The 67,680-nt window shown below is 46.6% G+C and overlaps 6 protein-coding genes across 8 annotated transcripts in view; 4 read left to right on the top strand and 2 right to left on the bottom strand.

The window, feature by feature from the left end:
• Positions 1–11,060: 11,060 nt before the first annotated feature.
• LOC128459084 (myosin-9) lies at positions 11,061–32,307 on the top strand. The gene is made up of 41 exons (XM_053444197.1): positions 11,061–11,145; positions 14,916–15,247; positions 16,917–17,073; positions 17,822–17,849; positions 18,007–18,100; positions 18,798–18,818; positions 20,649–20,741; positions 20,850–20,913; positions 21,020–21,118; positions 21,223–21,366; positions 21,454–21,549; positions 22,020–22,291; positions 22,370–22,543; positions 22,683–22,856; positions 22,987–23,097; positions 24,092–24,280; positions 24,371–24,492; positions 24,591–24,660; positions 24,771–24,931; positions 25,080–25,188; positions 25,281–25,412; positions 25,537–25,743; positions 25,828–25,965; positions 26,072–26,195; positions 26,290–26,461; positions 26,555–26,767; positions 26,863–27,007; positions 27,092–27,298; positions 27,392–27,496; positions 27,631–27,783; positions 27,932–28,180; positions 28,287–28,499; positions 28,585–28,797; positions 28,888–29,049; positions 29,148–29,276; positions 29,383–29,471; positions 29,555–29,678; positions 29,780–29,988; positions 30,178–30,286; positions 30,473–30,645; positions 30,788–32,307. Exons 1-41 carry the CDS (start codon positions 11,076–11,078, stop codon positions 30,894–30,896), a joined length of 5,955 nt encoding a protein of 1,984 aa, XP_053300172.1. The 5' UTR covers positions 11,061–11,075; the 3' UTR covers positions 30,897–32,307.
• A 1,024-nt stretch (positions 32,308–33,331) lies between these two features.
• On the top strand, positions 33,332–37,641 carry LOC128459083 (mitochondrial glycine transporter A). 2 transcript variants are annotated; one of them, XM_053444195.1, is made up of 8 exons: positions 33,332–33,597; positions 34,420–34,557; positions 34,864–34,988; positions 35,182–35,266; positions 35,377–35,556; positions 35,639–35,807; positions 35,878–35,984; positions 36,090–37,641. In XM_053444195.1, the coding sequence occupies exons 2-8, from the start codon at positions 34,543–34,545 to the stop codon at positions 36,270–36,272; spliced, it is 864 nt and encodes a 287-aa protein (XP_053300170.1). In that variant the 5' UTR covers positions 33,332–33,597; positions 34,420–34,542; the 3' UTR covers positions 36,273–37,641. The 2 variants fall into 2 exon arrangements, with proteins under 2 accessions (XP_053300170.1, XP_053300171.1); XM_053444196.1 differs by lacking the exons at positions 33,332–33,597; positions 34,420–34,557; positions 34,864–34,988; positions 35,182–35,266 and having other exon boundaries at positions 35,283–35,556; positions 35,878–36,038; positions 36,150–37,641.
• Positions 37,642–38,352: 711 nt separating this feature from the next.
• Positions 38,353–41,164, top strand: rpsa (ribosomal protein SA). Its single transcript, XM_053443208.1, has 8 exons — positions 38,353–38,472; positions 39,264–39,434; positions 39,513–39,631; positions 39,894–40,139; positions 40,403–40,531; positions 40,617–40,776; positions 40,877–40,933; positions 41,027–41,164. Exons 2-8 carry the CDS (start codon positions 39,302–39,304, stop codon positions 41,119–41,121), a joined length of 939 nt encoding a protein of 312 aa, XP_053299183.1. The 5' UTR covers positions 38,353–38,472; positions 39,264–39,301; the 3' UTR covers positions 41,122–41,164.
• Positions 41,165–42,610: 1,446 nt separating this feature from the next.
• On the top strand, positions 42,611–51,611 carry ubn2b (ubinuclein 2b). 2 transcript variants are annotated; one of them, XM_053444096.1, is made up of 16 exons: positions 42,611–43,254; positions 44,490–44,618; positions 44,748–44,849; positions 45,108–45,239; positions 45,420–45,523; positions 45,758–46,256; positions 46,484–46,554; positions 46,645–46,774; positions 47,049–47,155; positions 47,273–47,383; positions 47,648–47,842; positions 47,930–47,972; positions 48,068–49,321; positions 50,081–50,285; positions 50,736–50,804; positions 51,030–51,611. In XM_053444096.1, exons 1-16 carry the CDS (start codon positions 42,937–42,939, stop codon positions 51,074–51,076), a joined length of 3,516 nt encoding a protein of 1,171 aa, XP_053300071.1. In that variant the 5' UTR covers positions 42,611–42,936; the 3' UTR covers positions 51,077–51,611. The 2 variants fall into 2 exon arrangements, with proteins under 2 accessions (XP_053300071.1, XP_053300070.1); XM_053444095.1 differs by having other exon boundaries at positions 51,009–51,611.
• An 85-nt stretch (positions 51,612–51,696) lies between these two features.
• Positions 51,697–52,923, bottom strand: trir (telomerase RNA component interacting RNase). The gene is made up of 4 exons (XM_053444238.1): positions 52,900–52,923; positions 52,634–52,848; positions 52,243–52,405; positions 51,697–52,146 (listed from the first exon to the last, which is right to left on the bottom strand). Exons 1-4 carry the CDS (start codon positions 52,921–52,923, stop codon positions 52,039–52,041), a joined length of 510 nt encoding a protein of 169 aa, XP_053300213.1. The 3' UTR covers positions 51,697–52,038.
• Positions 52,924–56,038: 3,115 nt separating this feature from the next.
• The window catches only part of LOC128458587 (protein Hook homolog 2), a 12,965-nt gene continuing 1,323 nt past the window's right edge, over positions 56,039–67,680 (bottom strand). Inside the window, exons 2-22 of the mRNA XM_053443475.1 lie at positions 67,257–67,339; positions 66,756–66,828; positions 66,562–66,612; positions 66,163–66,295; positions 66,005–66,072; positions 65,799–65,864; positions 64,991–65,071; positions 63,244–63,410; positions 62,833–62,973; positions 62,122–62,323; positions 61,868–61,978; positions 60,738–60,825; positions 60,422–60,488; positions 59,957–60,094; positions 59,355–59,442; positions 58,777–58,811; positions 58,612–58,694; positions 58,411–58,514; positions 58,094–58,195; positions 57,807–57,878; positions 56,039–57,723 (exon numbers count right to left, since the gene is read on the bottom strand). Of these exons, the coding sequence (XP_053299450.1) occupies positions 57,595–57,723; positions 57,807–57,878; positions 58,094–58,195; positions 58,411–58,514; positions 58,612–58,694; positions 58,777–58,811; positions 59,355–59,442; positions 59,957–60,094; positions 60,422–60,488; positions 60,738–60,825; positions 61,868–61,978; positions 62,122–62,323; positions 62,833–62,973; positions 63,244–63,410; positions 64,991–65,071; positions 65,799–65,864; positions 66,005–66,072; positions 66,163–66,295; positions 66,562–66,612; positions 66,756–66,828; positions 67,257–67,339 (2,082 nt within the window). The 3' untranslated portion in view covers positions 56,039–57,594. The remainder of the gene's footprint in view (positions 57,724–57,806; positions 57,879–58,093; positions 58,196–58,410; positions 58,515–58,611; positions 58,695–58,776; positions 58,812–59,354; positions 59,443–59,956; positions 60,095–60,421; positions 60,489–60,737; positions 60,826–61,867; positions 61,979–62,121; positions 62,324–62,832; positions 62,974–63,243; positions 63,411–64,990; positions 65,072–65,798; positions 65,865–66,004; positions 66,073–66,162; positions 66,296–66,561; positions 66,613–66,755; positions 66,829–67,256; positions 67,340–67,680) is intronic.

Raw genomic sequence — 67,680 nt, 5'->3', positions numbered from 1 at the left:
CATGGCTGTGGAAGTGTCTGTCTGTGTGTGTGTGGGGGAGACACTCTGCAACAACAGATCTGCCGCAGCCTGAGAGAAATCTGTGTTTATAGTAAACACGTAACTGTATTTGTATTAGAAACACACGCTGCCCTCCAACTTGTTCGGCCTCGGCTCTGCTCCAGACTGAAGCCAGCCTGAGACAGACAAAACAACCTCTGCTGCTCAGTAGCCCTCCATCTTTCTCCCATGCATCACAACAGCACTTATGGCTCACGATGACGTGTGGGCGTGCATGGGCCAGGTTGTGAGAGCAGTTCAGATGATGAAGGAGGAAAGAGACGTGTTAACAAAAGAGGGGAAGCTTTGCGTAGTTTCCCTTGACTTCACATTCCTCAGTGCTGTGAGTCAACATGTGTGTTATCGCTGCTTTCAGGGAGCTGATTCCTGTGGAGCTGAAGAGGAGGATGGAGGCGAGAGAAGACAGAAGACAGGGCTGAACTCTTATTGTTGCATCAACTTAGAAGCTGAAGTCGATCCTGATTATTCTTTGTGGTTCTCGGCTGTTCGGGACACACACACACACACACACACACACGCCAGCATTCTCATGTCAACAGAATAAGTGGTTTGAGCAGGAGGGCGTTGCACATGCTGGGGAAGGATGTGGAACAAAACACAAGTTGTTGGAATGAGCGGCGACATGTGTTCCCGGGGATCCCATTAAAAACATGTGTGTGTTGGATTGTGTCTCAGTGCAAGTCAGGTAAGAGGTTACAGCTGGAAGGTCTCAGATCTGAGCCTCTGTATATTTATACACATTTCCATGTTCATGGATGAGGGCACGCACACACACACACACACACACACACACAGACAAACACACACAGTCATATTCTCACAGAGACACTGGAGCGCATGAACGTCCACACACATGAATTCACACAAGTAATTACACGGCGGGAGCGGTCAGTGAGTTAACATGGCACCCTTTTAATGTGCTGACACTGAATGGGTCCTTTTTCCCCCGACTGGATGATATAATGGCTTTGCACACCCTGAATTACAGACACACCCTGCTGCTATTACAACCGACTGAAGGAGAGAGAGAGAGAGTAGGTCACAGTGAAAAGGAGGGCGTGAGGTGGAGAGAGGAAGGGAGGGAGGGAGGGAGGGAGGGAGGGAGGGAGGGAGGTCAGAAGTGTCCATATTTGGTCATTTTTCCCAGCGTTTATGCCTTTTTAAGCCCCGTTCTGTGTCTACATGTGTGAACTTTCTCTCAGTTTAACCTTAAATCCACAATTGTTTACTTTTTATTTATTTGTTCTATGCACACAGTCTCCCTCTGTCTCCCCCCCCCCCCCCCCCTTTCTCCTCCGCTCGGCCCTCTCTCTCCTCTCTCGGCATCTGGTCCTGCTCAAGTAACGGGCCACGGCGTGATCTTTGACCCCTGAGCTGAAATTTCAGATATTTCCCATCCGTCCCGAACCCAGAGAGTGTGTGTGAGATTTATAGATTCCTCCAGACGGCCAGGTCGAAGCGTCAAATGTTTTTTGCCTTACATGCACACATGTGATGCCCGGCTGCTCAACCTACAGGAGCTCACATTCCTTTCACAGTGACACACAACGTGCACGTAAATCACACGTGTCACAGAAAATGTGATTTTCCTGCGTTTATGAATGGACGCCTGCCACGACTGAGGCGCCATTAAACTGCCGGCGTTGTTTTGTGCGGTGTGAGGAATGTGTAGTGGACGTCACCGGCGGAGGCCAGGTTCTCCACAGGTCGTGTTACAGGTTCCTCTGTTTCGTGTTCTGGCCTCTTGTCTGGAATCAGCCTCCAGGTGAAGAGAGGAAGATGGAGCAGAGAGAGGTCACTTCCTTCCTCTGAACCCTTTACACCCACAGACACATCTGTTCATGAACAACATCAATCCTGTGATGTGTTATTTTGACCTAATTTCGTACTTTTAGCTATTTCAACTGTTTATGTGTTATTTAACTTTCACTATCACCAATTATGCATGAGACGTTTAGTTTTCACATATTTTAATTGGCAACCTACTGAGCGTGTGGATCTTTTCAATCAAATCCTATTATTTCTTCCCACAATCTTTCCCATGGAGGAAGCAGATGCACGATAAGCCCTGGATAGAAGTCGCTGCTTTAAATTATCTCCTGGCCTCAGTTTGTTCTGATCAAAGCTGCTTAATTTTCAAATATGCTTCATTCGGACAAAGTGTAAAACCTTTTATTTTCCATTGCTAACGTCTCCCTGCTGGTTGTGGCATGTGAATTGGCTGCGTGCCTCCAGTTCCACTCCACTCACTGGGTTTCAGATCGATCCCAGAGGGGCGTTTGAAGTAAACAGGTTCTCATTGTACTATTTCATTCTCCTGCAAGGATTTTGGCAGCGGCCCCTCGGAACTATCGCCTCCAACACCCAGAGATACCAGTCCTCTTTGCACACTGGTCTCCTGTGATTCCTCTTCTTTCTACATCCAATTAATAACTGTCTTTACTCGAGTTCTCCTCCATTTTTTATCTTTTCATCATCGACGAGTTCGAGCCCAGGAAAACAAACGTCAGGGTTGATTTGTTGGACTGAGAAAGTGTTTCTCCCACTCGTAGTAATTAGGTCTCCACCTGCGGCGGTTCCCAGGTAATGTGAACGTGTCTCGTCATGAACCTGGTCTGACCTGCTTCTATGATGAGAACCCGTGTAAATCAAATACCTGTCATGTTTTTTATCTAACGTCTTGATCACTGACGGGTGAACGGATAAAATTACATAACAGCACAACATCACTGCGAAATTAAGAGGGAGAGTCCTGACAGGAAAAAAAGCCAAAATAGATTTTACACATAGATGTTTAATCATAATCACTATTATAAATGTGTATTTCTACAAGTAAAGTACATTTAGTTTCATCCACATTTACATTTTTACACCTGGAGCCAAGAGCTCAGGCAAGTTTTATGAGGTAGGTAATAAAAATATTTCAATTCCCTTGGTGTGAAACCGAGGCCAATAGGGTGAAGTTACTTATTTTTTAACAAGAACATGCTCATACCATTTTCAGGCCAGAGTCCACGGAGCCAAAGTGTCAGACTCAGGCCTAATCAGGTCAAATGGTCCGTCTGACCTCTGACCTCTGACCTTTTCAATGGAGGGGAGAGAAACCATAATAATAAACTTCATTTTTATAGTACCTTTCATTAAAACAACATGTATGAATATATGAGCTTCATTCCAACATTGGACTGAGGAAAGTGAGCAACTGTTTTGTAAGTTTCATTCTCAACTGTTGTGGGAGATGTTGGGTTCCTCTATAATTTTGTCAGGTCTCTATGTGATCTGGTGCAATGCAAATATAATTGATTTGAGTCGAATTACAAACAAAGTAACGTAATATTCCTGCTTCTAAATTCAAATGGCCTTTAATGCGTCAGAGTTGACAATAAAGTTGACTTTGACTACTCAGTTTTCCCAGTAGACAGTGGTCAGACACATGATGGAGGTCCTGAGTGATGGAGTCCATCCTGAGAGTGGCTGCTACTTATATCTCAGGTTTTTGTGTACTTATATCTTCTGTCTACTCTTATGTCTACACAGAGAAACTGCATTTTAATCCTGTCTATGTCCTGTGCATGAGGCAAAATGTATTAAGTTGACTTTGACTTCTTGTTGTGTGTCGGTGGTCGGACACATGATGGAGGTCCTAGGTGATGGAGTCCATCCTGAGAGGAGCTGCTACTTATAAGGGCATAAACCCCCTTAGTGTGCACATACCTCCTCCATTAAGCAGCTTCATGTGGGACCCTCTCCTCTGCACCTCCTCGACTTCCGCTTCTCCCTCAGCGGCTGTCACCCTTTCAAACCTTCAGCCCGACCCCGGGACCCGCTGATTGGTCCCGGTGCGAGTCGATCAGCGAAGCGCGGCGGCTGATTGGTCCGGAGCAGGAGCGGATCCGCGAGGCGGGGCGGACGCGCGAGGAGGCGGCCGGGACCCGCCTCGGAGCTGGACCGCACCCCGGCGCCGGCTGTCTGCGCACCGGGCGGAATTACGCGAGCCACCGCGCAGCCAGTGGAAGAGGGAGGGAGGGAGAGCAGGAAGAGGGTGAGAGAAGAAAAGAAAGAGTGAGAGAGCCAGAGAGAGAGAGAGAGAGAGAGGAAGCCAGAACTCTCCGCGAGGCTCGACGGGAAAAGAAGTTTGACTCACGGCGACGCGGACCGAGCCACTCGCTTGTTGTTAGCCACCTCTGATCGGCCCCCTGCACCCCTACGAGCAGGTAAGGACCCCGGGATTCAACTCTTTTCCTCGGCCATGCTCTCCCTCCTCTGCCCGCTCGCTCCGGCCGTCACTTCCAGCAAGTGCAGGGAACCAGGAAGCGGCGCGGCGGCGAGTTAGAGCCGCGCTGGGCGGAGAGAGAGACCTCCGCGGCGCGTCCGAGCCCCGGGGCTGCTGCGACTTCAACCCGCTAACTTACTCACTTTTAAATAATATATTATTTATGCTTTATCAACCGGAAGCAGTCGAGTTTAGTTTGAGAAGCAAGAAGCTAAAGTAAAAAGTGCAGAGGCAGGAAGTGATTCGCTTGAATGAGTTGCAGGAGGAGGCCGGGGGAGAGCTCGGCCTCGAGCGGGATGGAGGTGACCGAGAAGCGGGCACGCAGCTCACAGAGGGCCCGGTGGGTCGGTTCTGATGGTCCCGATGGCTCCCTGGGGACCCGGAGAAGTCTATGATTATTATGATTAGTTAGCAATGGCGGAACTTTCCGTGTTTGAAGCGTCAAGAACAAGACGACGTGTGTGGCCGGTAACGTGTCTGGCTGGCGGCATGACGTCACCAGGTCACCAGTGGACCCCCCTAAGAACTTATGAAAATATGACTTAAAACTAAAATATATAAAATATGTCTGTGATGATCATAGAACATGCACATGTGTGTTGACCATTGTTGCATGTAAATGTAAATTACATGTAAAGTACATTACAACAATACCATTTAGTTCCCAGGTGCCCCCCCCCGCCCCTTTTTATAAACCTAAAATATGACTTAAACATATCAGTTTAAGCTGTTTTGCTGTTGTCTGTGATGATCAAAGTAGATTAAACACATGGATCTTCATCATAACCATTTTTTAAAAATATATTTGTATATATATCTAATGTACATTTCAAACAATCCCATATAGTAGCTTATGTGTGAGACATGCTGTGTGCACGGGTAGCGGCATGATGTCCCAGATGGACCCCCCCCCCTTATAAACTTAAAATATAACTTAAAGGTTCAGTGTGTAGAATTTAGTGACACCTAGTGGTGAGGTGTCGTGCTGCAGCTGAACACCCCTCACCTCACCCTCTCCCTCCGAACATGAAGGGGAACCTGTGGAAACCTTCAGTTGTTTTAAAAACCCAAAAAGTGGACTACCGCAAAAAAAACAACATGGCTGCCTCCGTAGAGAGGACCCGCTCCTGATGTAGATATAACAATTTTAAATATAAAGGCCCCGTTGTAGGGTAAAGAAAACAAATTGTGCACTTTAATTGTACACAATGGTGAAAACATAACTAGGATTATTTTGTTGCGAGTCATGCTATGTCCATGGCTGGCAGCATGATGTCACCATGTCACCGCCCCCCCCCCCCCCCCCCCACACACACACCAAAAAAAAAACAATCTGTGATGATCACCAGCAATTCGTTCTGCGTCAGGAAGCTGAGCCAGCACTTATCAGAAATGGCACATATACGCCAGGAGCCGGGTTGAAAGCTTCAGTTAACATTACAGCTCGGTGACGAAAGCACAAACAAGCTCTCTGAGATGATTAAACTGCAGGAGAGGTGATTGACACGTCACGAAAAAACAACTCCAGCCATAGCCTGGACTCAGGGGAGCTAAGCAGATAACTGCAGATACCCTCACATTCACTGGGTCGTATAATAATTACAGAATCATAAATGCATCGGTTGTTGTATCGTACAGATTCGGTTGCACAAACATGGGGATGCCAGCTGAAAATGATCAGGTTGGGCTTTTACTCAGAGCGCAGTCCGCTGTGATGAGTATTTGCTTGGCAGCATGAATTTTCCACAGCTTAGGAGATTTTTATGGGGTATATCAATATCCAGCCAAGTTAAGTACACTTTATTTATTTACTGCAATGTCACAAATCTTTCTGGGAGAGCTTCGTCAGCTGCAAGGCTCCCTCTAATCTTGGAGCCTTCAAACTTAAGGACATATTGAGTCAAGCGGGTTTCAATCAGGAGTGTGTGTGTGTGGGGGGGGGGGGGGGGGGGGGGAGGTGTAACGCTGATTACCGACGGCTTCAAGCTGTGTATAGTTTGTTAGGTCCAATCTTGCAGTTTCAAGTTTTCGTGCTATCAGGACAGTTTTCCACCCCCTCGCTTTTAGGTGGTAGATGGTCGTGTTTGCTCCCTGGGAAGCAAACAGACTCTGGTATGCTTGCAAACCCCTCAGAGTTTGAGGAAGGGGAGCTGCGTGGCTCAGTATTTGAAGCATTCTTGTGAACTTAACCTCAAGTCAGACTGGGCATTGTAGCACTCGCAACTCCTGCATTCCTCCACCCAAACCTGCTCCTCCATTGAACAGAGTGTTCGTGGTGTCAGGGAAGGTGAGCACACAACCTTTCTCCTCCTGCTTTCGGTAATCGGAACCAAACTCTCCGGTCCAGCTCGGGTTCTCTGCCAAGAACCCATTAAACTACAGTGGTATAGAATTATTTGTTTAAATGATGCGTCATGCTGAAATACCCAGAAGCTTGTGTGTGTGAGTCTAGTCTTATGTGGCATGTGTGTGTCTACTTCTATTCAAGTCATCAACTCCTATCCAAATCAAGTCTAGATAATAGATGTTTGACAAAGGCACATCTGTCAACACAATGGGTGACATGTACTCTGTCATATCCTGTTATTGCCTTTGAGTCACTGAGATGAATTCATTCCTGGCAACGCGTTGTGCAATAAAGTCTCTGGGGGCCCGTTCCTGGCCTGGGTTGCCAGGTTTGGTGCAGATGTGGAGCCCCCCCGCAGAGATCGTCTCATTCCAGCGTTCACGTATCAGCGGCGTCTGGACCCGGGCCCCCCCCCCCCCCCCCCCCCCCACCACCGGACTTACATGCAGATACTTTAAAAACGTGAACATGGAGCTGGTATGCGAGTCTGTTGAATCGAACCCAGTTCTGAGAGAACATGCCTGTGGATGTTTGGGTGTTATTGACTGGTAGAGCCAGATGACTTGCAGGCCCCCTGCTCTGGTTGCAGATGAGGAGCGTGGGGAGGGCGAGGTGACACCGTCTGGCACAGCACGACCCGCAGCTGTCTTCTGTTATGAAATCTCAACGTTCTTCAAACAAATGTGCCGTGTTTTCAAAACTTTTATCGGTTGTTAGCGTGACCTAATTGCATTCATGGACTCAATTATCCACTAACCTCAAATGGCCAGACGCAGATGAGAGAAATGCGTTTTTTGCCCCAGGCTTCATAAATACTTCTATGTTTTCAAATGTCAACGAGTATTTTCAAACTAAAAAAATCTCTTCACACGAGCGTTTGGGCTCTGCATCCGTTTTAACCCTCGTCTATACTATCACGCCTGAAAACTCTCGTCACATGACCGCTCACATACTCTGGGCATGCGTGTGTAATAACGGCCTGAAGAATATCTTGTCTCCTACACATGTAAACAGTTGTTTCATTGTAAAAGGCAGAATTTAAGTGCACAACAGACGTCACTTGTGATTGATCCTCCATGTTGTGTTCTCCACTGGTGGCTGAGTCTAGTGATGCTCGTGTTCATCTGGAAGGGGTCATGTGATGATCAGGAAAGATCCAATCGGCCGTGAGCGTCTACGTCATCGTTCCCAAACATTTCAGTTTCAGTGACTCTAAACTCCACAGAATGGATGAAGTCAGAGACCGGAAAAGCTAAATTAATTGCTGTAGCTCAAGAAGAAGAGAGCTGCCATCTTGTTCCAGCTTTTCATTAGCTGCCACCAGTCCGGGGCCAAATCCTTAATGTGTTAAGAAAGATGACGCTGCCAGTTTTCTCTTCTGAGCACATACTTGTGCATTTTTCTAGTAATACTTGGTGCCTATAGGCCAGTAATGCAAAGAGTCATGCTTATCCCAGTTTCCTCCCCAGTCAGCTGACATCCACTCACTCGGGCAAAAGAACAAATCCAGTCAGTGCAGAGGCTGTTGAACTGTTTCTCAGTATGGAGTTTTATCGTGGCTTGTGGTCACAGGGTGAGATTCACAGTGTTCAACACGATTTCAGAGAGCGTCAAACCAAACAGACTTCCGTCCTCACACGTTCTGAAGGAACTGTCTCTACATTGGGTCCTAAATGACTGATGATGCTTTTCACTTCAGCTCCTTAAACGGATTCTTTCTTCTTGAATATCTGGTTGGTTTTCTGCCCATTCATCATGTTCCTTCTGGTTGACAGGATCATGGTAATGAAGCTGCCTCAGTCAGGCTGGTTTGAGATGAATCTGCAGCCGTGTGTGTTGCGGGTTAACTACTTCCTGTCACTGCATTTCCTTCTAGTCTCAGTTTCCTCACCCAGACCTTTGTCGTTGGTCTTTGTTGCCCTCTGACTATGTTCTCCTTCACTTCCTCTGCTTGTGTTTTTTTACCACCACCCCATCCTTCCCTCCATCCTCCCCCCCCCCCCCCCCCCCTCACAGCACGCACCTGTAAGATTGCAGTGCTTCCAGACAATACAAGGAAATGGCTGCACTCCAACTCGGACCGCCTACAGGACGGACTCAGTGCAAATGTCTGATGTGGGAGGATGGACTTTGACCCGGGCACAGATTCTATTCTGTGGTATTATGAGGTCATGCTTGATCACAGATTAGTGACCCACAGATCAGCGTTTCTTAGACTGACGCTTTATTGATCCAGTTTCATGCTGGGGACATTTACGTGAAAGTGAGTTTGGACTTTCCTGCACGACTTCCTGGTGGAACAGCATTTTTCTTAGTCAGAAATGCTCTTAAGACTGTTGTGTTTGATGTAACTGGTGGTGAGAGTGGTTCAGTTGATTTTAATGTGTAGTGAAAGTAGACTTTGTCCTTAGGTGTGTGTGTGTGTGAGAGATTGAGAGTTGCACAAATGCGCACACACCCCCTGGAGTGTAACTGCAAATAAATACTTTTCACATTGTGCAACTCTTTCACACAACACTTTAAACTCTGCACCTTGGAACGCGCTGTGTAATGGTTTTCTCCAAACTCCTCTTGGACACGTCCAGGTTTTCAAACTCTCCTGTGGCCCAAACACACGTTGTCTGAGGAGATGATTGTTAAAACAAAGATTGCTTTGTGTGTTCGTCTGAGTAACTCCAAAGGGAGGGACCCAGGTAGAGATAACAAGTGATAAAGCTAAAAAACAGTCCACCAGGATAACGTAGGTGGGAGGGAGGAGTCGTCTGCTGATAGGATTGAGCACAGGAGCAGAAGTGAGGCGGGTGGAGCAGATTTTCATCATTGATTCCGTCAGAAATCGTAACAGTGCTGCATTCCTGTGAAGAGAGAAGAATGCTGACAAAAAGAAATGTGTATCTTATCTCCACTTAGAACCCCCCCCCCCCCTCTCTCTCTCTGTTAAGGGGTTACGTAAACGTCCAACAGTCAATACCACTGGAGCCTTTCGTTAAAAAGGTCAAACTGGTGCTGCACAGAAACCCGCCATGGTTGAACAAACAACCAGTCGATGCGTTCAGTGGTGTAATCACGCAGCTGTTCCGAAAGATAGGCGTGGAATATGTTCTGTGACCCTGAAAGTTATGAACTTATCACACAAACACACAATTATCTCAATCATCTCGTCCCTGTGATTTGCGGTAATTGTCCACAAGGAAAAGTTGAAATGGAACAATGGGCATTTTGCTGAAATCACTCAAGGTTTGACTTGCACTGGGAATAATGGACCATTTGCAACAGCACCACCTATTGAAACAACTGGGTGACTTGTTTTTTTCAATAATGTCATTTATGGCATAGTAACATTATAGAAAAGATTATATTTAATTATACGTTTACGTGGATGAAACGGCCTCTTAGCTAAATTAGTTTTTGTGATAATTATTTTTTTGACCTCCTGTGGCAGAAGGAGCACTTGGTCAGAAACTCACCACAGAAGTTCAACTCTTTCACATTCATGGAAGCAAGTTCTGGACCGAAAAAACCACTGGATGAGGAATTTCACAACATCTGGGATCATTGAGGTTAACATAGGAATGAATACACTTTAAGTCCAGATTCTGCCGCTCTGAAGTTGTGTTAATAGTGCGTGTACGTCTGTGATAGTCGCATTTTATACAATAGTGTTAATAATTCCAAGTTGCAAACAGCTTAAACATGAGATGATGGGTTCCAAAGTTCATCAGATACAAGGCTGGGATCCACTGGTGCAGGTCACATGCTGAGGGCTGCAGTGAGACCTACAGTCTGGACCTCTCCGGTCGTAGATGGCATTGGGTAGCTCTCAGTTCAAAGTGAAATAGGATCCTGGTTCGGGGCAGGAATGTGAAAAGTAATGTGGAAAGTGATGTAGATCTGTCATGCAGTGCGGTTATTTTCCAGCAAGGGCTTAATTTACGTCTCACTCCTCTGAGCCGCTCTGCGTGCGCTCGAGAAAACGCCACATTCCCTCCTCCCTGAAAGACGCTCTCTCACTACAAGTTCCACAAATGGGCAAAATAGTTTTCTCGGTTTGTCATTTCCTCCTTTCTCCCGTCTCCTCCCCGTTGCCCCACCCTTCCCACGTTGGGAGCAGGAGGGCGAAGGGGCAGAGAGGGAGTCGACATGTGTGAGCCCACGATGGATCCAGACCGACTCAGTACCTTTCCGGTCCACGTCTGGCAACCGGGAGGTCTTTCATGAGAGGGAAGTTTCAGTTGGATCATCTGACAGTGAACACGAGAGGGAAGCGCAGATGTGACTCAATACCAAACAACGAGATCCAAACAAACTAGGCTGACAACAGTGGAAAGTCAGATCTGCCTCTGCACAAGCGAGGCTTTGCATTTGGTTTTAATAGCGTTATTGACTTTGCAGTTGATGGCCTTACTGTCAGTGGGGAAGTTTATGGCTTCCCCTCAGCTGGAGCGGGAGGCTTTGCCTGTAGATGGTAAGGCTGTGGTGGAGGCTGTGGTGTCTCCTGGTTTTTTACAGTAACTCGGGGAGAGTCAGCGAAGTGGAAAGGAATGAGAGGGAGTCTGACCGACGGACGTATGGCCTCCGCTTTATTAGGACTCAGGTTGACCTGCTTTCTAAACAGGACGAATGGGACTGAGGAGGATGCTCTGGAGCTCGTCCCTTTTCCGTTTCTCTCCTCGTTCCTCCTCCACATCTTTCTCAAAGTCCTGGCCCGTGCATCACTTCCTCTTTCTGTAACCACAGTCTGTTCTCTGAGGCCAGCTTCTAAAACAGGCCTCTGTTCCCTTCCTGCTGTTATTTATTTTATGGTTCCTCTTCCTCTTTCAAGCAAACCGCTCGTGCAGGATACTCCTAAATCTGTTGTCCTTCGGGAATTTACAGAATATATAATCCTTGGCATCTTGTCACGTTCCATAAAGTTTAGGAATCTTTGCCAAGGTTTGGTTTCGGGATGACGGTTAGGCCATGTCTTCAGTTAATGAGTAATCCTGGTTGTGAATATCCAGAGTCGCTAATCTCATTGTAAATTGTCCTCTAAGGAATAGATGGTGAACGGATTCACAGCTGATCAGTGTTGAGAAGTAACGAGTAATCGAGAGAACTGTGATTCTTACAGGATTAGAGGTGAGGCTGCAAAAAGGAGGGCGGGTATAGAACTCTTCACCTCAAGTAAACATCCCCGTCTCACTAGGAAAGGTTCACAAAAGTCTGATGGGAGTTCTTTATCCCTCCTTTTCTTTCTTCTTTCAATGTAGTTCAGCACTTGCCAAACCAGAATAGCTCTTGGAGTCATTTTTAGTCCTCGTGCCTCTGGAGACGCAGTTTGAAGTGTGTCACTGAGTTATCTGTGTCAAGCATGTGTGTCGGACTGTGGCTCACAACAGCAGACCAGACTCGGACTCGTGGCTTTCCTTCTTTAATAACAAATTAGTAGGATCAATTATTCTGCAGCTCTTTAGTGGATCCATCTATCAGAAATGCAAATATTATGAACAATGATTGAAGAACTCATTAGTTGTGGCTTTTTTTTAATTGATTTTCTAACATTTAATAGGCTATAGCTGCAAATGAATAAATTAGATCCACTTAGTTGAAAAGTGGTGCATGCCTTTCGAGTGCAACAATAAATGGTCTCAGTATTTGAGATGCTGTTTTCATGGAAACAGGCTAAAGAAACACTTTTGGGTGTGTTCAGCATGTTTTTATTTCATAACAGGAAAAGCTACTTGGAACTTAGTCGATCATCCTGACTTGTATCCAGTATGCACGCAGCCAATGCACTGGGAGTAATGGTCCAGTGGATTTTAAAGGTGCAGGGGAACGGACTGAGACACCTGTAGTGTGTAAGATATTCTCGGCTGTGCGACCAGTGTGAGGTAATGCTGATCTCTCCTGAGTGGTGAAACTCCCACACAAGACCTGCTGGTTTGACGGGGAATAAGGGAAGGTGGCCGGGGAGTGGGGGGGGGGGCAGAACAGGAAGGAAAGCCAGAGAGAATGGGTCAGAGAAAGATGTAAGGGCGGAGGCATTAAGGGTAGAGTACAGAAATGTGTGGAATGCCTTTCCTTGCCGTCTCTCCCTGATAAAGGGTGAGTATGGGAGGAATGCGACCCTGAAAAGACTGGATAAACACAAGGGGAGGGGGAGGATGACGGCCGGCAGGATTCTGCAGAGGCAGAGGAGGGTGACCGAAGGCAGAGAGGGGAGTGCGCAGCCAGCTGAGAGCTGCAGCAGGACTAATTTGCTCCACGTTCTGTTGCGGGATGGGGTCGGTACACCAGGGATGAGCTGGGGAGGCGGGGCCGCTAAACCGTTCGGCTGTCAGCGGTGATGGAGGACAGAGGGATGCAGGGGTCATGAGAAGAATGGCTCTCCCTCTGAGTTCTTTCTCACAGATCAGGGTTAATGTAGTGGAACAGACGGGACACACACACAAGCCTGTTAAATGCAGCAACTGCTATTCTCTCTTTCAGGGAGATTCTTAAGGGTCTGCCACCTCCTCGCAGCGCAGTCGAGCTTCAGAGAACTTCTGGAGCATCGTTCAAGCTTAAAGAACTGAAAGAACCCGTGGAAAATGCAAATCTGCTGAAATAAATTTGTGTGAAAGCAGTTTGTAGGATCTGTGTATTTTGCACTGTTATGTAAAAGCAGTATTTTATAATATTGAGCCTGAGGAGTTGGTCCCAGATTCTCCCACTGGGCCTCATTGTAATGTGAAATTACCCTCTTGGCATTTTAACCACTTCAGTTACTGTTACTCCAGACATGATGGTAACTGTACAAGCTGAACTTGACCTCTGCAAAGATTTACTTCCCCCCCCCTTGATGTTTGCATATGAGCGCACAGCATATGCAAACAAGTTTGTGTGTGTGGCAGCTTTTGGTGTGTTCCCTCTGAGGCGAGGGGAACGTGGAGGAGGGCTAATGACCCTGGCACTGCTGGGAATACGTTGTCATGCTCCTGCTGTGTTGGAATGATAATTGAGACGGTAAAGTCTGGGGCACCGGTGTCAGTGGAGGCACAACATGTTCAGCTCCTCGCTCAGAGTCTCTGCACTGGCTGGAGTCGGGGAGGTTTATTTCTGGCTTGCTCCTCTTTTTTCCCGTCTCACTGGTTTAACTGGTCTAGTCACTTTCTATATGGGTTAGAACGCAGCACTCCCTGTCAACAGCTTGTTATTCATTAGCTTTCACAGGTGAATCGAAGCCAGAGCCACTTTGGCACAGCTTGTTACCTGCTGCATGCGCCTGGACAGGGAAACCGCCCGTGTGCTCATGTTTGATGTGAAACTCGAGAACTACCCTCTTACTGAGTACTGCAGTTTGTACATAAACTGTGTATTAAAAGTCACGGATACTTCCTTTCTCTTCTTTGCACTAGTGCAAGAACCTGACTCTGGTTTTTGCTACTGCGTTAAAAAAGTGACAATTCCATTGGAATGGAAAATCAAACATGGCAAACTCAAACTATCTTTTACCCTTTATCTCACTGTTCATGTTTCCAAAAAATGGAAATGAATAAAATAAACTTTTGTTTCCTGATTTGCTTCTTGGGACGTTTTGGTTGCAACAGACCATAATTCATCCCAGATCCCTCATGGTTCTCTCAGCTCCCCCTCACTGACCTGGCACCCTGACTGACCAGTAGGGACAGCAGAACCATGGACAGGCAGGCTTCCCACCAGCATACAGACACTGGGGTTGTAGTTGACATAGCAGTCAGCCAAACTCCGACAGCTCTGCTGGGATGTGAACTTTAGATCTGTGTGATCCTGGTGAATGTTTCTCTTCTCACCCCGACCGTCCAGCAGCCGGACACTGGGTGAAGTATTCACAGCCGTTAGCCAGGGAGCAACGTGGGGCCTCATTGGACAGGGTTGTGTGTTTAGTCGACCTGACCTAACTACAGCAGCGTCTTCCTGTTGTACATCACATCAGTGTGACCTTTGCATGCCACAGAGATTGCGTGTGTTAAGATGGAAGCAGAGCAAAGGTCTGGTCCTAAAACCTCAACAAGGAAGTCTATTTACTCCCAGATATTCTTTAAGACTTGACCCTAAGATAAGATAAACCTTTTATTAGTCCCACAGTTGGTGAGTTTTAGTTTCATAATTGATAACGAACATATAAATGATGAGCAGGACGAACGTTTGTAACGTCTGAGTTTCTGATCTACCTTTTGATTTGTCTTACTTCCCGTTCACTGACCACAAGAACCTCTTCTGCTCTCTCTGAAACAGCCACCATGTCGGACGCTGACAAGTTCCTGTACGTGGACCGCAATCCGGTCAACAACCCGCTGGCGCAGGCCGACTGGGCCACCAAGAAGCTGGTATGGGTGCCCTCCGAGCGCCTGGGCTTCGAGGCCGGCTCCGTGAAGGAGGAGCGCGGCGACGAGTGCGTGGTGGAGCTGGCCGACTCTGGCAAGAAGATCAGGGTGAACAAGGACGACATCCAGAAGATGAACCCGCCCAAGTTCAGCAAGGTGGAGGACATGGCGGAGCTCACCTGCCTGAACGAGGCGTCGGTGCTGCACAACCTGAAGGAGAGATACTACTCTGGTCTCATATACGTGAGTGTGGAGCAGACTCACACAAAAGCAGTGATTCATATTGTGTATTAAAAATAACTTGGGTTACACTTCCTTCCTCTTATTTGCACACACACTGCGGTCGTACCAAACCCCACAAACTATTTCTCAACTTGTGGGGAACACTATAAAAATATGAACCATGAATATCATAATCCAATTGTGCCCCTAAATCACTCACTGGTTCTGTTTAAAATCCCACTGGCTTAAAGAAAACAATCTGCGATGCCCAGAAACCTCCTCATTATCTCATTAGGCCCCATTGTTCAGGACAATCCACTGTGTTCAAAGAAAATGTGCCATTTGTAAACACACTAATGGTATGGCCCTTCATCCCCTTCCTGTTGGTCTCTCCCGTTTGCACTCTCCCTCTCTCTCTCTCTCTGTGCTCGGAGTCGTCTCATAAACAGGAAGTTGAAGGGAACAATGCACTCGAGAGTACGAGAGGGAGAACGGAGCGAGGGAGCGAGGGAGTGAACCGATTCTGCACAGATGCACATGGAATGTAAAAATGTGTTGTAGCTGCTATAACTGCTCCCATAATTAATGTTATTTATTGCTGGTGCTTTGGGCCGGGGGGGGATTTGGTCTCCCTGACGCTGTGGTGTGACCGGGTCACATCAACAGAACCCGTTGTCACATCCCTCGCTTCCCCCCCCCAGAGAATCCAGGCTCCTCTGTAGTTTCTAGATTTCAGCGTCTCCCAGGGGAGAGAGGGGGGGGTGTACGATCGAGGGAGAGATGCCTGGTACAGAGATATTAGGAGGGCAGCACAAGAATGCAGCACGTGGGGGGGGGGAGAATCTGAAGTTATGAGTCCAGACGCACAGAGAAAATGATTTAGCGGAGTTTATAGAAAAGGAATGAGGAGGATTTCAAACTTGGCCTGGAAGCAGCAGAAGATAACTCTACCTGTTGGATCTCAGATAGGACTTGGCAAAGCAAACCACAGTCACAAAGCCAAGGTTGTGTCAGTCTGAACTTACTGCAGGGCGTGGCTCAGGTTGCGTAACAGAGGCGGACGTGAAGCGGAGTCCGAGAAACTTTCACCTCGGTGTCGACGAGTCGGAGGAAGAATTATTGTTGAATCGACATCTTCTCCTTTTTTTTATGGAGAAGCTCGTTTTTCAGGAGGCACCTGCTCTGACGTCAGAACAGGAAATGAGTGATAGGGCTGAGAAATACTGAAGCTTCAACTGTCGCCATGTTTATGGACGTTCTAACAAGCATTCAATGCAATGTCCCATGATATAGGAAATATGAATTCATCATTATTCCTTATGCCTCAACATTTAGTCCTGAGTTGTTCTCAGACAAGGACTTTTAATCATTTGTGTTAAAGTCACCAGCAATAACACAACACAACAAGTTACAACAAGATGTCACAAAAGTCAAGCATCTGGAATAACTTTCCAATTTGTGAACATGAATCCCAGAAAGTCAATTCCCAGATACACCAAAGGAAACGGTCAAAGAGAAAATTCCCAAACCCCATAAAGGGTTTTTGAGTTCATCTGACTAAACAGAGTCTTTTAATTAGTCTTTTAAATTACATTTAACATTTTAAATATCAAATTCACCCTCTCTCTTCCCCTGGTATCTTGTACCTTTTGTTTTCTCTGCATGTTTTAAACTTCTCTCCGTCCTGCAGACATACTCCGGTCTCTTCTGTGTCGTGATCAATCCCTACAAGAACCTGCCCATCTACTCGGAGGAGATCGTGGATATGTACAAGGGCAAGAAGAGGCACGAGATGCCTCCTCACATCTACGCCATCACTGACACGTCTTACAGAAGCATGATGCAGGGTAAGTCCTGGTCCTTAGGAGGATTGGATTTTGAAAGATTAGGGGGGGAAAGCAAATGTCTCAGTGAGAGGCTCTGGACTTTCTCAGAGTTTCCTGTGCCAGCCTCCCAGTAGAAACTCTGGATGACGCCATACATGTGGAAGAGAAGCTCCTGAGAAAGTCTGTAACACGCTGTAACACTGGCCCCGTAATTGCACCAGTGCCCCTCTCTTTAAAATCCCATTTAGTGCACTGGTTTGTATGTTGGGCCCTAAAGTGTCACACACTGGGGAACCATTGCACAATACTGGTGGGAATCTCCTCACCAAGTTATTCACATGATTTACTTGCTCCGCAGACAATTCCAGTTGATGTCAACTCTAAGTTATTTGTAAATGAGGTTGCGTGTCTCCTGTGCAGTTAATTCATCATACTCAGTGTGAAAGGGGGGTGGGGGGGTGTACACTACATCTGTTAGAGGTACTAATTGTGTAGAGTACTTCATTATGTACACAATCTACAGTTAAGTGCTCATTTTACTTTGCTAGTGGCGATATGTTGCCACTAGCAAACTCTATTAACCAGTTGGTTTGAAACGCTGGCAGCGCCTCTCTCCAGTTACCCGAAGCCGGATATGAATTTCCTGTCTGTGGCCATGTACATCCTGTATGCACTGTAGTGATAATGTGTGCTTGCATCGAATTAGCAGCGTTGTTCTTAATGCAGGAAAAAGCATAATCTGACTTTTGCACATTTCTTTTTTTTGCAGATCGTGAAGACCAGTCGATTCTCTGCACGTGAGTTTCCGATGCTTGCACACACACACACACATACACACACACACACACACACACACACACACACACACACACACACACACACACACACACACACACACACACACAGAGGGACATGACTCATCTCTTTTTTCTTATTTGTGTCTGTCTTGTGTAGTGGAGAGTCTGGAGCTGGAAAGACGGAGAACACCAAGAAGGTCATCCAGTATCTGGCTCACGTGGCCTCCTCCCATAAGACCAAGAAAGATCAGGTGCGTCCCTCATCCACACACCACCTCCTCCTCCTCCTCCTCCACTTTCTCTCTCACATCCTCCATTAAAGCCTTTTATCTCTCACTCCTTCTTATCTCACTTACTTATTTCAGTCCTCATTTCGGAGCCAGATTCGATCCCTAATTCCTCCCCAGTGTTTCTTTTATTTTTACAGGCTTGACATTATTCCTGTTTGCATCAACCACTTTTCTTTTTTATCGTGTTCGTGCACTTGACTGTGCACATGATTGTTAATCCATCATCATCATCACACTGCTGTGTTCAGAACTGCTTGTTTTCAGCAGCAGGAAAAGAGGCGGCGTCAGGAAAGTAGCTCTGCAGGCACAGAAACAACAGTAGAGCAGATTTAGACTGGTACTTCACCTGTGGTGGTTTCTGCTTTCTCACTTCATATCCTCATATCAGAGATTAACATCAGTTTTCTATATAGTAATCATTGTTTTAAAACCTCTTTAACACCAGGATTAACCAGTATACGTTTTCAAACCTGCTAAAAGAAGGTAGTCAGTAGGTTTTTAATTCACATTAACATCAGACTCCACCATAGAACTGCTGTTATCTGTCCTGTTGGCCTTTTGAGTCGATGCTGCTGAAAGCAACACACTGAGGTTTGATGAAAACCACATCCATCATCCCTTTTTTGAGGTTGTTGTATTTCTCTCTTCCCATCAACAGAACAGCTTCGTCCTGACACATGTGAGTCCACTCGCTCCCTCCATTCACCCTTCCTCCCCACCTGCTTCTGTCATCACCCTCCTCCTCCTCCCTCCTCTTCCCTCCCCCGTGTTAAGGGCCGGGGGGTGACATGCCTTGCCGGCCAATCGGAGGCAAGGAGGAAGTTTGTTTGCAGATCAGTGGCAGCCATTTGTGTTCCTGTGAAAAATTCAGCTAGACAATGGTGGGATAAGGGGGCGGGGGCCTTTGCTGTGGGGGAAAAAAAAAGAACCCAGCAAATTTTGTTTTATTGCACAGATGTGATCACATATTTGTCTGGTTGAATTTTTCATAATCCTTTATCGCTACCGTGTGTTTGCACCTGAGTCCAGTTGCTTCTCTCTCTTTTGTTGTATAAAGTTTTGCTTGGTCATTGTGTGTATGTTTGTACAACGTCTGATCCCAACACACACACACAGACACACAAACTGACATCTCATGTAACACACTCGTCTTGTGATGGCCTGGTTTTATGGTCTCAAAGTAAAACCCAGTGATTAGTTATGATTTTCATTCCTAATCCGGTTAATCAGTCGTCCAGAATCAGATTGTTTAGATTTAAATGTGATGACACGGACGTTTCCACAGAGAATATCCTTTGAATTCCCTCCTCCAATGGGAATGTCGGCTTTTGGACTTTAATTGAAGTCACATTATTGCTGGATTTGACGTCATCAGTGAAAAAAACAAGTGAAATGAAAGTTCTAAAGGCAACTTACCAGGAAGCCCGTGAGAGCTGAAAGATCTTCTATAGCAAACATGGGTTTATGGCAATGAAAAAAATATCTAACCCACTATAACCACCCCAATATACCCCCAACGGAAATCAGATCATGACATGAATGTTATCTGTGTCACATTGTACTTTAGTGCATCAGATACATACACTGAATACTTTTATTAAAGACGTATTATATTATATTACAGCCCCTTGCCTGTAGGGGTCACTGCAGCCCCCCTCAGGGCCCCTACTTCCAGCCTCACTAACCGATGATGTCATTTTATATTTCACACAATGGTTCACTGTATATGTGCAGACACACACAACCACAAACACACACAAACACACACAGTGTAGCTCCAAAGGAAGAAGTCAAATGTTGTAATTGACGTTGTTCTGTGTTCGTTCTGCTCTGGGAATCTGGTGACGGGTCATCGATGAGGGTCACGGGGTCTTCGGGTGTTTGCAGATTTGGGCACTAACTGGATGTTGTGTTTGTGTGTGTGTGTGTGTTTGTGTGTGGTGGTGAAATGCTTTGGTGCAACGTGTGTGTGTGTTTGTGTGCATTGCTGGTGTGTACATGGTATCTCTTTTGTCACTTTTTGTTTTGAAAAGTTTTTGCACAATCCATGATCTCTCTCATCTCGGTACATCGTGGGGCAAAGTAACAAAGTATGACGGAGTATTGGGGCCAATGAAACAGGAAAAGAGACTTTAGATCCAGAACATGAACAACTTTGCTGAGCACAGGGTTTCTCTGCTGGTTATGCGTAAAAGATTATGACATAATTCTTGTAATATTGCGAAATTCTTCCCATTGAATTGACTTCATGCTCAGAGTTCTCTTCTTCAACAATGCCCTAATGCTCCGTCGTAACAACACAGCTGTCATCATATTTATATAAGAAGCAAATCATTTTCTTGGTCGATCTTAATTTGAGGTTCTATCCCTGCATTGGAATGAGTTATCAGCTCTGGTGATGAGATCTTGTTGGATCAGAATCCATGGCTGAGAAACCTCCAGATTCACCGGTGAAGAAACCGTCGCTCTTCACATCATGCTTTGCTTTTTGTATCTTCCTCTCCACCAGGGGGAGCTGGAGAAACAGCTGCTGCAGGCCAACCCCATTCTCGAAGCCTTCGGAAATGGCAAGACGGTCAAAAATGACAACTCCTCCAGATTTGTAAGTCTAATATGAATAAACTGTATTTTCTCTTTATGAACTTCCCTGTTTTCCACCTCCACTGCTTCAACTACTTGTTTTTCAACACCGCTCTTTTTTCTCCTCAAGGGAAAATTCATCAGAATCAACTTCGATGTCAACGGCTACATCGTCGGGGCCAATATTGAAACTTGTATCCTCGTGTCCTCGGCTGCTTCACTTTCTTCTTGTTCATACACACAATGTTTCAAAGAGCTTAATCACAGAGGTGTTTAAAAACTTAACAGATTGACCTCTAGACCTGTTGGAGAAGTCCCGCGCCATTCGCCAGGCCAAGGACGAGAGGACCTTCCACATCTTCTACTACCTGCTCACGGGAGCTGGAGACAAACTGCGCAGTAAGACAACTCGTTACTTTACTAAATGAACGAAGACAGAGTGAGGATCTCTGAAGGATTTCACTCTCATTCCTTCCTCTCACAACAACGTTTTACCTCCTCAGAGGAACTCCTCCTGGAAAACTACAACAACTACCGCTTCCTGTCCAACGGGAACGTGACCATTCCCGGGCAGCAGGACAAGGATCTGTTCACGGAGACCATCGAGGCCATGAAGATCATGAGCATCCCGGAGGACGAGCAGATAGGTGAGGCCGAAAGCAACAATCACTTTGAATCAACTTTTAACTGTGTCCTGCCGGTGGATAACCCATGTTTGTTCTGTTGTTGTGCAGGAATGCTGAAGGTGGTGGCCTCTGTGCTGCAGCTGGGCAACATGACCTTCAAGAAGGAGAGACACACAGACCAGGCCTCCATGCCCGACAACACAGGTGAGTTACTCAGTTACTGCAGTTGTATGTTAACACTTTAATAGAAGGCGCTGAATAGCAAGGCACAAAATACAATAACTAGAGTTTCACAGCTTAAACTTTCGGAAACTTAAACATTTGTCTTTCATTGTAAATCTTTGCTGTTTCCTTAAAATTCAAAAACTCAAAACTCCCAGAGATCCCTCTCTTCTTCTTCCTCCTCCTCAAACACGTCTCATAGTGTCCAATCAGCACTTAAAAGCTTTTCTGCAGGTTAAGAGCAGCAACAAATAAGCAAAACTACATTTCCATTATTGCATTTCGCTTTTCTTGCGCATATTTCCACATCATGAATGCAAACTGCAAAGGGAGAATCAAGCAAACATCACACCCGGGCTAGATGGATGAAATCTCATTGTCCTGCCTGTCCGTCTTCAGCTCTGCTATTTCTGTGCTGCTAATTGTCCTCCTTCCCATTTCCTCTGCCACAGCTGCTCAGAAGGTTTCCCACCTCATGGGCATGAACGTCACAGACTTCACCCGGGCCATCCTGTCCCCCCGGATCAAGGTGGGCAGAGACTACGTCCAGAAGGCCCAGACCCAGGAGCAAGCAGAGTTTGCCGTGGAGGCTCTGGCCAAGGCCACGTATGAGAGGATGTTCCGCTGGCTCGTCATGAGGCTCAACAAAGCGCTGGACAAGACCAAGAGACAGGGAGCCTCTTTCATCGGCATCCTGGACATCGCCGGCTTTGAGATCTTTGAGGTAAACAATCAAGGCAAACTGTAAATCTGCAGAATCTTGTAATCGTGATCTGAACCAGTTTGTGTTTCGTCCCTCCAGCTGAACTCGTTCGAGCAGCTCTGCATCAACTACACCAACGAGAAGCTGCAGCAGCTCTTCAACCACACCATGTTCATCCTGGAGCAGGAGGAGTACCAGAGGGAGGGCATCGAGTGGAGCTTCATCGACTTCGGCCTCGACCTGCAGCCCTGCATCGACCTCATTGAAAAACCAGTGAGTCTTTCTCTGACCTCTCCAGCTTTCATTTCTTTATTCCCAGAAGCGTTGCAGCCTCTGATTTCTAATTACATTCTGCATTTTATACTTAAACATCTTCATGCGTTAAGATCTGCCCTCTTCCTTCTGCCTCCAGGCCAGTCCCCCTGGTATTCTGGCTCTGCTGGATGAGGAGTGCTGGTTCCCCAAGGCCACCGACAAGAGCTTTGTGGAGAAGGTCGTGCAGGAGCAGGGAACTCACCCCAAGTTCTTCAAACCCAAGAAGCTGAAGGATGAGGCTGACTTCAGTGTCATCCATTACGCCGGCAAGGTGAGCTTGAAGAGTCGGTTGTAGAACACGTACAGGACTGGACGTTTACTTTGTGTTTTCACCCATTTTTAGAGTTTTACTTCCTTTCATTTGTCCAGTGCTCAAACTTTGTTACATCTATTCTCCTCAGGTGGACTACAAAGCAGGAGAATGGCTGATGAAGAACATGGACCCCTTGAATGACAACGTGGCCTCGCTGCTCAACCAGTCCACTGACAAGTTTGTCTCTGAGCTGTGGAGAGGACGGTGAGTCCAGACACACGTTCACTCAGTCGCAGTATCACAGGAATCACTGCTTCTCTACAGGAAGTTCTCCATGTGTTCCTGTTTTGCATTTCATAGTTCTTTTTCTCTCTTGCTGTTTTGGTGTGTGGACCTTTGTTTTCTACCTCGTCAACTCCCGTTTGTTGTTTACATCCATGTCTTCCTCTGTACGGCCCCGGTCTGTCTGTCACTCTTCTTTTCTCTCGCTGGGCCTCAGAGGTACAGAAATGTCAGAGAGCCTATTTTTATCAGCGTTTTCCTTTTCTACACTCAGACTCAGGTGATGAGGTTTCTTGTTCATTTCTTTGTTCTTCTCCCTCTTTCCCCCCCCCCCCCCCGATGTCTGGATAAGTGATATAATAATTCCCAACATGTCCTTCTCTCCTCAAATGATCTTTCCCAAGAAATGCCAGTAAATTCTGTTGTTCCATTGTCTTTAACCAGCTCCGTGTTCAGTAACCATCTTCATCCTGGTTGTTGCTCTGTCATTGAACTCTCCCTCTCTCCCTCTGTGTGATAGCGTTGTTTGGGGACTCCTGGTGTTGGTCATGGGTACTGCAGCAATGGGTATATACTGCATGGGTTTGGTTGTTTGTTTGCTCACTGCAGCACCGTTTGTCACCACAGACAGATTCAAGTGAAGCATCACACATAGTTTTCACTCTGAGAAATACAAAGCCTTTATTTTTAGTATACAGTGTGTGTGTGACCTTCCCACAGTTCACTTCCCTTTGCTTCCCTCCTCATTCACTCGGTGTGTGTGTTTGGTGTTTCACTCTTTATTCTCTCCTGGTGCGTGTGTGTGCCAAGAGAACCTGGAGAGACAATGGTCACAGTCATTCGTCCTTGTGACATGCATTTGGTTTGAATTTGCCTGGTTGAATATGTTTATTGTTTATTTAAATCCCCACCGACTTCTTCTTACATAATAATCCCTCTCTCTGTTTCTCTCTCTCGTGTGTCTTCCTCTTTCAGTGGACCGCATCGTGGGCATGGATAAAGTGTCTGGCATGTCCGAGCCCGGTGCCTTCAAGACCCGTAAGGGCATGTTCCGCACCGTGGGCCAGCTGTACAAGGAGCAGCTGTCCAAGCTCATGGCCACGCTGAGGAACACCAACCCCAACTTTGTCCGCTGCATCATCCCCAACCACGAGAAGAAGGTATGAAACACCGGCGTCTATTTAGCCGTTTCCAACACAGGGGGGTTTCAGAGTCAGGCAAACCGACCAGCATGTATTCCCCTCCCACAGGCTGGTAAACTGGACCCTCACCTGGTTCTGGACCAGCTCAGATGTAACGGTGTGCTGGAGGGAATCCGTATCTGCAGACAGGGCTTCCCCAACCGCATCGTCTTCCAGGAGTTCAGACAGAGGTAACGGAATAATCATTTTAATGGTCCCATTCCAATTTATTGTTGTCATCCAGCAATACTTCAGAAAACACTCAATCCTAACATCTGCTTTCCCCCAGGTATGAAATCCTCACTCCAAACTCCATCCCCAAGGGCTTCATGGATGGAAAGCAGGCCTGTGTGCTCATGGTAATGCAGCTGCTAAATTCTTGCGAGTCTGAATAATAATACTAATAAATAGTAAACACAAATAACTCCCTGCATGATGTGACTGCTCATCACATTTCTTTACCTGTCAGATTAAAAGCCTGGAGCTGGATCCCAACCTGTACCGCATCGGCCAGAGCAAAGTCTTCTTCAGAGCCGGTGTCCTCGCTCACCTGGAGGAGGAGAGAGACATGAAGATCACAGATATCATCATCAGCTTCCAGGCCTGGTGCCGAGGATACGTGGCCCGAAAGTAAGATGAGACAATCACCACGTTTCAGATTTTATTGCTGAGAGCATAAAAAAACGACTTGTTACTACGCAGCTGAATCGAGGAATGTGTAATTTAAGGGGATTTCTTAGAACTGTTATTAAATGTGATCTGTAATTTTTCTTCGCAGGGCCTTTGCCAAGAGGCAGCAGCAACTGACTGCAATGAAGGTGATCCAAAGAAACTGCGCCGCTTATCTCAAACTCAGGAACTGGCAGTGGTGGAGACTCTTCACCAAGGTGAACTTCTACAGCATCTCACTCAACATACTGAAGACTGTACCTTCCTTTCCTTGTCTTTGACTAATGCCACTTATTCCCCACACGTTCAGGTGAAGCCTCTGCTGCAGGTCAGCAGGCAGGAGGAGGAGATGCTGGCCAAGGATGACGAGCTGACTAAAGCGAGGGAAAAACATATGTATGTTGAGGAGCAGCTTGTGGAGATGGAGCAGAAACAACACCAGGTAACATGAAATGTAGAACAGAGTCCCAGGACTTCAATATAATATTCACCGATGGAAGATAAAGGAGTTTGCTTCGTTTTGAAAGTCAGATAACTGCTGATCCATCCTTTTACTCTGCTTGCAGCTGAGTGCTGAGAAGACGGCCCTGCAGGAGCAGCTTCAAGCTGAAACCGAGCTCTGTGCCGAGGCTGAGGAGATGAGAGCCCGTCTGGCTGCCAGGAAGCAGGAGCTGGAGGAGATCCTCCATGACCTGGAGGCCCGAGTGGAGGAGGAGGAGGAGCGAGCTTCTCATCTGACAACAGAGAAAAAGAAGATGCAGCAGAATATCTCAGTAAGTGGATGAATGGAAATGTGAAACGGTGCATATGCAGACATTGAATAGGTTAGGGTACTAAGTGTTTGATTTGACCCTCAGGACCTGGAGCAGCAGCTGGATGAGGAGGAGGGGGCCAGACAGAAGCTCCAACTGGAGAAGGTCACCTTGGAGTCAAAGATGAAAAAGATAGAGGAGGAGGTTATGATTCTAGACGACCAGAACAACAAACTCGTCAAGGTGAAGATTAATCTGATTAGAATGTGATTAGATCTGTACCTCTAGAGGAGTTGGTGCCTGCTACAGTGCTCAATCTGAGCCTCTCTGCCACTGTTTGTGATCACAGGAGAAGAAGTTGATGGAGGAGAGACTCTCTGAATTCACCACCAATCTGGCTGAGGAGGAGGAGAAATCCAAGAGTCTGCAGAAACTCAAGACCAAACACGAGGCCATGATCACAGACCTGGAGGGTAAGAAGGAACCCTGAAGAGGACATGGTGCAACATACATGAGCCATCATAGATCCTTCCTGTAATTTACCAATTGTTCATTTGTTTCTGTCAGACCGTCTGCGCAGAGAAGAGAAGCAGCGTCAGGAAGTGGAGAAGAACCGACGCAAGCTGGACGGGGACTTCACTGAGGTTCAAGACCAGATCTCCGAGCTGCAGGCCCAGATTGCTGAGCTTCGTGCACAACTGGCCAAGAAGGAGGAGGAGCTCCAGGCTGCTCTGGCCAGGTCTGTGCCGACTTCACGGCTCCTTGTTATGATATTCGTAATAATAGTTCTTGTTCTTTTTGTAAATGTTTGCTGACCTTTTCCTCCCTTCAGGATTGAGGAGGAGGCGGCGCAGAAGAACCTGGCCCAGAAGAAGATTCGCGAGTTGGAGGCTCAGCTCTCTGAACTGCAGGAGGATCTGGAGCTGGAGAGGCAGGCCCGCACCAAGGCAGAGAAACACCGCCGTGACCTGGGAGAGGAGCTCGAGGCCCTCAAGACCGAGCTGGAGGACACTCTGGACTCCACTGCAGCCCAGCAGGAGCTGAGGTAGACAACCGGCTACGGGAGAGCTACAACTGTGAGATGTTTCCCTGTCACGCTCCGTGGTATCAAGTGTTTTAACCTCTGCTCCACCTTCTCAGGTCCAAACGTGAAACGGAGGTCACACATCTTAAAAAGACTCTGGAGGAGGAGGCCCGTGTCCACGAGCAGCAGCTGGTCGAGATGAGACAGAAACACGGTCAGGCCTTCGATGAGCTCAATGAGCAGCTGGAGCAGGCAAAGAGGGTAATTAAAATCTATTTCAGAGCCTCTGTCCACCCAATGGTTTTCTTTTCTCTGAGTCTTAAATGTTTCTGTCCTTCCCTGCAGAACAAAGTGTCAATGGAGAAGGCCAAGCAGGCGATGGAGTCGGAGAGGAATGAGCTGGTGATCGAGCTGCAGACGCTGATGCAGGGCAAAGGAGATTCCGAGCATCGCAGGAAGAAGGCGGAGTCCCAGGTCCAGGAGCTGCAGATCAAACACTCAGAGAGCGAGCGGCAGAGGCTGGAGCTGGCTGAGAAGCTGTCCAAAGTGCAGGTAGAGATCTGAGACAGAACCACGTCTGTGTTTGTATCAGTGTTTTAAGAGTTGTGGATGTTCAGGGGTTGATTTGTTGTCTTCTGTCCACAGGCTGAGTATGAAAATGTAAACTGCATACTGAGCGAGGTGGAGGGCAAATCCATCAAAGCAACCAAAGACTGCTCGGCTGTGGAGTCTCAGCTGCAGGACATCCAGGTACACAGACCTGCACACTGTTTATACACTGCTGTATTCTCAGAGATCTGAGAACCAACTGGAACCATAGGTGTGAAGACCCCTTCGATGAAATGACCTTCTAATTTAGATTTGTATGTCCATGTTTTCAACAGGAAATACTCGCGGAAGAAACCCGTCAGAAGCTTTCCCACAGCACACGCATGCGCCAGCTGGAGGACGAACAGAACAGCCTGAGAGAACAGCTGGAGGAGGAGGAGGCCGCCAAGAAGACCGTGGAGAAGCAGCTGATGACTGCTCAGGCCCAGGTAAAAACATGAATGTGCTGAGAACCTCACACACCTGTGGCTACTTTAGATTTAAGGAACTATAGCTACTTCATCCAGGATGTATAATAAAGCACACCTCTACGTCACAGTGACAAACGTTTGAGTGACACCACCTCTTTCCACACAGCTTGCTGAGATGAAGAAGCGGGTGGAGCAGGACGCAGGGTGTCTGGAGACGGCTGAGGAGGGAAAGAAGAGGATGCAAAGGGACTTGGAAGCAATGAGCCAGCGTCTGGAGGAGAAATGTGCTGCCTTCGATAAGATGGACAAAACCAAGACGCGTGTGCAGCAGGAGCTGGACGACCTGCTTGTGGACCAGGACCACCTCCGACAGATCGTCTCCAACCTGGAGAAGAAGCAGAAGAAGTTTGACCAGGTCAGATTATCTGTGTAGTGCCATAGATTTTATTAGACATTTTGAGTAATGAGATTATTTAGCTTCTAGATTTGAGTTTTAAACCCTTCACCCTGACTCTCTCTAGATGCTGGCAGAGGAGAAGAACATCTCCGCCCGCTTCGCAGAGGAGCGTGACCGAGCTGAGGCTGAGGCCCGTGAGAAGGAGACCAGGGCGCTGGCATTGACTCGTGAGCTGGATTCTCTGATGGACACAAAGGAAGAACTGGACCGCAACAACAAACTGCTGCGTGCTGAAATGGAGGACCTGGTATCTTCTAAGGATGACGTTGGCAAGAGTGTAAGTCTGGGAAATTAGGTTTGTGTGTTAGTGTGTATTTGTGCCTATGTGGTCCTCCTCACTCATCCTGCTCCCCGTCGTACAGGTCCACGAACTGGAGAAATCCAAACGTACCATGGACCAGCAGCTGGAGGAGATGAGGACTCAGCTGGAGGAGCTGGAGGACGAGCTGCAGGCCACGGAGGACGCCAAGCTGCGTCTGGAGGTCAACATGCAGGCCATGAAGGCCCAGTACGAGAGGGACCTGGCAGGACGAGACGAGATGGGCGAGGAGAAGAAGAGATCTCTGGTCAAACAGGTACTAAAGCCACTGTAACGCATGTCAGCTGTTGTCATCTTTGTGGGAAGTGTAGAGCACATGGCTGAACATGGGTTGTGCGTCCTCCAGGTGCGGGAGATGGAGATGGAGCTGGAGGACGAGCGGAAGCAGCGTTCTGCAGCCGTGGCTTCTCGCAAGAAGCTGGAGCTGGACATGAAGGAGCTTGAAGGAGGAATCGACATGGCCAACAAGAACCGGGACGAAGCCCTGAAGCAGCTGAAGAAACTCCAAGTGAGTTGGTTATTGAGATATCTTCAATAACTCAAATATACTGACTGCAATGACTCGGCTCTTTGATTGATTTATTTTGTTATTCTCTCTCTCCTCAGGCCCAGATGAAGGATCTTGTCCGAGAACTGGAGGACACTCGCATGTCCCGGGAGGAGATCCTCGCCCAGAGCAAGGAGACCGAGAAGAAGCTGAAGGGCATGGAGGCCGACATGATCCAGATGCAGGAGGTCGGCACACACACACGTCTCCAGCCTCCTTTTCTCGTGTTGATGCTTTTAAGTGAAAGTGATTTGAGCCAAGAACTAAACCAGCTGCTCTGTGGTTCTTGTGCAGGAGTTGGCCTCAGCAGAGCGAGTGAAGAGACAGGCCCAGCAGGAGAGGGACGAGCTGCAGGACGAGATCAACAACCAGGCCACCAAGAAGTAGGACAAACCAAGTTGTTAGTCATGTGTATTACTGTGTGTGTGTGTGTGCTGTACTCACACCGACCTTTCTTCCATCTCAGTGCTCAGGTTGCAGAGGAGAGGAGGCGGCTGGAGGCTCGTATCGCTCAGCTGGAGGAGGAGCTGGAGGAGGAGCAGTGCAACACCGAGCTGACCAACGACCGGCTGAAGAAAGCAATGCTGCAGGTCCGTAGGCTCCTGTGTGAACTTTACCTCTGCAGGTTTCCACCTGACGCTGCCTCCCTGTGTTCATCCCAGTCTAACCAGTCTCTGTCCCTCCTGTTCAGACTGACCAGATGAGCGTGGAGCTGACCGCAGAGCGCAGCAGCGCTCAGCGTGTGGAGGGCGCTCGCTCTCAGCTGGAGCGTCAGAACAAGGAGCTGAAACTGAAGCTGCAGGAGCTGGAGGGAACCGTCAAGTCCAAGTACAAGGCCAACATGGCCGCCCTGGAAGCCAAGATCGCAGCTCTGGAGGAGCAGCTGGACATGGAGACCAGGTGAGTCTCAGATATTCACCAGTAGAAGAGATCCTGTAGTCTTACAAGGAGACACTCAGAGATTTTACCCAGGGGCTGCCAGGTGAAGCTGTGGAACTTTCTCAGACATTTCATTAGGAGACTGAAACACTTGATATGATATATTGTGTGGAGACCTCAGCCTGATCGGTGATGTTCTCTTGACCTCAGGGAGAGACAGGGTGCCACCAAACTTGTGAGACGCACAGAGAAGAAACTGAAGGAGGTCATCCTGCAGGTGGACGACGAGAGACGCAACACAGAGCAGCACAAGGACCAGGTCAGAGTCGGTCCTTCATCAGCACGCTCAGCTCTGCAGCGGCTGCTTCTTTCTCTGTGCACATGTTTATTATTGAAATGTAGATCAATACTTTGCAAAACCTGGTAAAAGATTGTGATGTCAAAATGTGTAGAGTCCCAAAGTTCTACAAATCTTTAAATGTTCTATAATCTGTCCTCCTGTCAGGTGGACAAGTTGAACTCCCGCATGAAGCAGCTGAAGCGCCAGCTGGAGGAGGCTGAGGAGGAGGCGCAGAGAGCCAACGCCAACCGGAGGAAACTGCAGCGGGAGCTGGAGGACGCCTCGGAGTCGGCCGACGTCATGAACCGTGAAGTCACCACCCTCAGGTGCAAGCTCAGGTAGGAGGAGGAGGAGGAGGAGGGAACCGTCCAGACGTCACAGCTTCGACTTTCATCCAACTTAACACACAGATAGATATTAATCACGACAATATCTCAGACTGACGTGTGTGCTCACTTTTGTTTCTCCTCTCCGGTTCAGGCGTGGCGACATGCCCTTCACCGTGCGCCGCACCGTGACCCGCGCCGGCCTCGAGAGCGACGAGGAGAGCGAGCCCAAGACCGAGACGCCCGAGCCCAAACCCGAATGAAACTTCCACCACTCTGCTTCTTTAGAACTGCATCGTAAATAGACAGACCCAAATACCCACGAGCAAACCTTACTGTACCTGCTGAACAGGGGGGGGGGGGGGCGCACACACACAATCATGTGACCGTCTGATCTCTTTACTGTTGACAATCTATGCATTCTTAACACACACACACACACACACACACACAGACGCCGGTTAACTCGGACAATCACATGCTGACAAACACAAGTTATTTTTTTTTTTGGGCCAAATTTTTTCTTTTTGCTTCCTTTTTCATTCTCTGGGGGAAAAAACAAAAAAAGAAAAAAGATATTTTTATAAGGAAACATTCCAGTTGTAATAGTCCTGATCACGGATCTATTTTTCTAATTGAAGAAAGAGAAAACAAAGAAGTATACATGAATGAAGACCGATTTACTGGAAGGGGACCAAAGTAATATCTCGAACTATAGAGTTGTATTTTATGCAGAAGTTTTTATAATGGTTAAGAATGGAAGTGCTTCCTGTTTATTACGCTCGCGCTCTCGCCTCAGTTTATTATGAAGGTTTATACGCTGAAATGTATTCTATCAATTTAGCTGCAGTTAGCACTTGAGACTACGCTTTTTGGGCTTAATAATTTGATTCATACATTTCATGTGGAAAATGAAATTGTGAGGCTGATTTCGGGCAATAATTAGAAACTCATTGACGTTAAAGTGAAGGCATTTGATTGTGACTGTGCTGAAATATCTTTAATTTTGCACTGACATGGAGAAAAACTAAAAAAAATACACTTTAGCCACGACATCATAAACCACTTTGTGTGTTTGATTGAAACGGAGAAGGAAAGACTGTGCACGTGCTCGTGCAGCAGGCGCACACACACACACACACACTGCCAACACACACTAAAGCCTTAAAAGCAGCAGAATTTCTCCTGGGCGCGGTTGTTGGCTTCTATCTGGACAAGCTTTGATTTGTTATGTTTATCACTATCAGTGTTTTCGTTAATGTTCAGGGTTCAGTTTAATTGGGTGGTGGGGTAGTGAAATACTCGCAGCACACAATGTATACCCAGGGTACAGCCTGTGGAGGAGGAGGAGGGGGGGGGGCAGATTTGGGATGAAGGTGTGTACTTTGTTACTCAAGTCCATGTACACTTTACTCTGCCTGGCCGATGGATGGTCAGACCCCCCCACAGCTCGTGCCCCGGGCGGCTTTTGGCTCACACTGCTGGGAAGTGAGAGGAACCTGTTGGTTCAAAGGATCAAAGGATCACATCTTTCGCACTTAAACACAAAGAACATCTTGACAAAAAAACTGCATCTTCTCAATTATGTTGTAACGTCGGTCTGACCGCTCCTCTGAAATGGAAAACATGTGAAATGTTGGTATTATTGCAATTAAAGAGGCTTTCTAAACTGCTGCATGTGCACCCCCCCGTGTCTTTATTTCATACAGTGGAGAGAGTTATGATGTGATGAAAAGTTCAATAGGTTGTTATGATGCCTCTTCAGCAGAGGGGGGCGCTCAGGATCCCAATCCAGATGGAACCAGTATGACACGATCAGGTTCTAACTGGATCCACCAGAGTAGGAGACGGTAAACAAGGAGGAAACTTGTGAGAACTCGCTGGTCTTGTCTCGTTTCTGTTCTGAACTCATATCGATGTGTTGACTCTGACATAGAGGAAGTATTTGAGAAGCTGTAAGTAGTATTTTATATACGTCTACTATATAACTATATGTGTTTCAAATATATGTTCCTCTGGTTCTTTACAGAAGTAAGTACATTTACAAAAGTACTTTATTTCACTGTTTGACATCTATAGTTGCATTTTCGATATTGGTAGTAAGTATGTTTTAAAGAAGATTTAAAGTGTTATTCTGTTAATGAACAATACAACAGCCTGTTAATAATTGTAATATATATTTCTTCACCTCGAGCTAAAACATTAAGATGCTGCCCACACATTAAATCTTCAATAGTAGTGATGCAATGGGATACAATTTTATATTTAAGCATGATTTAAAAGGTAAGGTTTTTTTTTTTTTTTATTCTTCATTACTGATTTATATTAAATTAGAAATTAACTTAATGTTTTACACGGTCAGTGAGTCTGTGTTATTTGTAGATGAGGTGAGATTTGTTTGACCTTAACTGGGAGGGTTTGGAGAACATGTTGGACCAACATAGTACATGTAACATCAAGTAGTTCTAATAAACTGTATAATAAAAAAACAGTTTCCACACACCGTATATTTAAATAAATATTTGCCATGTACTTTACATTACATTATATATACTGTGTTTAAAGATGTAGTCCCATACACTGTATATAAGTGTTTGCCACAGACTGTATATATCTATAAAGTACTTGAAATGAATGTACTTAACGTAGATTTTTAATAAAAAATAGTATGCTGTATAGTACATATATATATTTATAATGTAGTTTCAATACACGGTATGTTGAATAGTATTCACGGTCAGGGCGCTGGTCAGCCAATCAGACCCATGTGTGGGCGGGGCTATGTCCTCGCTAACCAGGAAGCGGCAGGTTGAAGTTACCAGACGGAGGGAAGCCGGTTGAGGGCGGAAGTGACAGAACAGCTGAGCTTCATGTTCCTGTTTCTTTCAGCTTCACCGTCTGGATCCGACATTTAGAGACTTTCACTCATCGGATCTACCGAGGGAGAGAAAACCGAACAACCAGGTGAGTTCATCTGACCCGGGTTACAGCGTGCAACACACCCGGGTTAGAGCGAGCAAAACACCCGGGTTACAGCGTTAAACACACCCGGGTTCCAGCGTGCTACACACCCGGGATACAGCGTGCAACACACCCGAGATACAGCGTGCCACACACCCGGGTTACAGCGTGCCACACACCCGGGTTACAGCGTGCCACACACCCGGGATACAGCGTGCCACACACCCGGGTTACAGCGTTAAACACACACGGGTTACAGCGTTAAACACACACGGGATACATCGTCCTACACACCCGGGATACAGCCTGCAACACACCCGGGATACAGCCTGCCACCCGGGATACAGCGTGCCACACAGTTCGGTAAAGCTGGAAACATATTCACAGATTCACTTCCCGGGTCAATGATCTGTACTGGTCCTATAAAACACTAAAAGCTTGTAAAACACTGTCACGTCACCACTTGCATAACCTTAACCAGACTTTACGATACATCCTTACCTAACCCTTACCTTAACTTTACCATCACCCTATGTCATGCACGTTTTAAAACATGATCTAACAGTGCAAACAGCTCCAGGTCCCCACAACATGAGTAACACCTGCACTACACACACACACACACACACACACATGATCCATGTTCACAGAACAAACACCGGATCACTGTTAGTGCTGAGCAAGATGATCTGTGGTTGGTTAACGAGGAGCTGTGTGTCGTGTCAGGTGGTCGCTAATAGGAAGCACATATACAGTCTGGTGCTCTGTATTAAGTGTGTGTGTCTGTGTGTCTGTGTGTGTGTGTGTGTGTGTGTGTGTTATCAGCAGCCTGACACAGATTGTGCTCTTCGTCTGAAGCAGACTCTCTGTGGGACGGACCAGTGAGCTGCAGAAGACAAACAGAGGACAGACAGAGTTGGATCAGAGGAAGCTTCGTCCTGAAGTAGCATGGAGCTGTCACTGGTGAGTTTTAAAGTCAGAATATAAATCTACTGCAGTATTATTTACTTTAACAGTAGTATGTAGTCTGTTTGTGTGTATTACTGCTTTTATATTCGTGTCTGAGACAAACTGTCTTCAGTAAAACAAAGTCTTTCTCATCTTATAACGATGCACTGGTTTGTTTACCTGATATAAATCATTATAAATGATAAATCGTCTGTTCCAGGTCGGAGCCTCCTGACATGTTTCTAACCTTTACCCTCTGTCCTCTGATGAGAGTGTAGGATACTTCACGTCTCCTCTCTCCTTGTCTCCTTCCCTCCTCAGGCTCACCCGGCCCTGAAAGCCTTCATGTGCGGCTCCGTCAGCGGGACCTGCTCCACGCTGCTGTTCCAGCCTCTCGACCTGATCAAGACCCGTCTGCAGACGCTGCAGGGCGGCGTGCAGCCCGGGTGAGTCAGCGTACACGCACACACACACAGACACACACTTATCAGTATTGACTTGCATCACTTGAACTCTATAACCTGCTTTATTGACTGGACGAACATCTCGTATCACAGCTGCAGCACCCGGGCTCCACATGAAAGCAGAAGACATGTTTTACCTTCAATCTCCTTCATGTCCTTCATGTTCCTCCTCCAGGTCGGGCAGGGTGGGGATGGTGACGGTGCTTCTGAGCGTGGTGCGGACAGAGAGGCTTCTGGGACTGTGGAAAGGAATTTCACCGGTTAGATCCAGTTACTCACAACCACACATGTTCTCCTTCTCACTCTCATGATGATGAGCCTTGATTTTCCCCTGTTCTCACTCTGCTCTCTCCTGCCTGTGACCTTCCAGTCCTTTGTCCGCACCATCCCGGGCGTGGGGATCTACTTCAGCACCTTCTACTCTCTGAAGCAGCACTTCCTCCAGGACGGCAGCCCCGGGCCCACGCAGGCCATGCTGCTGGGAGGCGGGGCCCGGGCGGTGGCCGGGGTCTTCATGCTGCCGGTCACTGTCATCAAGACACGATTTGAAGTAAGCGCTGGTGGACGTATGTGTGTGAGTTTGTCTAGGACATCTATGAGTGTGTTTCTCATTGTGTGTGTGTGTGTTTCAGTGTGGCAGGTACGGGTACAGCAGTGTGGTGGGGGCTCTGCGCAGCGTGTGTCAGACCGAGGGTCCTGCCTCTCTGTTCTCGGGCCTCATGGCGACTCTCCTCAGAGACGTTCCCTTCTCTGGTATCTACGTCATGTTCTACAGCCAGGCCAAGGCCTCGCTGCCAACAGGTACGTCAGAGAGAAATATGATTTTTAATATTTACATTTACTATTCTAACACAAGCTGTATTCCTTCCAGAAATCAGCACGTCTCCGTCGGCCCACCTGGCGAACTTCAGCTGTGGGATCCTGGCGGGCGTGTTGGCCTCTCTGATCACTCAGCCGGCCGACGTGGTCAAAACCCAAGTGCAAGTGAATCCACAGCTGAGGACGGCAGAGGCTGTCAGATCCATCTACATGGTAACTGGGTCCTTCCTCTTGTTTGTTAGTTCTCCTGGACATCTAGCTGAGCAGCACGTAGCTGCGTTATTCATTCAAAGGTCTGACCTCTGTGTTTATCCGTTCTTTAAGGAACATGGCGTCCAGGGCTTCTTCAGGGGGGCAGTTCCTCGCTCACTGAGGAGGACCATGGTGGCCGCCATGGCGTGGACGGTGTATGAGAAGATGATGGCTCACGTCGGACTGAAGTCCTGAAGGGGAACGTGGACGAGTGAAGAGAAGGAAGAGAATCAAGTCAAGTCACTGTATGAGGACGATGAATGTGTGAAGAGGAGGAAACTGTGTGGAGACGCTGACTCGTGAGCAGAGACTCGTCTGAATGAGCCACGTGCACGTTGCCACAGAGCTGTGGAGATTTATTAATGAAGTGTGTCACTGTGCTGTGGCTGAAGTTCAGGAGTCCAACTTCCTGCCTGTGCAAAGTAACTCTGGAGAAGCTAGCAGTGACACTGATTATATTTTAAATCGCGCAACAAGTTTTTAATGTCAGTGAGCGTTTGGACTCCGTCATGAAGTTCTGGAGACGCAGTGGAACTCTCCTGTGTCTGTTGAGTTCAAGAAGACGTCTGTGATGACACAGCTCAGACGTCAGTGATGACACAGCTCAGACGTCTGTGATGCACTTTAACCTCGGCCGTCCTTTCATGGAACAGTCTAACACCTGGAGAGACTCGTAAATGCCTTTCTAATAACACAGTGTAATTTATGTTCTTATATTTTTTTAAGTTTTAAATTGATTGTGCTTCTAACCTGCCTTTTTAAATTACAACATGTTTTGGTTTTTGCTTTGGTAAAAGTATTTCATCTTTTAAAACAAACGGGACTCGGTCAGTGTGATGAATGACTCAGCATCCGAAGAGAGGAGATGGAAACTTGCTGCTGTCAGAACGTAAAGGCCAAAGACTCGTCGCTGTGGAGCGGAGATAAGCAGGAGGAGGGGGGGGGTGACCAGGCATCAAATAGTGAATAAGTACAAGGTGGAGGGGAGGAGGGTCAGGCTCAAGTTAGGAAAGAAAGTATTTTTTGTGTCTTTCTGCTGGAAACAGATAATTACATAAATCTGTGTTTACTAAACTTTACAAATGAACTATGACTCTTTTTTTTTTATATTTACTGTGTCTGGTTCTTTAACCTCCAACTTTCCCAGAAACCTCATGTCAGTCCTTCATGTGACAGATGGCGTGCTCCTCTTCTTCTCTGACCTTATTTGTATCGACCGTCACCTCTAACGTCCTCGACTTTCACCCAAACCCCGGGTTCTGCAGCCACGTAGTTTGAGGCTGTTCAGTCATGAAGGTGTAAAGTGTCCTCACATGTTCACAGGAAGAAAGTAAAGTTTGTTTGTAATCGTACTTTTCACAGAGACAAAGTTCTTTAAAGGCCCAACAGATTAAAATTAGTTACACAATACAAATATAAAATCAAACACAAACCACCTGAAAACCTCTTTCAACACTTTACATCCTACACAAGTTTCTGCTTGTTGTGTAATTGTGTCAACACGAGGATCTCTGTCCCTGGAACTCTTTATCTCGGACAAATAAAGTTGCTCCACAGGTCAGTTTCCACTGAGGCGTCTCCGCTGGGTCTTAATATGGTCTTTCCATCTTCTCCCCTGTCTTAATATGGGATTCACACATCTGACCTCTGGTTACCTCTCTGTGGACAGGGTGAGCGCCCACCTTCAGGGCTCCACCAATCAGAGACGTCCTTTACGACACCTGAGGATTGTGGGTATTGTAGTTCTTCTCCTCGACTTTGCGATTAAAACACTTTTCTTTTCAACATTTCAAAGATTGCACTTGTGTTGTACAGAGTCAATAAATACATAATATAAAATCTTATTTAAGCAGCTTAAACAAGTCAAGTAAAAAAAGAAGTTACAGGGCATTTTGTAGGTTGTGTATTAAGATTGATCTAGTATTTATCTCCCATCTGTTGATGCAGGGGCTTCACTGTTAAATAATTACTAAAAACTATATTAAAAATACAGAATATGGACACGAGATACCAGAGATTTCACCACTTCAAAGTTGTTTGTATTAAAATCTATAGAAATGTCAAAGATCATATTTTCTTCTCAGCTGATCGAGGTTGTTTTGATGGAAACACTTTCTCCTAAGTTTCCTGATTGAAGATGAAACTCTAAAATCTTCGTATTTAAAGAAACAACCTGATTAATCTGTTATTTTAAATAAATAAATTGAATGTGGAGCTCAAGTAAAGCGCGCGGGAGACAGCACCACCCTGCGGCCACGTTGCAGACCTACGTCATCTCCGCTTCCGGATAACCAACCAATCACGCGCCTGTAAATGTACAATAAATAGGACGTAATTTCCTCCCTGCGCTCTCTTTTCGCCGTGCGGTCAGATCTCCATACGGCGTTGTCTCCTGGTGAGTGTTAACTCGGTGATTTTAACTGATAAACCGGTGAAATCCGCGCAGAGACGTGTTGTGGTGATGAGTTGTTGTGTTAACTCACTGCAGGTTGTTACCAATCCTCCATTTTGTGTCTTTAAAGTCTCTAAATATCGTTGAAAAGATGATGCTAATCTCCATGCTAACACGCTAGCTGCTGACACGCGCTCCTCCCGCTGCTGTCCCGCTTGTGCCTGACCATAAATACCCAGGAAACCAAACCGTGTATTCGGAGTTTAGCTCTATTTTAAAGACTACTGGACACGTTAAAAAATTTGAAATATGATGCAAAGTCGGTTCAAAGTCGTTTCAGGCCATTTAGTTTCCGGGCGCCTGTGATGGCTGCCCCTTCTGAGCCGGTGTCCTTATTAATAACTGATCCTCTGACAAAACTATTAAACAAAAGAGCTCAACGCATTTGAAATTAAGTAAATACAATCAAATAGCAAAACGCATGTGCAAATTAAGAACATTATTTTGACTCGTGCGCTGTAAAACGTCCCAACACATGCAAATACAGAGACAATAGAAATGTTTCCAGGGGACCCATTAAAGGGGTGAACCTGCTGTAGTTCAATGCTTTATGAAGTTAAATCATAACCTAACTAAGCAGAGTCTGAAACTGTTTGCACCCAAACGCATGGGCCTTCTCTGAAGTTTTTCTAAACTGCTAAAATGACTGACTCTCATACCAGTCTGTACATTTTAAGGTTTAATGACAAACAAGAAGCTGATTTCTGACGAATCCACTGTCTTTCTTTTTTCAGCTTCCCAATAAACTCGTAACTCAGGGAAAGTGGTCACGATGTCCGGAGGTCTAGATGTCCTTCAAATGAAGGAGGAGGATGTGCTGAAGTTCCTGGCGGCAGGAACCCACCTGGGAGGAACCAACTTGGACTTCCAGATGGACCAGTACGTCTATAAGAGAAAAAGCGACGGTGAGCCCTCTCACTGTGAAGTTAGTCAAAATGCTTGAGATGCAGAATAATCGAGACTCCTTTCTGTTTTTAATCCAGGTGTGTACATCATCAACCTAAAGAAGACCTGGGAAAAGCTTCTGCTGGCAGCCAGGGCCATTGTTGCCATTGAGAACCCAGCTGATGTGTGCGTGATCTCCTCCAGGAACACCGGACAGGTAATGTGCAACACTAAAGGAAGTTCTGTACTTTGACTTGTATACGCACACTTTTAAAACCTGGCACCGCTGTCGGTGTTACGGCGTCGGATGTGTGCAATAGTAATCTGGCCGGGTTTTCGCTAACACCATTAGGACGGCTGTCCCATGACTGGAGTTTGATAGTGACCTGAGCCACAATTAAAACTGTTGAAGATAAAAAAAACTGTTTGAATTAGATTGAGATTTAGAATGTAACTTGTTTTTCCTCTGCCCACTTCAGAGAGCTGTGCTGAAGTTCGCCTCTGCCACCGGTGCCACCACCTTCCACGGTCGTTTCACCCCCGGTACCTTCACCAATCAGATCCAGGCAGCTTTCAGAGAGCCCCGTCTCCTGCTTGTGACCGACCCCCGTGCTGACCATCAGCCCCTGACTGAGGCGTCCTACGTCAACATTCCCACCATCGCCCTGTGCAACACCGACTCCCCACTGAGATACGTGGATATCTCCATCCCCTGTAACAACAAGGTGAGAACCACCATCTCCTGACTGTCTCCTCACACTTTGCACACCGTTAGAGCCCGGTACTGTCCTGTCTGTGCAGTGTTGGGTGTAGGATGTGTGCTAAATGAACGTGCTTGACCTCTAGCCACTCCTTTCCGCACCACTTGGAGGGAAATGGTTGGAGATCTTGCCACAGAATCTCATGTATAAGTTTATGTAATATGCAATGGTGGCTGCTGGTCATTTTAATCTATGTTTTTCATGACTAAAGTGTAATTGTGTTACAGGGTCACCACTCTGTGGGTCTGATGTGGTGGATGTTGTCCAGAGAGGTTCTCAGGATGAGGGGAACCATCTCCAGGGAGCACCCATGGGAGGTCATGCCTGATCTGTACTTCTACAGAGACCCTGAAGAGGTGAGAGTTTACAGCAGCTTGATGTTGCCTCTTATAAGTTGCATGTGTCTTGACTGCCTGCTGTAACGCGCCATGTTATCTGCAGATCGAGAAGGAGGAGCAGGCTGCGGCTGAGAAGGCTGTTGGAAAGGAGGAGTTCCAGGGAGAATGGAGCGCCCCTGCTGCTGAGTTCACTCAGCCGGAGGTCGCTGACTGGTCCGAGGGAGTTGCCGTGCCATCTGTGCCCATCCAGCAGTTCCCTGCCCGTAAGATCTCTTAACAACTCTTATCCTAACTTTTTAAGGCTCTGTAGTTGGTCTCTGACTTGTCCCTGAACGCATCATTAAAACCTTCTTCTCTCTCTAGCTGCAGCTGCTGCAGCAGCCGCACCGGTCAAGCCCGCTGAGCCTTTCCCAGCTGAGCGTAAGTGAAGTCTTGAATTATGTAAACATTAATACTTTTGAATTTAAGTAAACTTCTTCTTGATGCTAAACCTTGTGTTTTTCTTTCCTGCAGAGGACTGGAGTAACCAGCCTGCCACTGAGGACTGGTCCACGGCTCCCACTGCCCAGGCTTCTGACTGGGGTGGTGCCCCCGCTGACTGGTCTTAGAGCAGTGACTCTGGCAACAATAAAACTATTGTTAACTCTCTGACTTACGTGGTTGTTTCATTTAATATTTACTGAAGGTCTGAAATTCTTCCAACATGAGATGAGACTTCATTTGTCCAACTATAAGGAACTTTTCCAATAAGCTCAGCAAAGGAAGGCAAAAAATATACACAAATAAAGGTAGCACAAGCAAAGGAATATAAACTGAAGCAAATTGGAAATGCTGTCTACGATAATTTGTGTGTGACCATGTATGCATATTGCATCTTATGTGTAATTTACACTGGCAAATGGCTTGACACCAAACTTGGCAATAACTTAGCTGATAATAAATCCGGCTAAAATCCTGAAGTCTGGATGTGCCATATCAACGTGTGTAACATAGGTGAACAAAATTACAATCTGGTCCTCACGTTAATAACTTTTCTGAACTCTGACATGGCAACAAAAGTGTGATTGCATAAAAATTAATATTGCAATGGACACAATCTGCAGAACAATAGGATTTGGACATTTACTGGGCTTTGGGCAAAGTTACACATTTAATATCTTGTCCCAAACGTTGCACAGATTTTTTTGTAACACGGTGTAGATTGCACATGAGGGAAGGGGTAGATGAAGTTATTATACATTTTTGCATTGAGATGTGTGTAGATGGGAAGTTTGATCTTCACAGCTGATTCTATAATTGCAGGTGAAATATATTTTTTACAGAAAGTAAGATTCTAATCATGAAGTTGTAGGCTGAACTGTCTATTCATTTCCACTTTCAGTAGAAAGCTTTTAACAAGTCAATACACTAAAAGATTAAAGGTAAATTTAATGAAGGTCAACTTCCTGTAACTGCAGCTAGATAAATATGTAAATATGAACCAAAAATTGCTTGATCAACCTCCAAGAAATTAAAAGGAGAACTCGCAAATTTGAATACAAGACAAAATACTCTCAACTGGTCAGAAAGTCTTTCCTTATTTTATTACAACTATATTTTCACGGCTCCATGTCCACTCGAAATTTTTGTTGAATTAAAAAGGCGATGAAGATGAAATAGAAAGAGATTAAATTAGATTAGACAAACTTTAATGATCCCAGATGGAGCAGCACAGGTGGAATACATTAAACAAGAGAACATCTAAAAATAAAGTTAAATATTAAATATAATGCACAGAACACATGTATGTTTATTAATGAGTATGTATTCATGTGTGTGAGTATTATTTAGTGTGTATTACTAATGTAGTGTTGAGTATATGAATGAATGTGTACTATTGAGTGTGTACTATTCATATTGATTGTGTATTATTAATATATAACTGATAGTAACTGACCTAGTGGTCATTTCTTCACACTGAGCACGCGCCTCGTCCCGCTCGCGCAGAACAATCGTCTCCTCCACGTTCGCGCGTGTGTGTCAGGTGGGCGTGTTCCGGCTCCGTGATTGGTCGGCGGCTCTTCTCTTTCCTCCCCGGCTTCCGCTTTCTCTTCACGCGCACGCCCTGCCTGTGAATAATGATAATAATGATCAAGATGGCTACTGAAGACTCCCAGCGGTAGCGACCCACAGATTTCATGGAAGCTCATCAAACTACGCTCGGTCAGAGTTCGAGTCCCTCGTAGGGGACGGGGCCGCCGCGGGGATCGAACTTTATGGATTAGACCGGGCCGGGCGGAGATCCACGCGCCTGTGTTGTCTGCTCGCTCCGGGGACGTTAGCTAGCTTCGCCGCTAGCTTCTTGTACTTGTCGACCAGCTCCGGGTTCAGCTCCGCGGCTCCGGAGAGCGGCGCCCTCCCGTTTCCCGTGGCCGGTAGTCAGGATGACGGAGCCGAGGAAAGTTCCGTTCGTCACCATCTCGTCTTTCGGCGCCGCGGCCGCCGTTACGACCCCGGAGTCCGGGAAGAAGCGCCGCCGCGAAGATGAGGCCGTCGAGTGCACTTTGGGGAAAGATGGAGGTGGAAGTGCGGCGGTGGGGTCAGGAGGTGGCGGAGGTCCGTTCGGGACCGACCAGGGAGCCGACGCCGAAGCCGCGGAGGCGAAACCGACCGTGCGCCTCCACCTCCCGCTGACCGAGCCCAACGAGCGGGGCTCCGCGGAGTTCAACTACGGGGAGTTGGTCAACCCCTCCGCTTCTCAGGTTAGCGCACACAGCAGACACCTCGATCCGGGCAGGAGGGGCCTAGAGCCGGCTTCAGCTCCGGAGAGGCACCGGCGGAGAGATGTCACACACACGAGTGATCACAACCAAACATCTGTTATCAGGGTTCATTTATCATCGCTGCTCATCCAGATGTTTGTCACCGGGTGTTCTCTCGGTTTCTACAACTTAACAAAGAAAAACAAATAAATAAAACAAAGACAGAAACTGACATTCAGGCCGAAGGCGGAACAGCAGCAACAACATCCGGCTCGTCTCCGTGTTGACTCGAGCACATGTTAGAAACTCTACTTTCATTTTATCTGTGTTAATCAAAACAGACATGATCTCAGGGAACTTTACACAGTGAGGTCGAGAGCTTATAAAACTACATGTGCATCGACCGGTGGTTGAGTGAGGAGAAGGGGGGGGGGGGGGGGCAAGAGAGACCAGTTATTATTGATTAACCGTCATATTTAGGTTCTGTGAGGCTGATGGTTGTAAGAAAACAATGATACGAGTGATATTTATAGATGCAAAGCTGTTATTCATGATAATAATGAAGGATAATTGTTCTGGATCCTGCAGCTTAGTGAAACCTGCAGAGTGTGAGCGAGTGAAAGAACAAACCACAAACCTGTGATGATATGAACTCAATTTACAGCCTCACATCATCATTATTACAAAGTCAGCTTTCTATTATTATAAATACAAACTAAACACTTCCATGCATTCATCTCCAGCTGATTAGATTACTGTGTAATGTGCACTTTTTGCAGATCTTCCAAAAAACACAAAACATTAAATTGCTCCAGTGCGGTAAAGACTTGACTTCAAAGTATTACTGCTTGTTTACAAGGCCCTAAATATAGTTTAATAAAAAGTTTGAGTACCTAGTATGAGTAAAAGTACCTCTGTGAATCCAGAGCTGCTCTGTTGTCGTGTGGAACTTACTGCAAACCACAGAGTTTATCTATTTATGTCAGAGGGCAAAAACCTGTTCACAAACGTCCACAAGACAACTTAACACAATGGGTTTAAAATATAACCCTTTACAGTTTATCTATTAAATCTGAGTTTAATCCCTTTGACGAATGTAACTATATCCGATGAGAAGTAACTCAGTTCTATTCTCTGTCACTTCTGTAAAGTGAAGCACTGTGTCATCATTTCCCAGCTTCCAGAAAAGTGCAGTCTGTGTTTCCACCCTCATCCAAAGTCTTTCTTCTCTCCAGGTAAAGCTCGCAGCTTCAGTAGCCCCTAAAGGACTCACCCCCCCCCTGGACCCCAACGACCCCTTCGCTGACGACGAGAAGGAGAGGCGGCAGGTGGAGGCCATGGCCAAGAAGTTTGAGAACAAATATGTAAGTGTTGTGATCTCAGGATGCTCGAGTATGTTGTTCCGGCTGCGACGGCCCTGCACCCGAGGTGGATTTCAGATATATATATTTCTTTAAAGGTTATTGATCCCTGTGTTTTCCGTCTGTCTGTAGGGTGGCGCCGTTAAGAAAAAGAAAAAGGACAGAATGCAAGATCTCATTGATATCGGATATGGCTACGATGACACTGATCCCTTCATAGACAATTCAGAGGCTGTGAGTTAAAACAATTTCAAAGCGCACACATCAGTTCAACAGTTAGAAAGCTATGAAACATATTGTCCAACGTCTGTGCCTCCCTCTTTTTTATTCTTATCGGAACAAGTTCTGAGGATTTGTACTTTTCTGTTTGGGGCTGAGAATATCATCAAGAGTAGCTTCGTCCACTCGCTGTTGATCTCACCAGCACAGAATCACATGACGTGTCCTTGTTGAAGACGACTAATGGCACTTGTCCTTCTCTGTTGACCTCAGTACGATGAGCTGGTTCCTGCTTCTCTCACCACGAAGCACGGAGGCTTCTACATCAACACAGGCACCCTGCAGTTCAGAGCAGCCTCGGACTCCGAGGGAGAGAACGCAGGCACCGAGGATAATCCCTTCAAGGTAGCTTCCTGCTTCTCTACTACTAGAACTAGAGTGACACTGGTTTAATCAAGATCCTTCATATATACCCTAGGAAATGCTGAAAATGTAAAAAAAAACAAAAGGAATTTTGAAAATCCTTATCTGGACATGAATTTCAGTTGTAATAACTGTTAATTTGTCCTTTTCACTCTTTTGTAGAAGATGAAAGATGGTGAAGAGCGAGTGATTAAGAAACGGCGGAAAAAGCCGGATGGAATTCTGGAGGAAAAGAAACCCAGGAAGAATAAAGTACCAAAGCCTGGGTGAGTTTAACATCTTTCTTCTGTGTTTAATTCTCAGATATTTTCTTTGTATAGATTTTTGTACGTGTCATTTCCTCTTTAAGAAATCTGTGTCATCTCAATTCATGAGTCTAATAATTGTGTCGTGTTTTCTCATCATCACATTCTAACATCAGTTCAGATCCCGACTCAGTCCTGTGTCTCTGGGTTAAATGTCTCTTCTTCTTCTTCTTCATGCGTCTTCTGTCCTTCCAGTGGTGGGTCCCTGAATGTCCATCGTCCAGAGAAGAAGAAGAGGAAGAAGCTGATGAAGGACTCGATCCATCTGGCCAACATGCTGCGTCGCTTCACCAGGGAGAAGGAGGAGATGCGTAAGAAGAATGTCACTGGTCCCAGTTTGCCACGGCCCAACGCCAAAGCGCCCACCGCCAACAGTGCGCTCCTCAACGCCCACCCCAAGGCCGCTGGCGGCAACGACTGCACCATCACTGACCTGAGCGCCGACCCGTCTGTGATGTCACTGCTGGGCTCGACCAATAACGACATCCTGCAGGACATGATGGGGGACCTGGACTTCGCGATGCTGGACTCCCCTCAGCCGTCCAGCCCGGCGCAGGGGGAGAACGGCTCCTTCGGGACGGGACACAAAGCAGGAGGCAGCAGAGTGTCGCAGGCCAACATGATGACCCCTCCCCCTCCTCTGCCCAATGGACTCCCAGGCCCGCTCACCAAGAGGATCGAGGACCTGAGATCGGTACGGACTTCATCTTTAGAACCTAGTCACTCGTACACGAATGAGAAGCGGGTCAGAGTTTGAATGTTTTAGAGGAAACTGTTTGGAAGTGAGCCGGAGGTGAAGCTTGTCCACTCAAACATTTGTGTTTGTGTGACCGTGGCCTCATTGTGCATCTCATCTATCAATCCAGTTTAATGTGTGTAGCTGTAGAAGTGTGTGATGGTAACATTCAGCCCTTGTCTCAGGCGTCGCGTCTGTTCGATGAGGAGGGCAGGAAGAAGTTCTTCACGTTGGACATGAACAACATCCTGCTGGAGTGAGTAGCTTCAACATTTACACACATGCAGCAATCAAAAACCAACAATGTGTGTAGATCTCACCGTATGTGTGTGTTTGTGTGTGTCAGTATTGAGTTGCAGGTTCAGGAGCAGCCTGCGGAGGTACGTGCAGTGGTCTACTCTCACCTCGAGGCCTTTGTGCCCTGCAATAAAGAAGCTCTGCTCAAACGCCTTAAGAAGCTCAGCCTCAACATACAGGTGAGGGGGGGGGGGGGAGATCACCACTTATATTGTTTTTATTATTATTAGACATAAGGACACAAATCTGTGTTAGTTTAAGGCAGAAGCAGGAGTGAGAGTGTGAGCCGTAGAGCTCACAGGCTCTCGAGTAGAGCTTGTGTCTTCTGGCTTTGTGTCTGTTATCTGATTCTATATTTAGCTTCTTAGTATGGCCCCTGCGTGTGTGTGTGTGTGGGGGGGGGGGATGTGAGAGAGAGAGACTTCTGACTGTTCTTGTCCCTGTCGCACACAGGATGACCGTCTCCGCACGCCCCTGCTGAAGCTGAAGCTGGCCGTGTGCAGCTCGATGCCGGAGCAGATCGCTCGCTACAACATGGACTGTATCGCTAAAGTGGCAAAGTAAGAACACGTCTCAGGATGTGAACACCGCTGTGTGGGTCGGCCGCTCCACACGCTTCAGTCCACCTGGTTTCTGAAGGGGATTCGACCTGTGATGTTCTGTTGATGTGTTCGCAGGCAGCAGTCGGGGGAGGCAGAGAAGAACGGCTCCGAGGACGAGGATGAGGAGAAACCAGGGAAGAGGGTGATGGGACCGAGGAAGAAGTTCATGTGGGACGACAAACTCAGGTCAGTGTCACAGAAGATGGAGAATCAGTTATAATCCAAAATGATGTCGTGTCTTCAGCTGGTTCAAAACTACAGGCACACGTTCCACCTGTTGTTGTTGTTGTGTTGACTATTAGCCACCAGCTAACTGTCCACTAACGTTACGTTCTGCCAGAGCTGTATAAATAACGTTTTTTATTATTGTAGATATTATACAAGTGGCCATAAATGTACACAGCAGTCAGAATCACCTCTGAGTATTCCTGATGCTTGTTTGTCCTCCAGGTTACTGCTGTGCAACCTGGTGCGGGTGAAGCTGGGCTGCTTCGAGCTGGAGGGGAAGAACACGCTGTCTCTGGAGGACTACCTCCGAGCCTTCATGGAGACGGAGGTGAAGCTGCTCTGGCCCAAGGGCTGGATGCAGGCCAGGATGCTGTTCAAAGAGAGCATCATGGCTCATGGTCACCTCACAGGCTACACGTGAGTCAGGCAGACTTATCATCACGTATCTCAGAACTGACTCTGGAGCTGTGGCTTGTTCTCACTTCTGTTGTCTTTTCTCTCCAGAGCAAAGAGGAAGATGGTCACGACTCCAAGGGCCAAGCCGAAGGTGGGACTGTTTCCTGTGACCTGGTTGGTTCTGATGAGCAGTCGGGTCACAACATGGTGTGTTAATGTTATGTTTGTGTTTTTCTTTGAATCCAGGAGGCGGCTTGGGTTCGGACCACGCCCTCAGCGGGAGCCACGCCCTCAGCCCAGGCTGCCAAGCGACCGCCTCAGTCCCCGTCTGAGCCCATATGTCTGGATGATGATCTGACCACGCCCTCCCTGGACTCCATCTCCCAGGCCCTCGCCATCCTCGGCAACGCCGCCAAGGGCCTGGCCCAGGGGGACAGCCCCCCCTCCCCCGACAGACCCAGGACCGTTGCCAACCCCGTCTCCCTCCACACCTCACCGCTCCTTCAGCATCAGCAGCAGAAGAAGAACTCTGTCAGCACTACCAGCTGCAGTGCACCTCACTACATCTCTACCTCTTCGTCTTCCTCCACCCCTCTGTCTCGGCTTCCCTCCATCACGTCCTCCCCTCTGCCCTCCGTGAGGGTGGATGGGATGACGGTCGTCAAGGCCATCGCGCAGGCGCAGGCGCAGAGACACTCAGTTCTGAACACTCCGAGACCTTTGGGTGCAGCAAAAACCATCATGTCTGCCTCGCCGTCGCAGCTGAAGCCACGCCCCCCACCCACTGCATCTCCACTCGTGGCCCCGGGATCTAAGTCGGGGGTCTCCACTCCCCCCTCCGGCCTCCTCAAAGGCAGCAATAATAAATCCACCAGTGGAGACACTCTAATCCTCACATCGCCTCAGTCCCGGCCTCACAACCTGTCCTCGCCCACGATCATCAAAACCTATCAGGGGCCTCGACTCGCCCACACCCTGCAGAGTAAATCCTCCCCCTCCCTCACCCAGACGCTCTCTGGAGCTCAGGCCCAGCCACAGTCTAACTTCATCACCCCTATGCACGCCACGCTCACCAAATCCACACACAGCAGTATCCCGCCCATCGTCAAGCTCACCGCCCGCACCCCCATCGTCACCACCTCAGTCTCCCCCTCCATCTCTCAGAACCCCAGGTCTCAGGCAACCCCCACCATACACCAGTACTCCCCCCAGACCGCAGCAGGGTTCCGCCCGCAGTTCTCAGGTGTCAAAGGAGGAGTGACCAAGCCGGTGCAAGGCAGCTACACTCCTCCGGGCGGCCAGAAGACCCCCAACCACAGCACCAACAACATCAGCCTTATTAACGTGTCATCCATAAGCAAACATTCAGGGTCCAGTGCCTCCCCCACCTTGGTCTCCGTCAACCTGGGCCAGCGCCAGAGGCCCGGGGGGGTGACGCCTCAGGGGGCCAAGTCGGTGACGTCTGTCTCATCGTCATCCATCTCCTCTCAGCTGCCGCAGGTTGGTACCAGATCATTTATTATTCAGCACATTTACACAGAAATTTGATCATTCACCAGGTTTATTAGAGTCTCCAGAAGAAAAACTTCAATTCAAAATGTTAGTTTGAGTTCAGTAGCTCAGGAAACATCTTTGCTCGTGGGTTTTTATTCTGTTCCAGACGAGTCAGCGTTTCTCTGTAAATACAACACTGTAATAAACTAATGAATAACTGTGTTGTTCAATATTCATGTGCACACTGGAGCGTAACTGCAGCTGCTCTCAAACATGGACTCTGGAGAATGTCTGTAAAACGAGGTCCAGAGTTTCTCTCTGATGTCTGAGTCTGTGAGGTTTGGTGCAGCCGGATTTGAAAGAGACTTTAATTTCTATTTAAGATGAATCTGTTCCTCAAATAGTTTAACAACAGAAAATAAAGAAGCAATTACTTTGGTCATTTAATTATCCTTTCAACCGAAAGTGTTGAACATTCACTTCTTTTCCTTGGTGGTGATTTTTCAGTTGTGACGTCGTTTAAGACTTAATTAACTTTGGGTTTTAAACTGATCAGTTAATCAAGAACAAACCTACATGATTACAGGTTAAACTCTACAACACTGGTAATATAATAAGTTCCATCTATAACCCTGTTAATCTTAATGAATCAGTGGTAATATCTCTATTGTGATTTGATTGACCAGTAGAAGTCCCTGAAGCTCTGGAGGGAACAACTTTCATTTTGCATTAAGACTCATACGATCTGAATGTGTTTGTGTCCAGGTGTCCACAGCAGGAGCCGGTGGTCTGCTCAACTCAGCCTCGTCTCTCACCCTGGGGTACGGGATTCTGGGGGGCCTGGTGCCCGTGTCCCTGCCCTTCCAGTTCCCCCCGCTGCTAAACCTCCCTCCGATGGGAACGGCCGGCTCCAGCTCAGCAGGCGGCTCCGTGGCCAGTAGCAATGCATCGTTATCTACCCTGACCCAGAGTGAGTGATGAACACAGAAACATGGAGGATTCACACTGTGCACGACGTTCAGCTTTAAAACTGGACAGACACTACATGTAATAAACAGATTAGTGAGCGACCACATTTCGAACGGTTCTGGATCCAGAAGCAAACTTCGAGCTCCATGAAGAGTTTATATATTTCAGATTTCAGTAGCAGACTCTGTGACGTCGAGCTGTTGTTTGTTCAGGACTCGTTTTGTGTTACATGTTAGAGCATCACTTCTTTATCACCATATTGTGTGTCAGATGTACGCTTGTGATTTGTCTCCTGTTTGACATTATTTTCATTTCTTCATCATTTCTCTCTCTGTTTTTCACACCTCTTGTCTTTGTCATCATTTGTCCTTTATCTCTCTCCTCTCCCCATCTCTCTCTCTCTGTATCCACGTCTCCCCCGTCCTCCCTCCTCGTCCCCCTGTCTCCTCAGATCTATATAAGAGTCTCCAGGCAGGGTCTCAGGTTGTTGTGCCTCCTCACTTGCAGCTCGCTTTCTCAGGTAAAATGTGACCCGCCCCCCCCCCCCCCCCCCTGCTCCCTTTACTCCCACCCGCACTCCTTCTGTCCTGTCTCAGGTGTTCTGTCTCAGTTTGTCCTGTTGTCCGTCTGTGGCAGCATGTCTGCTCCTGGAGTCATTTCAGCTGTCCTCTAATCTCTGTCATGTTTTTAAAACTTCTATCGCTTCTTTTCACTGATTTTCAAGAACTGTGCTATTCCCGTCCAGATGTCAGTCAAAACCAGGGAGGAGACGCTAAGAGGAAGAATCTATGATGAGGCTGGATTCCTTCACCCGGTGGACGCTGGGACAGACAGACCACTGACACCAGCGGGATGAACTTGGGACTGTTGATCTGAGATCAGCTCACGTTTTTCATGAATACCACAGTTGCATATAACTTTTTTAAACAGTTTGATAAAATTTGAAATACTATTCTTCTTAGAATTCTGAAATGACAAATGCTGTTTGTCAATGTTTACAAGATTGACCTATATCACTGTGGACAGGGAGGAGTGAGTGGGTTTTTAATGCGAGTGTGTATGTGTGTGTGGGGCTGTGTGTGTGTCTGGGGCTGAACGCGTGCCTTTGTGTGTCTGCCTCTCTGATGCATGGTCAGTGTCTATTCGGTGCTGTTTTTATCCTAATGTTATTATCACTGATATCTGTAAGAATTGTAAACTGCAAATTGATGATTTTTGAGCTTCTTTTTTTTTCCTCCAATGAAAGATGTAAACTTTTTTCATTGTACATAAATTCTTCTCTGTATAGAACTCAAACTGACTTAATTAAAAATCTTTGCTTTCACAACAGACTAAATTAATGCAATTCAACACTTGCATCATTAAAAACCCAGTTTTCCTCTGAGGGACAGAACGGAGGCAGTAAGAACACAAATAGGCAACGTGAATTTAATCGAGTTGGCGTAAAATCAAATCACGAACGAAACCGAACATAAAACCAGAAGTGAGAAATTGAAAAACAAAAAAAGGTTGAACAATAATCATGAAAGTCTTCAAAGCACCGTTTGACACCAGATCAAGTCACCGACATCCAACAAATGAGTAACACAAAAAAAATTATACAAAAAAAGGGGAGTTTGTCAGTATGAGCAGAAGGGTCACTTGAACTGTCAATACGAAGGGGCGGGAGTGTCCGGCCACCCCCCCCCAGGCGATGCCACCCCCCATCCCTCCCTCCTCGCAGCAGTGTCGCTCCACGTTCACCCTCGTGGACTCTACTTGACCAGTGGTCTGGTTTTATCATCGTCGCCGCACTGGTGGGCTTTGTACTTTTTCACCTCGGCCATGTACGATGCCCAGGCGTCACTCTTTCCTGGCACAGCCTGGGGTGGGGGGGAAGAAACAACAAGTCAACACACAGGAACACACACACACACACACATCACACCACAAACAGCCGCAGCAGCAGATCCACTCACCTCTGAGTCGTCTTTCTGCTTCTTCGCAACCATGCCGGTCTTTAGGAACACGCCTCCTCTGCGCTTCCCCACCTGGGTGAGGGGATAGAAGACTGAAACCGTTACAGGAGCTCTGAGGCGGGCGGCCAGCGAAGGAGAAGACGCTTCTACATTGTGTGTCCTGCCTCACCCCCCCCCCCCCCCCCCCCCCCCCCCCCCCCCCCCCCCGGGAGACCAGCAGCAGCAGGGGGCCCTACCTGGACTGCACCCGGCTGCTGTGTGTTACTTGTACAGTGAACAACAATGCAAGTGTACGTGTGACTAGCACTGACCTTCAGATCAGGGTGTACTACGTGTAGCTCAGTGTGTGTAGCTGTCTGGGTGCATGTGGATCTGTCTCGGAACCCCTTACAAGCTCGTCACTGCAGGGGGCTTCTTGTCCACTGGTGTCTGTCCCCTGTTCTGAAGCTCTGGAGTCTCCTGCTGCTGCTCCTCCTGCTGCTTGCTGCTCCTTTTCCTCCTCTCCTCCGCCTCCATCTTCTTCTTGAACATCTCCATGAAGCTGCCGTCGTTGGCGAACGCGTTGCCCCCGGGGCGTCGAGGCTTTGTCGCCGGCCGGCGTTGCAGCTACTGCCCGGGGGACGCGGGGCTGGAGTCGCCGCTGCTGCCGCTGGTTGCTCGAGGTCTGCGGTTTGGATCCATGATTTCCCGAAGTAAAGTTCATACACGGACCCGGAGCTAAAGAAAACAAAAAGCAGCAGACGCTCTTGTGTTTATAAAAGAAATGTGGCTCGTTAGCAAAGTTAGCTTTAAGGACGAAGCCGCGCGGGACGAACAGGAACCCGGGGCTCGAACCTTCTGGAGCGGAAGTGACCAGACGCTCGGTCCGGTTTAAAAAGATTAATAAGTGTCCGTTAAAGAAAAGAGTAAAATAAAGAAGCTAAACAGCTCTGTAGCTCCCGCCCTGACAAAAACAAAAGCTCCGGTGCTAACGTGCTAACACTGCGGGCTAATGCCCGGATGAGCGAGGCCTTTCCGGGACAAACTCCACGGGAAACTGCGGCTGAAGTCACGGGTCGTTCTCCACGTTGTTTGGATTCAACTGTCGACGTTCACCGCAAAGTTCAAATACCTGAAGTAAAGCGAGAAAGTCCCGAAGTTCAGCAGCGCCTGAAGCTAGCGCTAGCCTCCGTCCCAACCGTCCGCCATCTTTACTCTGCTTACGTCACGTGGTGAGCTGTGATCCGCCCGGTGACGCCAGAAGATACAAGGAGCGACTTTTATTTTGTATTTTATGATATTATTAGAATTAGATCATATAAAAATCATTCTGGTTTATTCAAATAGACACATGTATTACATGTTGTATTTTACTATATAATATATGGTATATATTTCATTCACTCTGAATTAACGAAAACAATAATTTATTTTCAAATAAGAGAACTCTCGATTTTCGTCAGAATATTCTCAGTCTTTCTGAATTAATCAGTTTTTATACAAAACAGTTTTTCTGAATAAATAAAAAATAATCTGTATACTTAACAAAATTCGGTTTTTCTGAACTAATTAGATTTGTTATGTTTTCATGAGAAACAAGAATTTGAACCAGAAATTGATTCTCGGGGAGAAAATGCTCAGTCTTTGTGAATTACAGTTTTTCTCAGTGTTAACACACAAAAAGCGAAAATTCGGCAGAATTTGCACAACCTTCACTTCATGTACCAATCACTCGACCCAATTTGACACCACTTCACACTCCCTTATCTGCATTAGACTCTGACTTTCCTTCTTTACAGTCTGATGTCAATTACACATCACCTTGTTGTCAAAACACTACACACCATGTTCAGTTGTTTGCACACACTTCTCAAGTAAAATCTCAAAGCATCAACCTACAACACACAAAATACTCAAATCTCTAAACATTCAGGTCTGTTGAGCTATTCCACCTCATTTACACAGACGAACAGGAAACTGAAACTGTAGATATGGTTCGTGAGAACAACTCTATCACACTCAGACAAATAAAAACTAGGATCCTGGCTGACCATGCTACATTTAGAAACGTCCAGACCCTCAGCCTCTCTACATTGGACCGTGTTCTTCATAAGAATGCCAAGCTGATGAAACAAGTGTTCAGGGTCCCATTAGAACGGAACACAGACATCAAGGAGTTATGGTGAGAGTTTGTGCTTGTAAGTAACAACATTCAGCACTGACACATGCATGTATTGTACCTGTAATCCAATATTGTTCCTTTTCTACAGTGTCTCACTGTAGCCCACTGTGTTGACCTCTCTGTGTCCATACTGTAACTTGCATTCTCATGCTGTCTGTGTCAGTGGATCCAGGAGCATGACACAGCTCATGTGTTGTACCAGTACATCTTTATTGATGAGGTGGGATTCAACCTGGTGAAGAGGAGGGGACGGGGCAGAAACCTCATTGGCCAGCGTGGTGGGAACATCACAATGTGTGCTGCAATGAATCACCATGGGATGTTGCACCGTCACACCCACCTTAGGGGTCTATAACGCTGCCCGTCTCCTCGTCTTCCTGGATGGCCTGCATGACCTGCTGGTACCACCTGACCAGATGACCCACAGTGGATCCATCACGTTGTCATCTGGGACAATGTGAGCTTCCACCGGGCTGCTCAAGTGCGTGAGTGGTTCCAGGACCACCCTCATTTTTCCGTTCTATACCTTCCACCTTATTCTCCTTTCCTGAATCCCATTGAGGGAATTCTTTTCAGCTTGGAGGTGGAAGGTATATGAACGGAACCCACAGGACCGGGTCTCACTGCTCCAGGCCATGGAGGAGGCCTGTGGCCACGTGAGTGTCGAGGCCTGTCAGCATTGTGTGTGTGAGGTTTTTAGTTTTCTGTGTGCAGTTTTGAGAAAGCCGTTATTGTTTTGAGAAACGTGTTAACAATTGTGAAAAACTGTAATTTTTGTGAGGGGGGGGGGGGGGGGGGGGTTGAGCAGGCCGGTTTACAGTTCTGTACTGTTCTGTGTGTGTACCGAAATAAACCTTTTTATGCTGCATACTTGTGTCCTGTTTTATGTTTGACTATGAAAAAAGTAGGCCTACACTGAGACATTTTACAAAAGGAGAAATGGCTCAATCATTCATATGGTGTGTTCCATTTTGATGATTGTGTTTTCAATTTTTCACTTCAGTGTGCTGTAAATGCTTGGTAATGTGCAAGCAAATGCTTAGTTGTGTGTACTCAATGAATGGTATGTGTGTGTCATTTGAAAATATGTCTGTGTGTACCAAATGAAAACACGAGTTCCATTTTGTGAACAGGTAAGAGATTTGATGGCAAAGAGTCATCTTGCAAAGGGAGTGTCAGGTTTAGCATTTTGTGTGTGAGGTTTTCAATTGTCTGTGTGCAGTTTTGAGAAAAAAGTTTTTGTTTTGAAAAACGTGTGTTAACAATTGTGAAAAACTGTAATGAGATGATTAAAGTCTTTTTATTTATAGTTTTCACATTGAAAAATACTAAATCAGTTTCTGTTTTTGATGATAAATAAATTCTGCCATTTGTTTTTTTAACTACAAAAATGACTTTCCTATTTCATGAGAAAATCTGTTTTTAGAGAATTCAGTGATTTAACAAACATCAGTTACCAACACAATCTGGTCTGTTGGTGAACTGCTCTGAGACCTGCCCAGTCCGACTAACCAGTTTGAACCAGTTTGAAGAATGTGGTCAACTCAAGTCTCTCTCACATCCTCCTGAAGAAGAGTTGTTTAAACTTGTCGAGTTATTTTTACACATTTTGAGGAAGAAAACACAAGACGCCTGTTCTTAAGATCCCATTTATTTGTTGTGCAAAATTAGAGCATCACAGGACTACAAGCTTTTAACTTGCCTCAAATCCCTGTGTGAAGAACAGTCTGCTGTAATCCACCAGACCATCATGATACAGACGCTGACAAACAAAAACCCTCCAGCCGTTTAAATGTGCAGCAAAGATAACGACATGACACCATAAATATAAACTCTAAACAACAAACCACCAGTGAAAAGACGTGCACACACACACAACAGCAGGATTCTGGTCCGTGTAGATCACAGCACAACTGGTCACTGGGACAAAAGACACAAAGACAGCAGCTCTGATACGGGACGGTCTAATGTTACTTCTCCTCAGAGCGAAACATTAAAGGTTCCACCGTTTGTTTCTGCTTCGGACTTCCAGTCAACAGACAAAAGAATTCCAGTGCATCGATGAATCTTCCAGTTCAGTTGAGCTCTAAAATGAGGTGGGCGGTGGTACAGCCGCCGAGTCGTTAGTGTTATTACAATGAGGGATTCTGATCGCATAGTGTTTTAATGTAAAGTGGTGAGTGCAATTAGGTCCAACCCACAACCGGCATCCTGCTTCAATCTTTGGGAGGAGGGACAAATGGGAACGAGAAAAATAAAAATCAATAAAATCTGAAGAATTAGCACCAAATGAGGACATGAAACAGAAGTCACATCATCACAAGACATGAAAATTAACTATATTTTGCCAAATAAGATGGAGGACGTCCAGGTTTCTACCACAGCATCATGCAGATGACGTAGAGATGCACTGGACGACCCCCCCCCCCCCCCCTCACACCTAAAGAGAGTGCTTTGGTGTAACTTCTGAAAATTAAAGTAATTTTTAAGATGAATCTTATGTTTAGAGAAAAACTTTAAAACGAGACTTTAGCAAATTAAACAAACCTCATGGTCTTGACAATTTTCTTTCCTTCAAATCAAGAACCAAACACAAATAATGAATTCAACACAAACGATATACGAGACAAAAATAAAAACTGAAGAACAAAACCAAAGGAGGTTTTACTAACAGCTAACGTCTTCTTCTGCTCTCAGTCTATAACTTGTGTAGCTCCATGTCCTCTAAACTCTAATAACACCGCCCTCGTCTACCAGGTCTAAATAGTAACCTTGATAAAACTAGCTCCTAGTCCATCCTAGTGTTAAACTTAGGAGATTAAAAAAAATAAAAAGGTTTAAAAGAGACCTAAAAACAAACGAGTGTGTCTGAGACTAAAGATGAAACACAAGTCACCTTAGAAGGTGATTCAGCCTCTTTTCAGGCTCTAACTCCTCCTGCACCAGGTCTGTTCTGTTTCTGAGGCTGAACTCTGGATCAGTCGAGTGTTTCTCCGCTGTGGCTCAGCAGGGAAAATAAAAAAATGATCTTGTACCATCAACAGCCAGCAGGGAGCAGTAGCAGCATGGAAGAATACTCCGAGGTGCAGCGATCCAGTGAAGGCATCAAGGCAAAGTTTCAGAAGAAGTTTGTCGTAGATCATTTCATCTTCTTGTTCAGCACGTGTGTGTTTGTGTGTGTGTGTGTGTTTCTATCGCGGGTGATGTCGTGTCAGGCCTCTCCGGGCGTTGGTGGCCTGCCGCTGCTGGGCGAGGAAGGACAGGGTGTGGTGGGACTGTCCCAGCCGCTCGCCCGACACCTTCTGATGCAACGCCATCCCCTGAGGAAAACAAACGTCTGGTTCAAACTCTTTCTGTCCAGGAGAAAAACCTTCAAAACACGTGATATATACTAGTCACTCACCATGTTGTACCAGGCGCTGATGAGGAGCTTCTCCTCCTGGTCGTGTCTGGATCTGTTCTTCTCATAGTCGTGCTGCAGGAAGGGAACAGACCATCATGCATTCGTGAGATTTGTATCTGCTGCACATTATTTTAAAAACATGGGAGTCCACAGACATAACCGATGTTTGCTTTGTGAAAACAATCACAGTCAATCCAAACATTTGTCCTCCTTTTTCAGCTGTCTGGTTCCAGCATGAGTGGAGCTAGAGACACCTGATTGTGTCTGTGCATGGAAATGGTGGTTACCTCCAGGTGGTGGATCCGTCGCTCCTTCTCCGTCAGCTGGTTCTTCAGAGCCTGGATGTGAGGAGCCGCCGGCTGCTGCTTGGGATCCATGGTTTTGATCACCTGCACAAAGAGAGAACGTTAGTGTTCTTCTCCTGCTCCGAATAAAACGATGCAGTGAGATTTGTTTGTTGTTCTTGTGGCTTCTGATGTGCTCTTGAGCAGATAAAACAAGTTTGACAAGTCCCTTTAAATCAGTTAAACAAGAACAACGCCTCATTTGGACTTATTTCTATTCAGAGCCAGGCACTGAGGTCGACCCGTTCAGGTGGACCGACCGTTTTCGCCTTCTCCACGTAGCGCTTGTACCGCTCCTCCATCTGCTTCATGTCATCGTCCTTCCTCCTCAGGATCTCCTGGAGTTCATCGATCTTCTTCGCCACTGAGACGGAGGAAAACAAGACGAGTGTTTAGAGGAGAAGAAGGAGTTGGACAGAGGCAGGAGCTCCAAGAATCAGTTATTATTAAATATGACTTACTGCTGTTGTCCACTTTGGGCTCCAGGTCGTCGATGACCTCTCGTTTCTTCTGAAGGTCTGAGTGAGCTTCATGGAGCTTCTCTCTGCAACAAGCACACGACAAGAGTTTTTCCTCACGTTCGAGGAACACATGGAGAAATGATGCACAAGATTTATTTTACTTACAAATGCTCCTCGAGCTTTATCTTCAATAAGGACGACTGTGAAAAACAGGAAAAACACAAATTAAAACCTAAAACTCGACAGGTTTTCTAAATGGCACAGAAAGGCGCACAAACACAAACACGGCACAAGCATCAAGAAGCCGAGCTGTCAAAGAGTTAATCACGGGCCAGGTGGACAGAGGGAGGGCCGTACTTACGATGGCCTGATTTTGGCAGAGTCGACCGATGGGGGCAGACGAAGAGAGACAGACAGAGAGGGGCAGGCGTTAACAGTGAATCACCACAGCACACTCGAGTTCAAGTCCCACACAACATGTATGATAAGTAAAAACACTGCATTCATTGACAGCTGACTGTTCAATATGCTCACTCAGTGCGCCATGCAAATGTTTTATGCTTCAGTAAATGTTTCTACTGTAAGAGAGTCACATCTTTACTGATCCAGGTTCAAAATTTAACACAGATTGATTGTAGGAAACTATGATTTATGATGAGTAAAGTTCTGGGTGTGAAGTGACTAAAGGAGGAGAAGGAGGAGGAGGAGGAGGAGGAGGAGGAGGCAGCCCTCGCTCCACTCACATCTTCAGTCTTGCTGTCCTGCTCCTGCAGCGTTTTCTGGAGCTCCTCGATGTGAGAACGCAGCTCTGAGATCTGCTGGAGGTTCAACCTGTAAAACAGACGAGGAGAAGGAAGGAACACGGAGAGAGATTAGAGGGAGAAAGAGAATAAAGAAACAGAGAGAAGGTGAAATGTAATGTTGTCGAGCTGCGTCCCTGCTCGACTCTACTGAGCATGCTCCCTCCCCCCCCCATCCTCTCCTCCTGTTACTGTTGCTGAGGATGCTTCCCACACCCTGGGCCTGGTGTTGCAATACACACGCAAAGTCCACCCACATGTCCACATGCCCACCGGCATGTAAACACACACATATACACACAGTCAAGGGACAATCTGGCTTTCTGCTGTCCGTCCTCCAGAGCAGCCCACACAGCTCGGCTGAGCACACAGTCCAGAGGGTGAGTTGACATTTAGGCAGATATCACTCCTACTGTCAGCCAAACAACCTGCTCCATGTCCAGGAACACACAATATGGCGACCTAGAAATGACTCAGCACGAAGTTGGCTAGTGTGTTAAAGGGCACACACACACAAACACCCACACAAACACACACACACACACCTGTTCTGTGTTTCCAGGGTGTTCCTGCTGCGCTGAGCCTCCTCCAGCTCGGCCTGCACCTCCACCAGCTTCTGCCTGTACGACTCCTCCTGGACGCACATCATCTTGTTTTCACTCTGCAGACGCACAACTGTCTCCCTGTCGCGGGTAAGACAAGAGAGGGGGGGAGTGGAGGGGGTGGGGGGGTAAAGAAAATGGAGGAAAGATGAAGTGGGTCAGAGAGTGGTGGGACAAAACAGATTCTGCAGAGTTGACCAAGCCCGTTGAAAGACAACGCCCAGGCCGAGTGATCCGACATGTGTCTCTATTTCAGGGGACAACTGCACATTCAAGTTCTAAAAATACACTTTGGCCGAGTCGTTTATCTCAGAAGATGAATGTGGGGGGGGGGGGGGTAAGTCTCATCTGTTAGGAACACATCATCCACAGCTCACAGACGTACAGAACAATTAATAACAAGCTTACTTGAGCTCAGTCGGCATGATCTCTGCAGCCAGGTTTCCAACTGGGTCCACACTGTCACACAAGCCTCCTGTGGAGAGAACGAGGGACGTCACCAACTTAATTAAACAGTTCTAAAGAAAATAGTTAATATTCTAAAAGATGAAAGGTCTCTAGGATTCATGATCTGATTCATTATAACAATATTCAGTCGTCAGGACTTAGTAGAAATGTGTTTGTGATTTCTTTAAAGATATTGTTATGGGTTTTACGTTTTTATTACATCAGATTGAAACTTGTTTATTAATCTATTTCCAGGCCGAGCGCTGTCACAACTCACCAGCTCCACTGAGAACCCTCTGTTGGACCTGAGCACACCTCAGCTCGTCGTTCGTCTCCCGCAGTGTGTCCCTCTCCGAGATCAGACGCTGAGGACACCGAGCACAACACAAACACGTCTCACTTTGGTTTGTAAGAGAATTCAACTAAAATCACACCTGAGGCAGATTTACCAAGAGTCATTTCAGAATTGATTTGAAGATATTGTTAATTTCTTTCTTTTTTATTGCCTCTTGATTAAGATTTAATAAAAGTGGATTCTTGTGAACCCCAATTCTTTATTCGTCTTAATTATCTTGTTGCATTTTATTTGATTTGTTTTAATTATGATTGCTTAACATTTCAACAGGGGGATCCAGACCTGGACCATGTTTTGATGTGATTATTGATGAAGTGAATGTAAAGGCAGATATGTCAGTGCACGTCGGTCGAGTTTATTTCTTAACGAGGACATTAATCACTGCTGTCAGATTGCAGGAGGTGCTAGAACTGACACTGGACGTGGGAGTCCACTGAAGAATAGTACGATGTTTGCCTGACAACAGCTCCTCCAGGCAGCAGCGTGCGTACTGTAATCATCACAACAAGCGAGTGTCTGTCTGGACCTGGGGACCGGTCAGCGTGTGAAGCCGAGGACGAAATCGAAAACTCCTGTGAGCTTCGTAAACAGCAACTTCCAAAAGTGAGGAAAAGTAGCTAAAGCTCGAAATCTCTCGGAAGGTCAGTAGATGATGCAAAATACAATAATCAGCGAAAATAGAATAATGAAATTAATCGAGCTCAATGTGGAAGGTTTCTGTGCGTGATGATTTTTATTAAATGATGGATTTAGATCTTAAGGCTTCATGTCAACCAGCTGTTTCTAAGCTGCACCACACAAATGAAAAGGTTCTAGATTTGGTGTCGGGCGCTTTAAAAAAGTCACTAAAGGCGTCTCAGGCTGTCGAAGATTCTGAATTAGTCAACAACTGTTATTTCTAAGGACGACCTTGCTGTTTAAAAGATGATCCAAACAAGGATATTGAAATAAAAACCAAATCACTGCTCCCTGTGAAGTGAAAAGCAGCAGCAGCACGTTCTTTCCTTCCATTCACATCTTAACTTTTACTTCCTGAGGTTCTTCCAACTCACTTCTTTCTCCTTCAGCTGTGCGTCATACTTGTCGTGAAGGTTCTTGTACTCAAACTGCCACTTCTCAGCTTTCATGGCCTCCGCGGAGTGCTTGGTGTGAAGCTCATGCGCCTGCAAGTCAGAGAGCATAGCAACAGTCTGTGTTGGCAGGAGCGCTCTATGAAAACTGAAAACTTTTTCCACAACACGTGCCGAAGCCAAGTGATGTGTTCGACTGGGAGATCACCAGGAGGAGCCGGCCTGGCTCTGCTTGCCTGTCTCTTGTAGGTGTCCAGCTGGCTGCGGACGGCGTTTGCCCGGCGGAGCTCCTCCTCCAGCTCGCAGGTGCGCTGCATGTACACGGTGTTGCGCTCCTCCAGGAGGCGCACCTGTCTGCGCAGGTCTCCCAGATCCTCCAGCTTCCTCTTGTAGGTCTCCACCAGCGCTTCGAGCTGGTTCACCCGGTCAGAGGAATGCCTGGGGGGGGAGGGGGGGGGGGGGGGGGATGTGTAGGAAGTGTTGAGTGCCGACACAGGAATATGACTTTCAGTGAAACACAATACATCCGTGTGGTTATGTACTTAACTGCTGAAAAGCAACGACTGACGCAAGCCAGCGTCAATGCATCAAATTCATATAATCAACACAGATGTCAGAGAGAGGAGCTACTGGACGTCTGTGTGTGGGCAGCGTGGGAGTTGTTTCTGTGAGTGTAAAACGATAATAAATGAACTGCTGCTTGTGATAACCTCCATTTTGGGTATTGTCAATAAATCCCTTGAAAACATCAGATGAAAAAATGAACGATGTGCCAGTGAGGAACATAATAAACCTGAGGAATTAGGAAGCAATTGCGAGTCTTCCTGTAAATTAGCATCAACTCCAGGTGGATGAATGGTCGTCTTTTAGGACCTTCTGTGGATTTGGAGAGTGTAAACTTAGGTAAACCAGTAACCACCAGTACAGCCGAGTACTGGAGGTCTCACCTGAGAATATCCATCTCGTCTTTGAGGGCCTGGGCCTCGTGTGCCAGGCTGTTCAGCTCCTCGTTACGCAGCTGCAGCACGACCACCTCCCGCTCCAGGATCTCCCCCCGCACACGCATGTCATCTCTGCTGTTCTCCAGTCTGACACGCGACAGAGGAGCAGGGGTTAAATATAACTGGATGTGTCACTATAGCAGTTTTCATAACATACCATAAAAAGTGGGGTCTGGACTTTCGCTTATGAACAATGCAGCAGGAGATTCTCCGGTCAGATACTTAAACAACAACAAATAACTGGTCTGTTACTTATAGGGCCTGATCAGTGTTAGTACTGATGCATCCGTGGACTCTTCTCCCTGGGTATATCTTTGTGTGTGTCTGTGTGTGTGTGTGTGTGTGTAGTGACTCTACCTGTAGTTCTCATCCTGAAGCTGCTCCATCTGACTCTGCAGCAGCAGCAGCTTCTTGCCCGTGATGGCGGTGGACGACGTGTCCAGAGAGTCGCGGAAGTGCAGCTTCTCTTTCAGGGTGCGTGTCTCCGCCTGCAGGGCCGACTTCTCCTCCAGCACCACGGCCAACTGTTCAGGGGGAAAGAGAGAGAAACAGATGTGTTGCACAACTGAGGCGTAAAAGACGGAGATTCAGTTTTAAAACGGCTGAGAAGGGATGAAGATGCAATAAGCGACAAATCTGCAGCTGTAAAAAAAGGAAGGAAAGAAGAAGATGCACAGAAATCTGCATCAGAAAAGTCCTCGATGCTCATTTACAGAACAACATCATCCAGAAAGCTGATAAAAAAACGATCTTAATCCAAAATAAAGGTGAGTGCCACCGTTCGAGCGCTCGTCCGACTCGAGGAGGAGAAACACACTCACGCCCTTTAGTGCAGAGGAGCTGGAACACATGCTTGTTCTCTTCTCACATGCTCAGTAGTCAAAAGAGAAGTTAGTCAGCTGGTGTGCAATGGTCTCAGGCAGATGACACGTTCTCAATAGCGGCGTTGTTGTTAGCGTTAGCCTCAGGGTCCGAACCAGACCCTCATGATGTAAACAGATGAAGCTGCATCGCTCACTGAGGAGCAGCAGTGAGTTGGGTTATGTTGTTATAGCTATAGGGCAGAAACGTTCTAACTTCAGGGCTGATGAAGGAGGTTTGAGTGGAGACGGGGAGAGAATGTGCAGTTTAGAGTCGTTTGTACATCAACAACATGTTTGTGCTTGAGGTAGTTAGAGAATCTGGTATTTCAGTTTTAAAAAAAAGGGGAACTTATCCTTACCTGCTGCACCTCTTTCCAGTTTGAATACAGCAAAACCCTTCACTGAACTTCAAGCACAGATTGCATGCTTTAGCACAGGACCAGTAAATAGCTTTCAAAACAACACAAATGACTAATCCCTAATGCGTGGGCTCAGTAAGTAAACAAACAGGTGGGCTGGGAGCAGCACAGATTATTGTTGGCTCCAGCTCCGTCCCGAGGCAATGTGTCAGCTCGATCTTCATGTTATGCAACTATTGACTAAAGTGTGTCTTTAAAAAAATAACCTACATTAATCCCTCCTCAGTCAGTCGTGCACAAACAAGGCAGAAGAGCTCAAAGTCTCCGGTGGATCAATAAGAGCTGGAGACATTTAAACATCTCGACTGACGGCTCTGGAGATCGAAAACATAAAACCAAATGAATCACCCTCGAAAACATGGTAAAAGATAAAAAATATAAATAGTAATATCTTCTTGGAACCAAACCCAGTTATGCTTTTCCCCATGAGCCCATATTTCAAACCACAATTTGCCTTATTGGACTTAACAAGGTTCAACAGCCTTTGATCTTAACTCCTGACTTATCAAACACACTTTCTATAATCCAGTGTAACTTTTAATCAGAGTGACTGTTCCCTCTGCTTCACATCACAGCTGCTTTAACTTCCTCCGACACGCACCAGGCATTTCCCACAGTATCACATTAACAGAGCTGAGCCAGTGAAACATGTGATGCTCTTATTGTGAAGCAGTCACACAAAATGGTTTGTTCTGAGAATGATTATTCGTCAACAAACAGCCGTCACAGTGAGCAGCTACATGCGAAGCACCAGAGTCACCACATCAACCAGGGCGGATATATTATTATTATGATTCAAAAGGAGATAAGTCATAAACGTACCTGATGCTGCAGGTGTTGACAGCGTTGGCTCAGATCCCCCTTCTCGTCTGCTTCCTCACTCAGAAAATAATACTTCCTGGACTGCAAACACACAACACAGAGACAGAGGAGATACTAGCTGGTGTATAATGAAATTAAATAATGAAAAAAGATATAGCAGATCCCGGTTTGTATTCCAGAAAACAGATTAAGTGAAAACTGACTTTGTGCTCTTGGTTTTATGATCCAGAAACAGAGAGACTGGAACTCACAGTCAGTTCCTGTGCTAATTTACACTGTGACTGTAGAACTGACTTCCTGGAGGTGTTTCTCCAAAGAACCCTGTCTCCTCTTGCTGAGCCTGAAGAAATCATCTGACTGAATCTAATTTCCTCATTCACAGTCAAAGTGCATTTCAGAGCACATTCATTGGCAGACCAGGGAGAAGATTTAAACTTCTAACATTACGTGTTTTATCATCCATCAGTCATCAATGTGAGGACGGACAGAGTGAACTCTCACATTCATCTGTCAGGTCATCCTGCACTGAAACATTTACATAGATTAATACTGAACATTTAAATCATCCGTGTGAAGCTTTGGACTCGAGACTCCGACCTGGGAGGAATCGTTTCTCATTTTGATTGGTCGCTCACGACATACTCATCATAAAGTTAAGGACATTTCATGGACTGTCCCAGTTGGGCCCAGGTTGAAAAGTACCAGAATTCCCCTTTGAGCTTTGTTAAACCTGATTTCTGAAACAGGCCCCTGGTGAGAGAGGGGAGGAGGGGGGAGGGGGGGTCAATGGAAGAGCTGGAGGTTTCACCTGCGAGTCAAAGTCTCCGTAGGTCTCTGGGCTTCCTGGTTCAGACGAGGCTTCCTTCGATAAGAGCTAAGAACACAAAAAGCCATGAGAAAATCAATGAGATCAATAGAAATATGAGAAAGATACAAGAGCATCATCTGGGCAGCTTTGTTTGATAAACTCTGGAATGTACTTTTCTCAGGTTTAATGTTTTTCCAGAAACTCACCTCCTGAATGGCCGTCATTACAACGTGCTGGACCGATTCCTCAAGGGTCATTATTTGCTGAATTTGTTCTGTGTTCAGGAAAAGAAATAACAAACCAGTGATACATCTTTGACTTAATCCTGTGATTGTTTTCTTTTCTTCTGCAGCCGACGGCTCACCTTGTTTTTTCTCACAGCTGACGGCACAGCCCAGTACAAGCTGCACCAGCTTGCCCAGCTCGGTGACGTCTCCCATCTCTCCGATGAGGCTAACATCTGGCATGTGCTCATCTGACACCTGATGACCGAGAACCTGTTGACGGAGAGGGAAGGTGAGACAGAGGTGAGTCTGGAGAGGAGAGAATCTAGCAAAGGAAATACAAGAAACTAAAGCTGCTTCCAGACATGAGCTTGACTCAGGATAAATCTCCTGACATTCACATTCAGGGCTGTACGTGTAAACGCATGTCCGAGTGGATAATGTCCATATGAGTCCATAGGAGAAAACCACAGGAGTCTCCAGAGTTCATGTCTGAAAACAGCTTCAGAAACAACGCAAAGAAAACACAATCTTCTTACATCGTGATAATACTCCATCATGCTCTTGAGGATCTTTTTCAAGTTGCTGACCTGAAAGAACAAAACAAGAGGTATACCTTTAGATTCTCATTTCCATCAGGGCAAAGTGGGAAAAAAAACCACAACCCTGCACATATTGGTTACTCCTGTTTGCTTTAAGGTAACGTGTCATATCCTGTTGTTTCACAAATTACCTTGAGGCGCCAGTTGGCCCCGCTCTCCTCCTTGATCCGGCCGAGCCATGCCTCGTTAAACCAGGAGGGGTCTCTGTTAACGAGAGCACGAGAGGACTCCAGTGACAAGGACAACACATTGGTGGACATGAAGATTCACAGGAGGCCACGGGGCAAACCAGGCTGTGCGCTTCGGTTCTACTCAGTGCGATGACATTTGAATACAGCGGTTCATTAAAAGTCATAAGTCACATGGGTGGGGGGTGGGGGGGAGGGGCTCGAGAGGCGGTTAATGCAACCTCAAATAAGAACACATTAAGATTGATTCATACATTCTTCAGTTGTGTATTTATCAGCAGGGGTGTGGTTACAAGAAATACCAGAGTTAAAAAAAAAAAGATCACCTTAACATTTGCATAGATAAGGGTTTGGAGCAAATCACATCACACAAATATGCAAATCTACATGAGTAGTTCCTGACTGAATAAAATACCACACAAATATAAATACACATGTGCTTACATTCTGTGCAGCACATGTGCGATGGCCAGTCCGCTCGCCAGGTCGTACTTGCTGCTGCACGACGGCACCTGGAACGTCTGCAGCTGAGAAGGGAGATATCAAATGTTATTAAACATTATATAACATAACACTATACATTTCATGCACAGACATATTTTCTAAACTATTAAATTAAACCAAACCAGCAGCAAATCCTATTATATTAGAATATACAGCCGGACTGTCACAGATATGAATGGAATTTGGGATTCTGATTTGGTTGAATGGGAAAACTATGAAATCTATATCGGGGGAGAAATGAACAATCAATTTCACATAGTTCACCTGAAAAGATGAAACTTTGTTAGTCCCTTTCTGCTGTAATTATGTGTTTCTTAAGTGAACAAATCAGCATGAAAAATATAATTAATATCTGTGAACGTGT

This window comes from Pleuronectes platessa, chromosome 16 (assembly GCF_947347685.1).
Source record: "Pleuronectes platessa chromosome 16, fPlePla1.1, whole genome shotgun sequence".
Classification (NCBI taxonomy): Eukaryota; Metazoa; Chordata; class Actinopteri; order Pleuronectiformes; family Pleuronectidae; genus Pleuronectes; species Pleuronectes platessa.
This window is presented reverse-complemented; position numbering and strand designations above follow the sequence as displayed.

What these genes read in the sequence shown, in the direction of transcription:
- rpsa (XM_053443208.1), top strand. Translation starts at nt 39,302, where the DNA reads ATGTCCGGAGGTCTAGATGTCCTTCAAATGAAGGAGGAGGATGTGCTG. An exon ending in CATCCAGCAGTTCCCTGCCC is followed by an intron (nt 40,777 to 40,876) that starts GTAAGATCTCTT and finishes TTCTCTCTCTAG; the next exon opens with CTGCAGCTGCTGCAGCAGCC. An exon ending in TGAGCCTTTCCCAGCTGAGC is followed by an intron (nt 40,934 to 41,026) that starts GTAAGTGAAGTC and finishes TCTTTCCTGCAG; the next exon opens with AGGACTGGAGTAACCAGCCT.
- LOC128459084 (XM_053444197.1), top strand. Translation starts at nt 11,076, where the DNA reads ATGGCCTTACTGTCAGTGGGGAAGTTTATGGCTTCCCCTCAGCTGGAG. An exon ending in ACTACTCTGGTCTCATATAC is followed by an intron (nt 15,248 to 16,916) that starts GTGAGTGTGGAG and finishes TCCGTCCTGCAG; the next exon opens with ACATACTCCGGTCTCTTCTG. An exon ending in GCAGCCCAGCAGGAGCTGAG is followed by an intron (nt 26,768 to 26,862) that starts GTAGACAACCGG and finishes CCACCTTCTCAG; the next exon opens with GTCCAAACGTGAAACGGAGG.
- trir (XM_053444238.1), bottom strand. Translation starts at nt 52,923, where the DNA reads ATGGATCCAAACCGCAGACCTCGA. An exon ending in ATCCAAACCGCAGACCTCGA is followed by an intron (nt 52,849 to 52,899) that starts GCAACCAGCGGC and finishes CCCGGGCAGTAG; the next exon opens with CTGCAACGCCGGCCGGCGAC. An exon ending in AGCAGAAAGACGACTCAGAG is followed by an intron (nt 52,147 to 52,242) that starts GTGAGTGGATCT and finishes CCCCCACCCCAG; the next exon opens with GCTGTGCCAGGAAAGAGTGA.
- LOC128459083 (XM_053444195.1), top strand. An exon ending in TGTGGAAAGGAATTTCACCG is followed by an intron (nt 35,267 to 35,376) that starts GTTAGATCCAGT and finishes GTGACCTTCCAG; the next exon opens with TCCTTTGTCCGCACCATCCC. An exon ending in TCATCAAGACACGATTTGAA is followed by an intron (nt 35,557 to 35,638) that starts GTAAGCGCTGGT and finishes TGTGTGTTTCAG; the next exon opens with TGTGGCAGGTACGGGTACAG.
- ubn2b (XM_053444095.1), top strand. Translation starts at nt 42,937, where the DNA reads ATGACGGAGCCGAGGAAAGTTCCGTTCGTCACCATCTCGTCTTTCGGC. An exon ending in AGAAGTTTGAGAACAAATAT is followed by an intron (nt 44,619 to 44,747) that starts GTAAGTGTTGTG and finishes GTCTGTCTGTAG; the next exon opens with GGTGGCGCCGTTAAGAAAAA. An exon ending in TGTATCGCTAAAGTGGCAAA is followed by an intron (nt 47,156 to 47,272) that starts GTAAGAACACGT and finishes ATGTGTTCGCAG; the next exon opens with GCAGCAGTCGGGGGAGGCAG.